Raw genomic sequence first — 72,089 nt, 5'->3', positions numbered from 1 at the left:
GTATTTTGAGGGAGGTTAATGATAGTGTGTATTTTTCTTTGATAAACAAAAAAATTTAAAATCACTGTAATTTTTTATCATACCTCATAACTTTAATATAGGGGAACTATAACTCCCAAACTGTTAGATGTCCCATATGAGTTCATGCTCTTTAAGTTGAAGGATGAATTTTAGGAACAGTGGAGGTTAAGAGCAGAATATATTTATTGGGGAGAGAAAGCTTCTGTCTAAGAGAGACAGAAGGGGTTCTGAGTGGGTTGCCAAGGACCCCACTTCTCAAGGGAATTATATATAGCAAAACCAGAAGGTGAGGTGGGTCTTAGGTGGGAAAAAAACTATCATCAACTAATAAGATTACAAGTATAGTTGCTTAGGCAACATTGATCCAAAGGAAATCACAAGGTGGGCATGAGGTGGGACAAAATTATGGTGAATCAATAAGATGACTAGTGTAATCGCTTAGGTAATATTTATTAAATGAGAATTAAATGGGGAAGCAAGTCACATAGCACATAGATCATGGCAGTATGCGACTCCTGGATCTTCCTCAGAGTGTGAGTGACTACAGAAGGTGAAGCTTTCTAATCAACTCAGGACGCCCAGGCAAGTACGACAATGCCCCTTGCCCCCTCCTTTTTTACTGAAACATACCTTTCTTTTCTGAAGTAGGCAAGACATTTTGAGTTTTTGGTGAACATCTAATTAATCAAAAATTTATATATCATTTACTACTCCCTCCTAGATAAAATAAAATAACACAAAGAAGGCAATGTGCTCAAAACCGTTCCGAGGTGCACTTTGGTGCTCAGTGACACCTCAGTGCTAATAAGTGCGTCCTTCTTCAAGAGGCCAAATTACGGGAGGTGGTAACAGGTATTTTCTGTACTAGAAAACTGAAACACTAATGTGTGTTTTAAAAAACAAAGATATTTTAATGGAAACTTCTCTTAAGAGCAAGTCTAATTTCAGGTTCTTTAATTGAAAGATGATTTCTCTGATAATAGTTGAATTTATTTTAATAATTATCATGTGTCTTGGGAAGCACTATACTTTTATCTCCACTCACAGAACAAGAAACCACACTGAAATGAAATGTGTTCGAAGGAGTGGGGTTTGTAGCAGTGGTAATATATGTATTTCCTGTTCAACCGGTCTAGCAAGACTTCAATTATGTGATGTGTAACTATCCATTATACCTACCTGACAGTTTATTCAGCTGAGTAAAGATGTACCAGCCTAAGTAACATGAAGTAACTTCAGGTTTACCTGAGTGCTAAATTGCTTTAAAGACATTATTGAATTATAGCTACACAGTAGACAACAAATACATAAATAAATGAAACTCATTCAGGATGAACGTTTTCTTACTTAAAGCATATTCTGTACCACATAAGACAAATGCTGAATATTTCAACTTGGATGAAAAAAATTTGAAATAAAGTTTCTTAGTTCTGGATAGCTAATCTGTGAATGCATGTGTTTAATAGCATTATAAAATATCACTTCAAATGCACCATTAGATTTGCAGACACCATATTCCTAAGTCACAAAGTTATGATTCATATATATCAAGTCACTTAGCTCTGCTGGCAAGTGTTGCCAGCCTGAAATATAAAACAGAGAGGATAATAAAACTTTAACAAGCAGCAATAAAACTAATGAAATATAATCTCAAATATACTTCACTAATTCATCCAGAGAGGAAACACAATCACCCAATCCTGAGGATGTGGAAATGTAGCCAGCTCCATAAAAACACATATTCATCATAGTAACATGGATGATTTTAGAATCAGAACAAGAAGAAAATTCAAGCTGGTTACAATAGCATAATTATCATGGCCAAATAGAAGAAGATGACAGAATGAAGCAACGGTTCACATATGCTTATTTTGGCTCCATATTTAAAGCAATTGAAATGAAAATATTGATGTTATTTTTAATAGGCATAATCTTTCATGCTGAGGATAGAGAAATTGCAAATAGGCTGAGCAGCATTTAAGAAGTTGTTACAGCTTCCAAGAGCAGTACGCAAGTGGGTCACAAGTCTATTTACATACAGTTTGCATGTGCCTATAATAACCACACAATCTAGCCCAAAATAATTTGATTGATGTTTATTACTGTGTCCCTGGAGAATGTAATTTGACAATCATGCACTTCCCTACTTACTTTTTGTCATTCTAGTCATCTGTTTTTGAGAACCTAGGATTCCAAATTTAGGAAAAAAGGAAGGAGAGAGAAAGTAAGACAGGAGGAAGAATGTGATGGGAAAAGAAACAGAAAAAAAAAATGTTTTTGGGTCCCTTCTCCAAAGCACTGGTACCCTGCACACAGAAATGTCAGAAAGCAAACTAAACAGCAGAGAACAGACTTGCTCTGAGACAAAATCAGAGTGGACAAGATTTCCTTTTCTCTTAATGGACAACTTCTGTGATTGTGCATATGGTAGAGTTTATGCATCCATGTAAATTAGTAAAGGGAAACAGATGAATAGATGGCCATTCTCAGAAGTATTCACAAATCATTCTTTCCACTAAGTCTTATGCTTAGTTTTTCACCACTGGAAGACTTTTTTAGAAGAATTGAAGGAATTCATATCAATGACAGACTCCCCAAAGAGGCTCAGGAAACATATAGTGTCAAGTGGGGGCTGAACAATGAATGGGAATCGGGATATGGAACTCCATTCCACCATCTTTGAGATAAACAAAGCAATGGAAAGGACAAAAAATGGTGCACACCAAATATGTAGAAATTTCTGTCATCCAAAGGGTAACCTCAGTGAACTGGCAGAAACATTCTCCCGGTTGAATGAACTTACAGACACTGAGATTATTTACCATAGGCTGAATAAACTGAAACTTTTCAGAAAAGTAAACTAATAAGGTTATTGATAAAAACAGAAAGAAGCTGTCATGAAAAAATGCATGAATAGTAAGAACGAGGCTTTTCTTTTTATCCCTAATTTTATAAGTAAATAGAATGAGACAAAATATAAGTAATCAAATTCATCTTATTTACTTTGTTTTCTTATTTGTTTAAAATATTTATGCTCCTACCTGCTGATTTTGTTTCTGTTTAATTGAGGGGAGCATGGAGATTAGGTTCACAGTTGTCTCCTCTTAAAAGATAGCTTTCACAGGCTGGTTTCCTTTCAGATCATATATATCTCTCACCTTTTACTAGATTACTTTGGCTGTTTTCCACCTCTCTTAAAATTTTAATATTTAAGTGATTTTCCATCATTAAAATGATGATTATTTGGTGTGTTATTACTGAGAAATGTCCTGAGAATTAATAACATAGAGGAAAAATATTTTCTAGAAATAAAATGAGTTTCACAAGAGTTATGTACTAATAAACATTCAATGCTACTGTTTTCCTCCTGAATATAAATGCCTAATTTTTCTTTCCACTAAAAATAAAACCAAAGCAATGTCATTAGCATGTACCTGCTTTGACTGAATCCTAACAATTTTATTATTCTATGGTGGAAGGGAAAATCGCAATATAATGACCAGAAGTTGACAATATTTGTAATTTGGAGGAGGTTCCATAAAATGAAAGTGCTGAGTGTGATCACGTTCATGTTTAAGAGAATAATTTGTGTTGTTGCACCGTCTGAAGGTGTCTTTTCGATGTGCTATCAGTTATAAGGCATTCGTGTACCGCCACCATGTGGTAAGCCAACCACATACCAGCTTATTTGAAATATGGGAAAAACCATGGAAGAAATATGCTCTTAGTTTTGGTCCTTGATGGAACTGTCAAAGCCTAGCAACAGTTAGCAGCAATAATTTCAAGTCACAGATATAACACCAAGCACTTACTTATCATGGGCTCAAATAGTGAATGTCTGAAGTCAGAACCAAATCAACCTAGCCACTAAGGTCATAAGGAGCTGATAAAATTATGGGGAGCAAATAAGATTTCCAGTTTCAGTAATATTTTCTGAAATATTTCAGTAATATTTTCAGTATCTCATATTAAAAGTCTACTAATGTTCAAAGTTGTTTTCTTTATAAAATTATTTCCAAAATTACAGTTAAAATAACATTATAACTGAAGCACCTTTATTATCTAAATAAAAATCTGTGAGGGGCTGGGGATTTAGATCAGCGGCAAAAGCGCCTCCCTGGCAAGCGCAAGGTCGTGAGTTCGGTTCCCGGTACCGGAGAAAAACCAAAAAAAAAAGCTTGTAAATAAAAATCTGTGTACATGAATGGAAAAATATAAATGGATATGTAGGGCAAATCAGTTTAAATTTGAAGTGTTAAGCATACAGGATTGTATATTTTGTTTGGATCATTTTATCTATTTTCAGTTGTACATAATCAAACTTAGGTCCAATTTCATTACATTTAATCTTCAAGAGCATCTTTAATATTGAAGGAGGAATGTAATTAGTTAAGTCAGGATCATAATAATATTATTTTAATGGACTTATGTCTTGTAAGTTAAAATTTTTCTTCCAAGGTCAGAGCATGAAAATTAAAAACTCATTTTGATAATAAATAGAATCTGGATTTAAATATAGAAACTCATCTCTTGTAAAACCTTTAAATCTTTTTCTAGAAATAAAACATTTCCAAAATTTAAATATAGCAAGAACTACAGACAAGTGCAATTCTATTAATGACTTCTCTTAGGAAACACTAAATGAGCTGGTGAAATTTGTGCTGTTAATTGAGAATGTAAGGAAGGAAGTGTGGTCATTTCAACGTTTCATTTCAAAAAATTCCAAGTGTTTCCCACATATTATTTCAGCTTATGGAATCCAAATTTATCAGCCAACTTCATAGAATAGAGTCCTAACTTACATTGTTTTGCTCCCTTTTCTACTGAATACAAACCACAAATTACTGTATAAAAGCTATGAAATTATCAGCAGACACGAAGTCAGCATGAATGTAAACATAAGTACAAATCCTTGGTCTTACATTGTCACTAATTCTGTAACTTCCATTTAACACAGGGACTTTCTACAACATGTTCATGAGTTTATAGTAGTTTTGTATAAAGGAATTTTGTTCTGATTTAGTAGCCACCAATACACAGTATGTATATGAGAAAAAGGAGACAAGGTAATGCACGACCGAGTAAGTACTTCCTCTTAATGAAGAAAACAATGTAATGAGTAGAGATGGAAATTATCTCGTCTGAAGATTAGGTAAGCATTTTTATTTTGATCATGAGTGTTCACTACAGAAAATAAAATAAACTCATTAAATAGACCTAGCAAGCAGAAAACCTAGTTGAGATGTATTATTCTTAAAGAATTTAATTATTAATGGGGGTGGGACCACAATTAAGACCAGTCCACAAATTCATCACCAACCAGTCCCGCAATCACGACAGCTTTGCTTTACCAGAAGTGTCACGGACAGTTGCTCGTGGTCAGACTGAAAAGCCCCTGCGTCTTCAACACATGGGGAAACAGTGAGGGTTATCGCCGCGGAAGGACACTGGGCCGCTTTGCAGACACACGTGTGTGCCTTAAGGAGGGAAGAGAGTGGAAGTGATCTTTCTTCTGGACTCCAGTAGGGATATTCGTCTGAGATCCGTTAAGCCAAGTGCTGCTAGGGACCAAAAGAACCATGCGGTTGGTTACAGAAACTGAGATGAAGCCTTTAGAAAATTGTGAGCAATTTGAAAGAGAACTTTTTTATCTGATGCATCTCTAATGAAAAGATGTGAGTTTCGCACTCATCTTCTCCAGCTGCTACAACAGACTACCACAGGTGGGTGCGCGCTGAGACCAGACGTCAAGTGACACAATCAGACACACTCACATAAGTAGCATGTGGTTTCTTTGTCGTAAGAAACAAATAAATTAAAAGACAAAATAAAAAGTAGCTAATAGGAAACAGGGAGATGGATATTTTGCAAAAGGAAGTCAAGGGATGCAAGGAAGGGGAAGGGAGAAAGGGGATGAAGAAAGAATTTTAAGGAAAATCACTTAAGAAAACAGAAATTTATTCTCTGTTTTGAGGTTACTCGAGCCATCTTCTTTGGATTCAGACATGAAGAAATAATATGTGTGTTGAATTTGTAAGAAAGGAAGTTGGGTGGTTAATTTTATACATCAACTAGCCTGGGGGAAGGGCTATCCAGGGCTGGCAGCACATTATCCCTGGTGAGTCTGTGGAACAGTTTCTGGCAGAGCTTAGCATTAGCGTCTGAATTGGCACACGGAACAGAGAAGGTGCCCCCTCACTGGTGTGGGCAGCAGAATCCATTCCACTGGGGATCCAAGTAGACCAAGAGACAAGGAAGGATGGACTTTCTGTCTCGCCTGGACCTGTGACACCCATATTCTTTGCTCTTCAGAGCCCCAAAATTTGTGGCTTTTCGACTTCAGGACCCTTCTGCCGCAAACTGGAAATTATAACGTCTGCTCTATTCATTCTCAGGCTGAATTACACCCCAGCCCCACGATTCTCCAGTTTGCACATAATTTATCACAGAAAGTTTGGGACTCGTTAATTTAAGGAGCCAATTCCCATAACAAATCTCTCACTGATTATGTTTCTCTGTAGAACACTAATACAGGAGGTCAATTAGAGAAACATAAAGAAATTAGTGAACACATTATGAATGTACTTAAGTATGATCAAATGACTTAAATGGCTATAATTCTGTTATGTGAATTTTACCTCAATTAAAAAATAAGTCCTAAGCAAAACTGAGAGACCAAAAGGCATGTAATCAAGGTTAGACAATAGAAATGTAGAAAATAGGGTACTCAAGGAAAATGAGCATGTGTTATGGTTCTGTTTTGACTTTACTGACATAAAACAAAATTAAAACTGAAGTATGAACTTATCTTCAAAGACGGGAGGAAAAAGCAGTATTGCAGACAAAAAATATAAAATGTACAAAAGCAGAAACGTAGTTGGATACCAAGCTTTTAAGTCAAGGGGAAGAAAACAGGTCTGTTAAATGTAAACATCTTTTTCTTTAGGCTGAACAGAATTCATTTTGTTATTCCCAAGAATGTCAAGAATGTCAAAGTAATTATGAAACACTCCTTTTGTAAGAGTATTTGAAAAATACTGGCATGTCCAGGTTGACATAAAAGTCGAGCATTTCCTTTGAGACAGTTCTGGCGTGTTTGTGGATGTGGATGTTCTATAGTAACATGAGTCATCCGTTTGGCCTGAGACATGAAATTATAATTATAAGAAAATAGGATGCGTCTTTGCATGCCAGTATCTTTCTCACAGGACAGCAGCTCTTCAGAGTGCAGTGTCTCCTCCCTAAGTCACCCTGTTGTGGTTTTGAGTAGGGATAGCTCTGTCTTCTTTCTTTATAGCCTGAACACAAACACAAAAATCTTCAGTGTTTCCCTTCATATCCTGCTAATACTCTAACTTCTCAGCTTCAAAGTATTTCAGTGTTGAGATATTATTTCTTTCAGAAGAGATGATAATAAAACATATTATAGTTGATGCTAAAAAATAGTTTTCATTAAAACTCACCAGCCTCATTCTTTTTTTTCCTTATTCTTGTTTTTCTTCTGCTCTCCATGGGTCTCTCATGGATTTTAATGAACCAAGATTTTTTGAGTATCCATGAAATCATAGGTAGTTTAGTAAGCAGAGAGTGTCTAAAACAGGTAAAGATTCCAAAAGCATATTAGGTACTTTTCTATATTTAAATGTTTGCAACCTAGATAGTGCAGAAGTAAAGCCAAATACATATAAACAACAGAATTTATCTATTCAACAGATATGTGTTGCTTACTAAATGCCAAGAATAGGGATTTAGTCTTTCATTTAAAATTGTAAGACTCATTGTAAATAAACAGTGTTTATGGGATTATATGCAAGTATAGTCAAGTGCTACAGAGAAGAATGGATGGATGAATTCTGAAAATCTGAAATACAAGTGGAGAAAGCCATCTCAGTGTGTGAGAAAATAAGCAAACGCTGAACAATGACCAGTGGATTAAATGGCGCTTGAGAAGGACCGCAGAGTAACTAACCTGATAAATTAGAGATGATGGATGAAGACGCTGTAAAGGATTTTGGAAACTGTCCAGAAAGGCTGAATATAAACCAGAGCAATTAGTGGCCAGCAAAATAGTCAGCTTTTGCAATGGACTTAAGTGTAGGAGTAACCCATTTTCTCTGTAATCAGGATTTACTTTTAACACTATGAAAAACTTCTTCAGGAAAGAAAAAAGGAGTTGAGGAAAACAACTGAGGGCCTGTGCCGATATCTCAAATTTGTTCCTAACTATGGTGCATTTCCTTATGTACTAAATGGGAAGTATAATTGGAGAGCAAGTTTATGTGAAGTGCTTTAAAGTCGAGTCATTTTACTTCTCAGTACTATTCTCCAGAGACAGATAGATGATAGATGATAGATAGATATAGATAGATAGATAGATAGATAGATAGATAGATAGATAGATAGATATAGATAGATAGATAGATAGGTAGATAGATAATAGATAGATAGACAGATAAAGATTTATTGGGGAAATGGCTCAACAATTATGGAGGCCAAAATGTCTCACTGGTGGTCATCTGTGGGCTGGAGAACCAAGGTTCAGTCCTATCCCAAAGCCTGAGAATGTAAGGGGTCACTGCTCAAGTTCCAGAGGCTCAAAGCCAGAGAATTTGGTTATCTAAGGCCAAGAAGACAGTGTCCCAGCTCTAGAACGGAGCAAGAAGAATTGGCCTTTCTCCTGTTTTTTGTGCTCTCTGGGCTCTGACATGACCGGACGGTACCCACACCCGTGGGGAGGGCTGACTTTCTTTACTCAGTCTTCTCTGGAAATATTCTCACAGATACGCTCAGGAGCAGCACTTTAGCAGCCATCTCAGTACCCTTCATCCTGTCAGCTTGTTACCTAATGCGTCACAGTCATTAAGAATGAAAATAAAAAGCCTGTACTCAATCTAATATACTGATCCAACTTTCATAACCAGTACTTTGAGCTCCTCTTCTCAACCCTAACGTGTAACTTACATATTATATGTTTTATTATTTAATTAATAGCAATAAGTAGTTCTTAAACTTGAAGTATTATTGAGTAGTCCCCTGAATACATGCTGAGGGGATCCCCAGAATCACCATGAAATATATACTCTTTTCCTGACTTTCTAGTATTAGGAAAATATATTTCTAGATCTAATGCCCTGATACTTTCCAGTTTTTAGTCAGTCAAATTAAATATGTTATAATACAATAGATTAAAAGAGCTTTCAGAAATACCACTTTATTAATTAAAGCTGATTTTTATACTTAATTTTTGACTTATTAATATCTTCCATCTGTCTACTTCAAAGAGGCCTTATATTTATTTTTAATAAAAGGAATTTGAACATTTTTAAAGCCAGAATAGAGTGTTATATAACTGCCTACAAGTGACTAGATCATGGAGTAGAATTCTAACTTGAATACTTCTGTGTCCTACAAGTGAAGACCGGTAGAATATAAAATGTTTCCTTTTTTCCTTTTAACTTTCTAAACCGCACCACCAGCTATCTGAAAATTATATAAAAGAACTCCAATATATCAATGTTTTAAAGCAATTCTTTCAGGAAGCAATAAAGACATTTTAATACTTTCAAAGGAAATACATCTAAATGAATTATACTAGCTAATTATTTCCTAGGTTACCTACCTTCCTCCTCACATAATTTACAAGCAAGTAAAAATCTATTTCTTGTGTTAAATGACCTTTTAGAAAAGCTAGTTAAGCATGGACACTTTTACTCCTTTCCTGTATGCCTATCATGTATAAATATATATTTAAGATTAATCTCATAGTTTTATAGATTCTTTCCAGAGATCAGTTTCTCAAGCCAACAGACATATTAGAACTGTAAAATAAAAGGCAACCAAAGAAATCTACTAACATTCAGAGAAGTAGTAGCCAAAAAGAGAAATAATAGATTATACTTAATTTTTATGATACACAACACACTGCTACATTTCAGTAAAATAAATCATCCATTAACAAAATTGCAATAAACAAGCAAATCCTTCTCTTAAAACAATTCTAAATTCCAAAATAACTGTACATAGAGCTGCTCAAATCAATTGGTTATTACTAAAATGCAAATAAAAATATTAAGGTATCACTTTTCAAATCAGGTTTGGAAATATAAAAAAATATTAATAACATGGGATGTAGGTTAGTGGTACATCTACATAGCAGTTGCCTTGAATGCACAAGGTAAAAATCCCAAAAACTGTGAAAAAAAAAATCACAACATTAAACCTTAGTCAGGAAATGTATAGGCTATCCATACAGTTGAGAAGAAATATAAATTAGTGAAAACATTTGGAGGAAAGTTGCAAATTATATCAAATTCTAAATTAACATTCATTTTACCTTGGAGTTCAACTAAAAAGCACCTAACAGTTAACAGCATTTCCACATTTCTACACTTACGTATTTTTAATTCTTCTACAAATCTAGGCATGATATTTTTAATTTTGAACAGAGCAAAAACTTATTTTTGAAAAGTTTTATCCAAAATGAAATTTGCTCAGTGCAGCTAATGACGTCTGAGATGCCCACCATACAGGTCAACTGGTCTCTTCATATCAAAGAGTGAGTCTAAAATTTTAAAAAATTGCAAGATATATACAACTTCAAGATAGAATGTTTGAATGGAATGTCTTGATTTGAATGATCAAGCATAAGACAGCATACGCATTGTATCTGAAAAGTGGAAGTACAGTGGTTCGTTTTCCCCTAGTGTTAGAGCATCATGTTCAGTAGAAATTAATTTTTTTCCATCTACAACTCTTTCAATAGCAGATTCAAAATAATTGTTCATACAGACCTACTAAAATCTCTAAAGTCTGCTTATTCAGCTTCTGATAAATTAAAAAGAATTGCAGTAATGCGGGTATTTGACCTACCTATCCATCTAGAAATCCATGTTGGCATGTCCATGAAATGTGACAATGTTTGTTTATATTACAGGCTTTAACATGACCAAATCAAACAATATACACATAAAGTATAATAACTGGCATTTGAATCAAATCAAATCAAATCAAATCAAACCATTTAAACAAGTTTGTCCAATATACTCTAAATCAATATAAAGAGAAATTCAGGAGAAAATCTAATATTTAAATGCAACATTTTTAAAGACTCACAATAGATAAAATATAAAACCCATAGAAGAGGGGCTGGGGATTTAGCTCAGCAGCAAAGCACCTGCCTGGTAAGCGCAAGGTCGTGAGTTCGGTTCCTGGTACCAGAGAAAAAACAAAAAAAAACAAAAACAAAAAAAAGAAAACCCATAGAAGAAATTTGAGTCAGCAGGTTTTAGTGGTAAAGCAATATTTCCCAAACCATGGAAGAAGATAAATCACAAATAGAAATTAGAAATTTTATGCCAAAATTTTGGCTCCAGAAGCAAAATTGCAAAACTGCAAAATTGCAAAATTTGCAAAATTTTTATTTTCTTTATAAAAATATGTTTTAACTTTTTTACACAATGATTTTTAAATTATTATTTTAAACAGCTCTACTGGTGCATGACTGACATAGAAAACACACACATTTAATGTATGCAATTTGATTGGGAGTAAATATTATATCCATAAAACCATGAGCACTATCGAACCTACAAAAACTGTCCATCACCTATCAAAGCTTTCTTTCTTTTTCATATCGTTATCATTATTGTTTTGTGTGTGGGCAGGGAGGGGTAGTAACACCACATAAGACCTACTTTCTTAGCAGATGGTAAGTATACAATTAAATCTGCAAACCACAGACACCGTGCTCTATACTAGATCTCCACAACATGTGAAAAACACGTAGAAACAGTGGATACATTCTGGATATGTTCTGGATACATTTAATAATGAAAAACTTTATTTTTATGTTACTATGGTATAGGAGCAATTTTTGTGTGTTTTCTAAATGTTTTCACTAAAAAATGAGAAAATAAAACATACTTTAAAAATGGGTTGTGAATATATGTACAGCACTGAATGATTTACTAAGAATTTTTCAAAATAGAAAGTCTCGTGTGTAGCAGGCAGGCATCTCCGGGGGTGCCAGGCCCATTCTTCAGAGTTTCTCCTACTCCCCAGCCCCAGCCTACTCAACTTGCTTCACTGAAGACGCAAATTCGTGTGACTCACGTTAGAATTGACTGTCCAGGCTGCACACCACATCACTAAAGTTAGAGTACGGGCCTGTAGCTGGAGTGGGGTCTGAGCGCAAAGCGTCGATGTATTTTAATGCTCTGCGACTGATTTCACTGTGCAGTCACGCTTGAAAACACTGGCCTAATTAATGTAGGCGGGCAGTTGCCTTTCTGTCACTGTGGGTTGCTTCAATATGGGAAACGACTCAAGCTAGGTTAGTCAATTCAGGAACTGAAATGAGGATGAAAATTATTACTATCCTGCCCTCTGTTCACTGAATACGTTGTGAATTCAGAAGTGGTCAGTGCTGGTATTCCATAATGTGAAGGAAGAGCTGAGGACGCCGGCATGCATTCGGAGTGTAAGGGCAGAAATCGGGTTGTATTCCACAAGAAACTGAAAGACTCCATTCAGAACAAAACCGAGTTTATTAATTTGAAGCTAGCCACCCTTCACCGGTGACTGGCAAGTCAGGGAAGTGGGCATAGGCCTGTCTTTGTTCCCACCTTAGATACATGTTTGGTATCCATGGTAACAGACTGGAATGTTGTAGTCCTGGCCACACGTTGTTTTCCTTGTGCCACGTGACCGGGTCAGGCTCCCGTCATGAGCCCAACCACAATGATATATACTTTCTCTACTCTGTTCTATATGTCTCCCTTTAGATAACCATACATTTCCTTTATGGTTACAATGTTTACCTAGGGCCAGAAAAAGGATGAAACAACCCAGGCAAGGTCATAGGTGGTTATCTGGGCCCGGGTGTTCTTTGTCTTTGGAGAAGCATTCCAGGGCTAAGTCAGGACTGCAAAGCTAACTCTCTACAACCCCTCCGGGGTGTTTCTCAAGACACATTTTGAGGCTTGCTTTAAGACTAGAATTATTCTTTTTAACATGATATGCTAAGAGTCGCTGTCCCCTAGAGGAGAACGAAACGTGGTTGCACAGAAAGAAACAAAGGAGAAACGGGGATCTTTCTCAGTTTTCTGGGGCAGTCCATGCCGTGGACTCACCTTCCAGCCCCTGAATCCCATAAATTACACAAATACTTTTCAAAAATTTTGTTTCATTTAATTTAGCTCAATTTGAATTTGTAGTACTTGCAACAAATAGAATCCTAACCTATTTACACTGACTGTCGATATCAAAGGAGTACTTTGCATGGAGTATGAGGTGTCTAATTACGGGTTTAATTCGGAAGAGCGCTTTCTAAGGGCGCTGACCACAGCAGAGGTGGAAAGTGCTCCTCTCAGACCACCTTTCCGAGAACCAGCTGCTGGAATCCAGTTGTTATCCTGGATCCAGTTGGGCTGCTTCCCAGCCAATGACGGGACCCAGAGAAGGTTCTTATGCCAGGCCCTTTCTGCTCAATACAGGACTCTTCATACCGGCAACTTTTTTCAAGAATTCCTTCTGAACCAAGCTGAAGCCTTCTTAGAACTGGCCTGAGATCTAAAACCCGACCAGCCTACTTCCTTCTCTCCCTCCACAGAGGCCAGACCTATGGGGCTTCCTGAGACTTTCTCTACCCCTTCCTGTGCCTTCCTCCTTTCTCTTTCACGGGAATTTCTCCCAGTAAATCTATTGCCTCTTCTGGTAGTTTGGTAGGATTTTGATAACAAGATACCATGGACTAAGGGCTTAACAGAAATTGATTTCCTCACAGTTGTGGAGACAAGAAATTCAAGACCCAGGTTTTGGGTTATTTAGTTTCTCCAGAGGCCACTCTACTTGTTCTGTCTGTCTCCTTACCCCGTCTTTCCTCTGTATGCAAGTGTTCCTGGTACCTCTCCTTCTGAATAGGTTAGTTATGCTGGATTAGGCATGCACTCTTATTATCTCATTTAACCTTAATTACCTCATTTAAAGGTCTATTTCAAAATAGACACTTTAAATTTTAGAGTTTCAACAAATCAATTTGAGGGTGACTCAATCAGTTCAGTATGTACCACCTAGCTAATACCCTCTTAGCATCTGCTTCTTGAAAATTCAGAGTCCACTGAACAAAGAAAAAGTGGTTGCCTTTGGCAAACAGAGAATTCTGCATCAGTAAAGAATTTATGGTGACTTTTTTTTTAAGATAGGGTCTCTTGCTGGCCTTGGGCTCACCCAGGCTGGCTTCAAACTCTTGGCAATCCTCCTGCCTCAGCCTCTTGTATGCTGAGATTGCAGGCATGTCCAGCCATATAGAGTTTATTAGATTACTTCTAAGTGATATCAATTGGTCCCAGTGATTAAGTTTTTATTTAAATCCCATACAAACAGAATACTTTAAAAATCTGAACACTACCAGTAAAGTTACCCTGGAATCTGTCAGGAAAATAGCTGATGTGTACTAAGGTAAAGGTTGATTAAATTAATGTTTATTGTTATTATTTGGATCATAAATGTGTCCCCAAATGTGTTGAAGGCTTGGTCACACGTCAGTGGCACTATTGGAAGGGGGTAAACGCTTTAGGAGGTGGGACCTGGTAGGTGAAAATGAGGTCATTTGTGCCACGCCCTCGAAGGAGATGTTGGGACCACGGCTACTTTCTCTTTCTGTTTTCCTTGCTTCCTGGAAGCCATAAAGTGAGCAGCCTCACTCCATGACGAACTCCCCACCGTGGTGTTCTGCCATCCTGCAGGCCCAAAAGCAACAGAGTCAACGGAGCATGGACTGAAGTATCTGAAACTTTGACTCAAAATAAATATTTCCTCCTTCTAAGCTGTGTGTATCAGATATGTGGCCACAACAACAGAAGGTTGAGTGACACACCTATCAACACATAATTCAGGAGGGATCATTGAAGACACTTTTTGCCTTATAGGATTCCTTCTGTCCCCATGAAAATTTTTTTACATAGTCACATGCATATTTATGATTTGTTCAGCCATGTGGCCCAAGGGTCCAAAACTGTGTAGTGTGGTACTTCATGTAGGACCCTCAAATAATTGTTGAATAAATTGTCATTACCTTCCCAATACCTCCAGTTACTGCTCCTTATGGTGACTGCATTCTTTGTATTAGAAAGTTGAAGTGGAGAAGTGTGATGATTATGAAACAAGTAAGAGACTTAAATCCAATAATTCAAATTATTTTTCTTCACTGAGTATCTTAGGAAGTTCAGCCTCAGAAACAGAAAATACTTGTGTTCTCACAAGTCATCACACATTTAGCTGCATAGTTCCCAAAATCACTCCAAGAAGAGTCCAGTTATTATTCTAGTAGCTTTCTGGTAATCAGGCCATGCAAGCTTGAAGATCAGTCCTAGAAAGCAAGAAGGGAAATGAAGGAGGAAAACAGGACTGAATGCTGTGCTCCTCGCACAGAGGTGTTGTGAATAGGCTGATGAATGAAAAACCGTGAGTGTGTAAAAGCTGCAGATCCTTAGTCGCTTTGAACATTTCTAGGGTATTTTAAACATTAGGGCTTGGATACCAGTTAATGTGAGAGCAGCTTGAATTGCCTTGACCTGAGAGAAAGAATTCCACAAAATCTGGTATTTGAGTGGGGTATACCTTTGCCACAGACTTTCAATAGCACAAAATTGTGAGCTCTGGGCAGGTTTTTAAAAATTTAGTGCTTTAACAGAAAAAAATAAAGCTTCTGTAATAATTATTGCACATATTTTAAGCTGTATCAAAGTCAACAGGAGGCCTGAAATTGAGGCAACTCCTTTTAAGGAGATAATGAGCACATACTAAGGGAAGCAGCTATGGCATCATTTCAATGGCTGATTTCACTGACGTGTGCAATGTCAGCAAGCTCCTTCCAAATACCTTTTTGTACCACTTCTTCTCTTCCTCTTCCTATTTATTTTGTATCTCAGTCTTTTTGGAATGATTTCCTATCTTCTATTTTTTTCATGCTTTCTGTTTTGCCTCTCTTCCTGGTTTTGTATGCAAATACACCCACAATTTTCCTTTATCCCTCTTTCATCTTCTTTTCACTTCTTTTGCTTTCTGCCTGGCCTGTATGTAAATGTGCTTGTGTATACACACACGTGCATAGGGCTCAGGAAGCATGAGGAGGAAGGCATAGAATAAGAGAAGCTGTATCTGTGGTTTGTAACTTTCATTTTTCCAGGAGAACCTTCTGGTTCAATGAATCTAATATGCAGCATGGTAGAGTTCTACTGGCTTAACAACGACATTCCTTGAAGCAGAATTAATTATTTGTGCCTCCTCAAAAATCAATTAGAAGCCAAGACTGGAGGTGGAGGAGTCCTATAATCCTTGCACTTGTGAAGTGCAGGTTGATAAAATCTGATCATGATGCTTATACAAATCTAACCGTGGCATTTTTCTTCCTGAAAATATAAAATTAAGACAGGTATGGTGGCATATAGTCTGGTCTGTAATTGCAGCTATTTGAGAGGCTAGGGCAAGAGGATTATAAAGTTGAACCCAACCTAGAAAACTGCAAAAGCCTGTCTCAAAATAACATGAAAAACGGCCAGTGATCTAGCTCAGTGTGAAGGTGGTACGGCTCAGTGTGAGGTGGTATGGCTCAGTTCCCATACCACCACCAACAAAATCAACTGGACGTGAAGGGAAATTTTTTTTATGAATACAGTACAAAGTAAGGTATCTGTGTGAGAAGATAATCTGAAAGCACTGGAAAGAATAGTGCTGGAAGGACAGGAACAAATGTGGGAAACTATAGAAACTCACATCTATCTTTTTGGTCCTAGTTAAAACAACACCTCGATAAGCTTCCATTTGGAATTCATTTCTCCCTTTCCAGAATTCTCCGCAAATGTTTAATTCTCTGTTATACCCTTACACATCTCAGGCTCCTATTTGAATTAGTTGTTCATGTTTCACTGTCTTCCAAATTGTGAATACACAGACTGGAGTAGGACATTTTTTCCACTGTTTTCCCAGGACAGTATCTAGCCCAGAGTACTCATGTAGTTACATGAGTCAGAGTCAGTGTTGACATCTGCATAATTCAATTGAATAATATCGCATTTATCTTCAAAGCCATTGAAGCAATAATATTATCAACTGAGATTCAATGACAGACAATTACATGAACAGGCGGAGTACTATCCAGTAAGTTGTGGCATGTACTCGCTTGTTTACACCAGCCAATAATATCATTTACTCAGTACTGGAATAACCAGTAAGAATACAGAAACAGTGTAAGTTTCAAACCTAGACACGGATTATTGAGCCAGCCATCCTGGTTTTCAATCCTAGCTATGCAGCTTGCTCTCTCCAGCTACAAAGCAGGCCAAGATCATGCCTCTTTGCCCACGGTGGCCGTTCTACATGCTGAGTTGACTCCAGGAAGTGCAGATACTCATTCTACCATTCCTTCCACCTCACCCCCAGTTCTCCCATGGCCTTATTTAAATTAAATGTTCTATGTTCAATATTCAGAACTCCAGATGACAGTGCTGGATTCTTACTATGTCAGGTAAATGTTGGTTCACCTTCTCATCTCACTCAAGCCAGAGAATCAGATTTCAGATGCCAGAGTTTGAAACTTCAGGAAAGAGAATATCCTAGGATCAGCCCTAGTAAATCACAGATTTTATTGTACTATTTTATACTATACTATGCTATTATACTACAAGTAGGATTATCTTTACAGAGGGCTTGTTCTAGCAAGAAGATAAAAATCTGCAAGTTCATGAGATCTACAAAGAGAGGTAATTTACTATTCCAGAAACCCAACTCAAAGGAAATTAATTTTTTCCTTTCTTCTGCTCTTTTCTCCCTTTTCTCATATGCCCCTTAGTTTTTATCCTTTCTTGCCTTTTTTTTTTTTTGCAATAACCTAATTCTCAACGGTCACCTGCTGGTCTTCATCACCCATAGTACCTGGAGGCAACTGAGAGAAAACTTCCACCCCATAAGGTGGCCTGGCATGATTTCTGCCTTTCTTCTTTTTATTTCCTCCACTCCACAACCAGTCACAAGTAGTGATCAAATACTTGAGCTCTGCATGTCTTTCAGCTAAGAACTACTGTGACCTTAAGTTAGAGTACGGTACATAACCTTATGCTTTGTTAGAACAAAGACATTCTTCCTATGGAATAAAATAGTACCCACACACATCGTTAAAATATACATCAATTTATTACACTTTATGTGATTTAAAGTATCTGTGGTGAAAAAAAGTTTATTTTCTAAAAGATCAGTGAAGCATCTGATATACACCTGACATGAAAATACTGCCGTTTCACCTGCACTGCCAACAAGTATGCTGCAGTCTCACCTTCCCCCTTCTCTGACTAAAAAGCACAGCATTTGCTGTATCTCTCCGTGGTTCTCTTCCTGTTAAAAGTCTGTTCTAGCTTCCACAGATTCTTTTGTTCCTCAACAAATTATATTCAAGGGATTTACTGCAGTGGTTGAAATCTGGATCGAAGGAAACTGTGAACAGTCGTCGGTTCTCCTTTCCACCCCTGCTGCCTTTTCTACTTCAGAGCTTGAGAGACCCGCACAGCCAAACTTAAGGAACGTACCCAACCCAGATTTTCATGCCCTTTCCAAAGGAACCAAATGTCTCATCCTCATAGATCTAGTTCCCCAGAAGCAGACTCATGTGCTGCTCTCAAGGCAACGTGTCCCTGTCATTTTCTAATCCACCCAAGGTACTGGTTGCAGTGTGAAGCCACGTAAGAGAAAGACAAAAAGACAAAGTTGCTTCCCCTGACAAATTATTTTGGAATAAAGCTTTAAAATCTTCCACTCAGTTCACATTCAATAACCCACCATCTCCTCTGCCCTCATCACAGAAGAGGAGCATCAAGCACAACAGAAAATCTGCCTATGATCAGCAGTATTTAATCAATGAGATTTTGTTTGGTTTTACCGATTTGCCTTCTGAGAAAAACAGATAGTTAAAATACTAGTCCAATGATGGTGAAATTAAAATTTACATTTTCAAATAAAGACGAAAGCAATGTCATTTGGCAGCAAAACATTAAAATTTAAAATTTCTGTTTCCTTATTTAATTTCTAAACGGCAACAAAAGTAAGAATTTTTTAATATTACAGCATAATTTTTTTCTTGATAGGAGCTTTTTAAAATTCCAAGAAGCTCAAAGTACCAAAAAATAATCAAGGACCTCACCACTGAGGTAAACCCTTCAATCGATTATAGAAACATAGTTAGGATCACACTCTGAAAAGAAATATTATCAGCAGATAAAAAAGATGCCTTAAGAACTGCTTGTATCTTTCCAAACTGATGGACATGAGTGAGCTCGAATATCATCATGTTTAGAAATGGCTTCATCCAGATCCAACTGTACACCATTGACGTTCACTTCCATGCAACCGCTATAAAAGGCATTCACTGGCGTAGCACTGAATGGGATGTCTGTAAAACAGAATATTTGACCAAGTCTTTCAGTATCTTACATGCTTAGAGTTACCAGAATTGTTCAGACTTTCCATTTGCAACCAAACTGTTAAAGTAGCAAACAGTATAATTCTATTTAATTAATACACAGTAAGCAGTACGCACATACATACACACATATGTATCTATCTGTATATATTTTATCACATACAGTATTATGCTTGGCATGGAACTCAGTATATATAATGGATTCCTCTGATTTTATAAACAAAATCAGTGCTATCCAAACTGAAAATAAATAAGCACCCTTAAAGCAAAGTATAAAAGAGCACATTCTAACTTGTGATACTCTGCATTTATTATAAAAATAATATATATTATTTTCTTTTTAAGTTTAAACATTGTTAAATCATTTTATCAACTCCTAGTTATATTTTCTTGGAAATGTGTTTTTTTATATTTTATTTTAAAGAGAGTAGTAAATGAGAAACAAACAAACAAAAAAATAGAACAGTAGTAGCATACCAATATTACAAACATAAACAAATCAAAGCAAGAACCTTCAAAGTGATACAGGGTCTCAAGACAAAATAATACAAATCAACAGTGGTTGCTACATTACATATCGCCATTTTCAACTACATTGCTCAGATTACCAGATGTAAGAATGAAAAACTGTACAAACCATTAAGGAGAGGAAATATGTTTTAAATGTCATGATAACTGTTATCTTTTATTATATCACTAAAAATGAAAGCAGATTTTAAATTTTCCAAGAAATAGCTTCTTGTTGAACACACAAAAACAGCAAGTCATAATGGAGGATTCACATTATGTAATAATAATAATAATACTGTTCTAAAAATAATAATTTTAGGGCCAGGGATGTAGCTCAGTGCTACATTTTAGTGGCACAGCGCCTGCCTGGCAGGGCCGAGGTCGTGAGTTTGATCCCTGGTACTAAAAAAATAAAAATAACAATTTTAATAACCACTCAGTGAATGGGGTCATTTTGGGGTCTTGGGCCTTTCACTCTCCTTATAAAACTTAATACTACAGCATGAACCTTGGATTCCTTAGAACTATGGTTCATTTTTAAAATACCCTTCTCTCTACCTGCTTCTTTTGCTAGGTATTTTCTCTTCACAAATGTTCACAATGAATGTTTATCAGTTCTTATTCTTTCTTAGTACCTTATGCCAAAAAATATATACTACAACTTTCCCATTTCTAATTTGCCAGTAGACGACTTCTAACTTGCCAATGAAGTCCATACTTTTCTATAAGCTTATAGCACACTTGAAAATACCTTTCAGGTTCAGCTAAACACTATCCATTACGCTACTATTTTTAAAAACTTCTCCTGTCGCAAGCCTGTAATCCCAGCACTCGGGAGGCTGAGGCAGCAAGATCGTTGAGAGTTCGAGACCAGCCTGGGCTACAAAGTGAGCTCAAGGCCAGCCTGAACTGCAGAGCAAGACCCTGTCTCAAAAACAAAAACAAAAAAATTCTCCTATGCCTAGAATATATAACTACCAATATCACTTAAAACTAAAAAAGGCCAGGCGTGGTGGTGCATGCCTATAATCCCAGCACTTGGGATGCTGAGGCAGGAGGATCCCCATGAGTTCAAGGCCAGTCTGGGCTACATAGCAAGACCCTGTCTCAAAAAATAAAAAATAAAAAAATGAACCTCCCCAAAACTAAAAAAGTATTTTAAAAACTCCTCAGAATTTCTGCCATGTTTTACTTCTTAACCTGCAATTTAATGTGTCCATTTTATAGATCAACAATTTTCCCATCTCCTACTTTATATGTTTATCTCAATTTTTCCTCACTTTTCCTCTCAACTCTTATTCCTTGAATTCATTCTTTAATGTTATCGCAAGGCCTTGGAATTCCTAAAAGGTTACTGTCTACATCATTTAAACACCTTCACTGTTTTTTTGATTTACTAAAATTGGATTTCACTAATTTGTGAATAAGGTAGCAGGCAGGCTTCCATACAGAATTCCTTACTTTAATTGCAGTTATACTTCCTAATAATTAACCATGTGAACCGAAATTACTTGAATTCTCTCTTTCTCTCCCTCTCTCTCTCTAACTTTTGGAGTTTATATACTTCTATTCCCACCAAACCCTGATTAAATAACAAATGTGGAAAATAACCTGAGCACTTAATGCAACATAATGAAGGTTACCAGAAGTCCAGAAAGATACTAGAAACTCAGAATTTTCCCCATGAACATAATCTGCAAATAGTACCGGAAAATGCTTCTAAGTAACTTTCTGTCTCTTTTTTGCCATTCAAAGTAAAACGGTGGCACCAATTTCACAGTTTCCAATGTTCAGTTAAAGATGGGCCACTTTTGCTCTAGTTTCCCCCATTCTGATCAAGGGAATACTCACAGTACAATTGCTTATGCCAGAAACCTAAGTGTCATCATTATACTATTATACCATTATATCATTATATTGTCTTTCAATCAATCTTTTTATTTTCTCACTTATATTGCTAATTTGCTCAGTGTGTGCTGTCTCCACTGCCCTCACCCTAATTCAACAGCTCCCATGGTTTTCTCATCTATAAAAGGGGGATAATAGTACCTTCCCCACTCTTTTGAAAATAAGATTAGTTGATACGTTTGAAGCACTTGGTATAGTATCCAGACTCTTCACTAGGCACCAGTTGATGCTAGTGTGATTATTGCTGCTCTGATTACTACTTCATCTGATTGTGCAGCAGCCTCACATCTCGGTTTGTATCTACTTTTGCCTCAGACCTCTCTATCCAATTTTTTAAGTTGTAGTATTGAAATGCAACTTCCTTGTCCAAAATATTTTAATGATTCACATATCTTTCATAATATGACCCTGAACTAGGTTTTCAAGCCCTCTACTCAGCATCCAACTCGCACCCTGCAGAACCACGTCCCTGGAGGGACATGCTTTACACATATGGACATCTCACGTGTTTCTCAAGTGCGTCCCCTCCCCCTTTGCTTACACATGGGCAGTTACCATACTCACTGATCCCTGCTCCTACACCTAGTTTAATTACTCCTTCAAATAGCAGATTTGTAGTTTAGTGTCTTATTAAGGTCATTTTTCCTGGCCTCCACAACTGAATCAAGTTGATATTTCAAGTTCTAAAAGCAATCCACACTTTCCCTTCAGAGAAGTGATCAGAATTTTAGTTATTTTGGTTTTTCCTAATCAGTTGTTTTAGGTTGCCACTGGACTGTAAAAGCTGAACTGTAGGAATAGTATCTATTTGCTTTTTACTTTATCCCTAGTAACTAGGATATAAATTCTTAATAAACACTAAATAAATGATAGATGAGTTAAATAACGAGTGAATAAATATTTGACAAATTGATGAATAAGTTTAAGAATCAATATTGAACTGATAAGACTATTGTGAAGATGAAACGGAATGAAATCCCTTCTAGCGGAGGTAGCCAAATATAGCAAAAGTTGATTAATTTCAGTTCACCATTTAAAAAAAGAATAAGCTTTTCCAAGGTCAGCCTCATGTGAAGTCATGGCAGTTCTCGTCCATGCCAAACCCGGCCTTTATCTGCATCTGCAAGGATGATGAGCTTAAAAGTAACGGGTGCAGTCAGGCCAGGACCTGGGCGGTGTCCAAGAAAGCAGAGAGGGTATAAGGGTCTATCTGCCTTTATGCTGCTCTGAAGTTAAATTCAACTGCACGCACGCGTGCTGCTCTAAGTCCATTTAGGATTGAACGTGCTGGCTGTGGACTCTGAAAAGAGTTATGAAAATTCATCATCTTGGGATGCTGAGCTGAAGGGTCTTCATGATGAAATTTCCAAAAATAGTACATTTGCAGCCCCAGTTTCTGAGGCTGAAAAAGGACCTTTGGTAGCTGCACTGTGGGGGCTGTCCTGGCTCCAGACTTGGGCCTGGCCCCGAAGTGTATCACTCAGGTATTTGTGATATGAGACAACGCTGAACTGCTTTGCAGGTCATTTCCCAACCATGCTGACCGGATCTTGCCAGCCTACTTCTTCTAATGTCCATAAAACCACCAAGATAGAATCAGCAGAGTTCTCTGGGTTTCATGTAGGAAAGCTTTGGCAGTTAGCGGAGTTAGAGTACAAGAACACTCAGAATCCAGTTGAGGTGGTCAGGACATAATCTTGTGTACAGGAGAGACTGCAATGATTACAAACTGAAATTGACATGGATATACTCTTTTGGGAGTCTAAAGTCTGTTTCGCTTGGAAAAGCCTTTCTCAACAGATTTCTTATCAAGCCAGTGTCCTGGTTTTAAACTTTGAAGCACAAATAAAGGTTTTTTTAAAAATTGAAAGAAAAAACAAGAACAAAACCAAAATATACCAATACAATGTCAGTCCAAGCATCTAGAAAATTAATAATGGACACTGGAATGCTGTCTTCCCCTCTGATAGTTCTTTATTAAAATTCTATATTTAAAATATAAATTTGATTTAAAATATACTTCCTAAACTGAAGAAAAACTCAGAGTGTACCTGGGATGCCACCCAGGTAAGTGGCCACTGGTCCTTTCATTGCTTCATCCAAGATGGCGAGCCGCCTTTGAAGGTCTTCAGAAAAAATTATATCTTCTTTAAGTGAAGTCCACAGCTCCAGGTTATTTCTGTTGACTCCGAGTACCACATGAGATTGTTGACTGGAGCACAGACGTACAGCTTCTACTCGACTCACTACTGTATCTCCAACAGACACTATAATATCCTGAAGGGTAGAGCAGACACCTAGCATAAGCAAATAATACTAGTACAGCCATTTGGGGGACTTCTGAGCTTCAAAATCAAAAACTGAACTTAAAATATACTGTATGATAGGGCCTCTAAGTTTAAATGAAAAAACTTCTAATACTGTATTAATCATAAGCAAGATTTAATTCTTTCAACTGTAGGAATGTCATATTGAAGATAGGAATCCCATCTGTTTAAAAAAAAAAAAAGCAAGCAAAAAAAACCCCCTGAAATCCAAGTGAAGTAAGATCTGAGTAGATTGGAGGTTAACAACAATAGCAACAACAGCAGAAACTCTTCAGTTGCTCAGGTTTAAGAACCAGATCATCCAAATCATCCTCTAGATCGCACCCAGAATGCCCTTCTTTTTTTTTTTTTTATTACTGTAGGCTTTACTCAGCTATATGTCTCTTTCTGACAGCTTCCAAGGAAACCTGGGCATAAACACAGGCAGCCTGCTGATACTTGTTGGAGTCCACTGTGGATGACACACAGACAGAACAGCCTCTAACAGAAGACTGAATAACATAGATCTTCTGATAGCGTTCATGTTTCCTTGCATCCAAGACTTTCCTGTTCTTCCTCCTCATTTATAACAAGAGTTGCCAGCAAGAATTCAAGTACACCAATTTAGTTTTCTCTCTCCTAATTTATTAAGGTGAGAAAAAAACTAAGAGTGAGAGAAAGTGAAAACCATTATAATTAAACACCAAATACCTGAGAGTAGATTGCTATCACACTCACTTTTATTTTGTTAGCACAGAATAATCCCACAATCCTGCAAGGACTGTGAATAAAAGTGGATCTCTATGTATTCTGTAAATATGCCTCATCGCAGCTTTAGATGCACTATGTCTCTGAGTTTCCACTTCCCTCACTTCTTTCAGACCTTGGACGGAAGTAATAACATAAGCAGTAGTAGGAATGAACATTAATGCTGGAGATTACACCAAACACTTTGTACAGTTGCGTCATTAAACCTTCAAAATATTCCTTCAAGGTAGATATAATCCTATTTTAACCCACACACACAGAGCTATATAGGTTATGGATTTAGAGTAAATTTACCTGAGATTTTCTAGAGCTGGAGTCCACCAATGCCATAGCAAAAGGCACCGTGTCACCTGAAACCAAGGCAAACATCACCCCTGTGCCCTCAGATGGGCGAATAGTCAAGGTCAGATTGACTTGCCAGCCCTCCGCATTAGTTTTGTTATCTGTTTGAAACAATGAAACAGAAGCACAATCAGGGACTCCCAAAGGGAACCAGAAAATCAGCTACAATCTAATGAATATCCAGAGACACCCTGTACAATACTGAAGATTTTTTTAATGCAGATAAGAGACATACAAATGAAATCGCCACTTCTGCTCTTCCTAGAAGAGAATTCTAGACTTCAGTGTTAAGTATTATGAATTCCCCATTTGCTCTTTAATAGTTTGCTTTTTCCTTGTATATTCATTAATGTTCAAATCTTAGGGTGAATGTATTTTAAAACCACATTTAGAAGAAAGGGCAACAAATGTACTGTGATACTGGAGAGAAATGTCAAGTAGAGCTGCCATTACCGTACTCCTCACTCGTCATTCTACAGTAGATGAGAAGAAAATATGACCCACACACATGGCCAGCAGGGAGTCTGATATCACAGAAACACTAGCAAACAATTACTTTTAAAAGTTCAATGGAAATTTTCGTTCTGTGACTCTCTTGTTATAACACTTCACATGTTTTCTCAACTAGTGGGTTAGCTGTCTATCAGAATGGAGCTCAAGTTAAAAGAGGAGCATGTTAAAAGAGGAGCATGTCTCCATCATCCGTTTGTTTCCAGAGTGGACACTCAATAAATATTTGTGGAACTAACATGTTTAGCGAGTATCACTGCACCATACAATGACAGCTCCGTCAGTAACGCATCACATATAAATGAGAGGCCCATAAGGTTATATAACCTACTGACATTGACAATAGGCTGAGTTTAAGGACCCTGCGATGTTCACATAATGAAAAAAATCACATAATGACGTGGGCTTTCAAACTGTATCCCCATCATTAAGCTCCACAAATAGCTACTGCAACTAAATCAAAACTATCAGTTCACAGTCTGAATGAAGTTCTCCTTACTTAATGTGAAGTAGCATAACAAAGCCCAAACACCACCTGGAACCTTTGTCTGGGTGATTGTCCATGGAGAAAACAATTTTCCTTTGAAAGATGTTCTTTCATTAGCCACCTGTAATGAACTATATGTCTCATTATAATCCTATAATTCCCAGTAAGGAGAGAATACATATAATCGCCATGAAATAAATTTAACACGAGCTATTAGCAAATTCAAATTAAAATGAATATGCAAATGTATAGAAATTATAATACTAAATATAAAGTAGGTCACTTTGAAGTTATTGATGAATAAACTTGTTACTTATAGAAATAATTTTTAAGTATAATATAAGTATCTGCCATACACAGTGCTCGGATTCATCATGGGGAACTTGTTCCTGTATATATATCTTTATTCCTCTTTATTTTCCCACCCCCTCCTCGCTCTTCAATCGTTCTTCCCTTCTCCATTTACAGAAGCTCTGCTTCCACTTCTTTCTTTCCATCCTGTTTTTCAATCCCTTTTCCCCTCCTCCTCCTGCCCTCTTGCTCCCCTTCCATCTGAGCACGTTCTTCCCACCTCCCAGCGTCTATCTTTCGTTTTACTCCCCGTGTACCCTCAGGGTTTCTCACACAGGAGAAACAATGCAATGTTTAAACTTGTGTGTCTGACTTACTTCATTTAAAATTATAGTCTTGAGGTGCATCCCTTTACCTACAAGTGACTGAAGTTTAATCTTAATTACTTTTTAAAGCAACATATAAAAACTGTAGGAAATACTTTTTAAAGCTACAAATAAAAACTATAGTAAGTACTTTTAAAGCTACAAATACACTCAAAATATCATTTTTCCAAAAGCAGAGATATCAGATGTGCACTAACTTAATTTATAATGCAAAGTGTTAGTAGCTTGAATAATAAACACACAACAAAGAAAAAGATAAAGAATTCAAAAAGTAATTAAAATGTATAAACAGCTTAAAAGTATCTCAGCAGAAATTAGGAAAATAATGTTTAAAACTACAAAGTTTAATTTTTGAACTACTGGATTGGAAACAAGTTGAACCATAAACTTCCTCCTTCTGTTGGTAGAAGTATTAATTGATAAAAGGATCTTTGGAAGAGAATATAATATATCTTACAACTATACAGAGTCCACCAAAAAATGTGTGCACACTTCAGGAAAAAAAAATTATGTAAGTATTATAATACTAAGTTTATTGAAACACCATGAAATTAACACAAGTTACCTTTGGCTTCTACATTTCAAGAGGTGCTCAAAGTGCTGGCCGTCAGCTCCCATGCATTTATGAGTACCGAAGCGAACTGCTACTTGGGTAATCTTGGTCAAAGCGTCCATTGAGACTGCTACACATGCATTTTTCAATTTCTTCCCTAAAGGCCAGCAGGGTAGTGGGCTTTCTACAACATGCAACATCTTTTAGGGTCCCTTACAGATAAAGTCTGCAGGAGTTAAGTCAGGAGAATGTGCACCCTATAAAAGCTTTTTGTTTTCCTGAAGAGTAGGTATATATTTTTTGGTGGACTCTGTATATATTTGCATGACCTTTGGTTGAGATAATCTGAGAGCCTTTCTTTCTGAATTAATTGCATAAAAGTACCAAGATATAATCTCCACAATGTTTACAGAAGTATTATGTGTAAAGGTAAAACTGAGACAGTCTGACAAGACTTCCTGCTTCACTTTCTATAGCATTTCTATAGAAAACTGGGAAGATCACCAATCCCACCTTTACTCAATGAAAGCCAAATTATCTATATGATCATAATTTTTATTTTGTATTTATTTACTTATTTACTGTCTTTTTGAGACAAGGTCTAGCTATACAGTTCAGGCTGGCCTTGACCTCACTTTGTAGCCCAGGATGGTCTCGAACTCACAATAGTCCTCCTGCCTCAGCCTCCTGAGTGCTGGGATTAGAGGTCTGTGCCACCAGGCCTGGCCATGATCACAATTTTTATTAAACTATCAGAGTTCAATTGATAGTTTCTGAGCAACCAACAAACCTGAAACCTAAAGAAAGACAAGTGCTTCTAAAGACAGACAGGATGAGAGACAGAACGAGGCAGCCACCAGATGTCATGAAATTTGATAAGGATAATGAAAAAGTACAAGTTGCAAAAGTTCACGTAGGGGCAGGTGGGAAATTATAGGAGCCCTAACAACTGCAGACGTGAGGGACACATATATTTATCCACAAGCTCTTTTCCACAGACCTTAACAGAGCAGAGAAAAAAAGCTAAGGAAATTCTCTGTCCTAGGAGCAACACCAGCTCCAGGCAGGACACAAAACCCTACCCAGATCCCTCTCTGTCTCCTCTACAGCAGAGCCGCGAAGCACTGTGGGAAGGCGGCCAATCTGGTCATTAGGACACATGTGGAGACCAACAGTGCCTACTGTGTGTAAGTAAGCAGGGGAAATCCTGTAAGTCTACAGATTTGGGGAAAACAACAGGAAAAAAAAAAAAAAGAAAGAAAACTTGTCTACCATGGAGGAGGAATATATCTCAAATCCTAACCATTAAACATTCCCCCTACCTCTCAGTGGGATTTCCATACCAATGAAGGTGATGAAATGTCACTACCTCTGAGCCCTAGGGTTATGACAACTGCGCAAGACTAAATATACTGGAACAACAGAGGCTGTTTCCTCCACCTCCCGGCTCTCGCTGACATGTTGGCAAATGTTAAGTGACAAGAATATTCTGCAGGAGGCTGGGGATATAGCTCAGTGGCATAAGCACCTGCCTGGCAAGCGCAAGGCCCAGAGTTTGATTTCCAGTACCGGAAAAAAAAAAAAAAAGAATATTCTGCTGGAGGAGAGGAAGAACATGCTCTCAGAGACCATTCTTAAGACATATCATACAAGAAATGTATAAAACTGAGTTGCTACTAAGAAATACTTAACAGCTGACCCACTAGTTTAAAAATCTCTAGCAAACCCCTACCCCAGGCAGAAACTTACTGATATTAGCATGTCTCCCATCACTATTAAAAATGCTTACAGCAGAGCAATGTACCAAGAAAAAAAGTTCATCTGGCTCCCAGTTTTCGAGGCCGCAGGTCTGAGTGGCACTGCAACTGTGGCAAGGGCCTTCTTGCAGGCACGGCCGTGGCAGGAACGTGCGTGGGAGGGAAGATCTCGTGGGGAGAAAGGAGACCAGGGAATCCATTCCTTGATAACTACACCAGATAAAGGCTCAATCCCTCACCAGATGGCTTCAATCCCCCTCCCTCCCTACTGCGTGTTGAGCAAAAGACAAGATGTGGTCACTTCCAGCACAAATGGTTTTTATACCAGTCTCTATTGTTCTATGTAAAATGCCAAGCTCTAAACCAAAACACATTATACACAAGGACACAAGAAACAATAACACACAGTCAAGAGACAAAGTATTCAGCATGACCATGCTCAGAACTGATACAGATCTTGGGACTTTAGATAGGAAATTTAAAATAACTATGATGAATACACTGAAAGCTCAGGCAGACAAGTTGAACAATATGTAGGAACAGATGAAGCAGAAATTTTAAGAAAAGGTCCAATGGAAAAGTTAGAAATGCAGATGAATCCCCTTCAGGCAATAGTTGGTGGACTCAAAACTAAGAAATCAGTAAAAATTACAATAGGTCAACTGAATCAGGAGATGTAGCACCAAACTTTAAATACTAACATAAACATATTTAACTGCCTTTATAGTTTGTCTAATATACCAATCATGCCTGGCACATAGCATATACTTGATAATGTTTACTGAATAAATTATTGCTATTTGTCATTGAATAATTTAATCATTAATGAGTAAAGAGAAAATGGGAAATCACTTACTATAATCTATGCTAAAGCGAGCAATTCCAGATCCTGGATAATAGGAGCCCTTCTCCACAGTGACAAGGCAATGCTTATTTTGTTTTTCTTGAATAATTTCCTTTGCTCCTAAAGTCCCTTGATTCATCAAATTCCAGCTTCGTATGCATCCATCCAGACGAGGGTTAATCTAACAGGTCAAGAAGTGCGTTTTAAACTTATACAAGTCAAAGTGATAAAGAGCTTAATTGATTCTAGGTATAGGTTTCATTTAGATGGAAGACCCAAGCACTTGCCTGGCAAGCACAAGGTCCTGAGTTCAATTCCTGGTACAAAAAAAAAAATAGATGGAAGATCCTTTGATGACATTTTAAAATATTTCAAATATCTTGAATTTAAGCTGAATTTTTGCTATTGATGTGCCCTTGAGATGGACAGTCTTTTCCAGCAAAAGTCAGTTTGTGCCTTTGCAGTCCTTCAGTGGGATCCTCTTACTTTCTCACATCCGAGTCTCACTTGCCTCTCTGTGTCACCTGGAACTAAGTTCTATGTATGCCTCCAGGAAGGCGGGGCGTTCTAAGCTGCTTTCTGCTCTGCTGCATTTGCATTTACAACACAGGCTCATTTTGCTAACAGATTCTAATTCTCTTCAGGAACAAAAATGTTTACATTCTCTAGCACTCAAGATGGTAACCATTTCATAAATGATTGACTCACTTGAATAACTTCTCTAGCTTTAAACTGTAAGTTAAAATAAACATCTCCTCCTTTATGTTGTGATGGGTATTTTGTCTTAGCAATGAGAAAGTAACTGAGACACATATCAGAGAAATCTTTCAAAGCTAAAGGAACTATGAATTGCCGTGAACAAAAGATGGATATAAAGTAGTAAATATTTAACTTAAAACAACAAGTTTATTTGGTAAATAAAATTTTTTTTTTTCTTGGTTTTTCTCCGGTACCGGGAACCAAACTCATGACCTTGCGCTTGCCAGGCAGGCGCTTTTGCCGCTGAGCTAAATCCCCAGCCCGGTAAATAAAATTTTTAAAACTGTTATACAATGACTGCTTCTTTCATGAAACCTGTTCCACACTTATTTGACAAATATCTTATTCAGTAAAACATCTATTATATCTAACTTCAATTTATGATAGCCTTGGTTTAAAAAAATACACTTTCCTGTAAATAAGGATCAAAACATATAATAGGTATTATGAAAAAGGAAGAAAATGTTCAAATGGGGAGGGGAACAAGGGAGAGGTGAGGAGGAAAGGAAAGAAGGAAAAAAGAGACAGGAAAGAAGAAAAACATGGAAACAAAGCTTTTGTAAATGGGGAGCAGAGGTGGGGTTGAAGGGAGGGTAGAGGAATGGGAGAAAATACAAGTGAAATCATGTACACGTACAGATTCTCTATGCTGATAGTGATCACCATGTATATCTAAAATGTACCCAAAAATCTGATTTTTAAAAAATCCACTTTCCAAGGAACCCTTAACCTCCAAAATTAAGTCCTAAAATAGATCTGAGAAAGACCTTTGACTGGTTTCTACAAAAAAAATCAGATTCTAACATATGTGTTCATATTTAACGCCTAAGCATGCTACCAATGAACTGACACTTGAGAATTTAAAAAAATTCACCTCTCCATGAGTCATGCTGGGAATTTAAGTGGGCACAAAAACACAGAACCACTTTCTTATTTTCTTAATATAATTTCAAGGGTCACTAATGTTATTTTTCCATGTTCAATTCAAGTTGTCACACTTGATGTGCTTACCAAAATAACTCCTACTGACACTCAGGAAAACACATCTTCAAACCTATTACAGAGAAAAGGAAGTCATCCATGATGGATGACATAAGCTTGGATCATTACCGGTCTAATGAGTGCATCTTCCACTTTCCGAGGTAATCCTGAAAAGTATATTTTGGTTTCTACAAATCCATTTGTAGATTTAAAAAGGTTTGCAGGTTTATTTATATTCATCACAGCTTCTTTAGCTATTTTAATACTAATGCTATCTTTTAATTCTTCCACAGACACCTACAAAGACAGAAATTACCAAATAATTAGGCATCACTACATGATATTTGAAAGACTGTATTAAAAAATCCTATTATTTTAAGAAATTATTTTCTAAAAAAAAATTATTTTCTAAAATAATCAGTTAGATATAATAATAATTATTGATTTGTTCCAACCCATTTGGGAAGTCAAACTATAATGTGATAAAAATGTTTTAAGGTAAAAGTATTTGATCAAAAATTTTTAAAAAATTAAATCTACATTTAATTTTAAAATCAAAAATATTAATTTTAAATATTCAATAATAATGTAACCAATAGCAGTATGCCATAACATTGACAGTTTTTAAAAGAAAAGTGAGCCACTCTAAGGAAAAGGTTAAGTGTTCTTATTCTGCAATTGTTTGATTTTTCTTTTTTTTTGGTTTTTCTCCGGTACCAGGAACTGAACTCACGACCTTGCGCTTGCCAGGCAGGCGCTTTTGCCACTGAGCTAAATCCCCAACCCCTCTGCAATTGTTTGATAGTGTACATATGGACTCAATTATGTACATTAGTTGTTACTATAAACTAAGAGAAATCAGACTAGTCCAATATTCTGCTCAGTATTCTGTTCACAAATTATTTATTTCAAAATCCAAAAATAATTGAAACCTTAAGAAAACACACACATAAAGTTAAATAAATATTTTCCAATTTTGAACATAGTTTGGGTATTTAAAAATGGTTGCAAGTGAGGGTAAACAATAAGAAAAATCCTCCTAGAAAGGCAGTTTGAAGAAGTATTGCAGCAACGGTCTCACAGAAACTGTAGCCCGCAGGATACAAACTCTTCACTTACCAATCAGTAACAGAGCCCAAACAACAGGGACATGAAACACCACTACAGCAAAGGAGAAGCTACCTTAAAAGTAAAGCAAATTCAGTAACACACTTAAAATTGGTTAACATTTTGTCCTTAACATGGCCAAACAAGAGCCCCTTGCTGGATGCCTTCCGGTTCCTAGCAGCCTCCAAGACCAGGTTCCCACTTGCTTTGTTTTCTACGTTCTCGCAGTTCCTTTTTAGCCACTGTAGCTGTATCCTCCTCTCCTCAACTTCTAATGCAAAGCCCCTGGGCTTGGACCCTGGACCTTTTCCTTTAACCATGCAAGTATTTTTAATGAGGAGCTACACGGCCATTCAAGAGCAATTGGAAAATTTGGAGACTGCAAGCAATTTTAGCTGACGTAATAGTAGGGGACACACAGCACCACAAGAAGCTACACTTGAGCAATACGCAGATGCAAAATAATAACATACCCAGTGCCCCGAAACCTGCAGAAAATCCCTAACAGACATGTATGCGGGGAATATTCATGCTTTTTACTTCCTGAACTTGTGCATATACAAACACAAAATATTTGTTGCATCAATTTAGTACTCATTAAATTTTTCAAGAATGTAACAATCTGGCGAGGGATATAGCTCAGCGATACAGTACCTACCTGGCAGATGTAAGGTCCTATTTGATTCCTGGCACCAAAAGATAGTAACAGTCTTGTAAACCAAGAATACAGTTCTGTTTTTCTTAGATTTTTATTATAAATTTCGCACCATTTTGGAAAATTAACAATAGCAACACCATTTATGCATTTCGGGTATTGGAGCTGCTAACATGACATCCCAGCATGTCTTCCTTTGTCGCTTGCACATTATTCCATGTATGCAAGCAGGCTCTAACAAGCATTTTAGATGTATTTGAGTATTTACACACTGAAATACATGTGACTATCTTATAAACTACCTTCCCTTTACTTGCTTATATAACAGACCATTGCATCTCTTAGGTATATGTGAATATACCTAATACATATATTAAAGGTGCATTCTTATATATAATCAGACATTAGATGAGAAAAAGTTTAGAAACATTAATCAACACAGACAAATTCACGGACTTTAAAACCTTCTCTATGTTTTTTTTGTTTTTTTTTTTTTTTGGTTTTGGTTTTTCTCCGGTACCGGGAACTGAACTCACGACCTTGTGCTTGCCAGGCAGATGCTTTTGCCGCTGAGCTAAATCCCCAGCCCCTCCTTCTCTATGTTTAAAAATCTGAATTGAAAACCTTAAAAATTATACCCAGAATCTGACAACTTTTTATCACTCCTGCAAACAACACTTCAGCCAAAGCTGCAGTCTCACCGCTGGGTTACTTCAGTGGTCTCCTAACCCCTATCCTGTTCTGTTCTGATTCTCTACTGACTACTTTTCCCAAAGCCATCAGGTTCTCCTCAGAATTATGTTTTAAAATGTAAATTATATTATGTCAAGTCTTAAAACCATCCAAGGCCTTTCTATTTAGGACAAAAGCCAAGTCTTCACCATGGACCCCAAAGCCCGAGGTGATCATATTGCAGACCACATTGTTTACTTCATTTTCTAAGCATTTTCCCGTCGCCCTGCGCTGCAGCTATGCCAGTCTGTGCACTGTTCCTCAAACACACAAAGCACATCTCCCCGTGACACTCTGCTCTTGCTATTCACGTCATGCAGAATCACTTTACAGTCTTCCCTATATTTCTCATGACTTTTGCCCTTCGGCCTCTGCTCAGATGTAATTCACCAGATACCTCTCCTGATTCCATGAACATGCTGAGTCCCTCAACTGACCCCACGCACACTCTGCGTCACTCCACTTCTCGCTTTGTGTTGCTTTTCTTTTTCCTCTCTGCATTCCTATCTGACATACTCCCTTTCCGCTGATCACCAGAATCAAGGTTCACAAGAGCAATGATTTCACTTCATTCACCACTGTGTATCTACCACCTAGAATAAAGGTTAGCACATAAATTACTTGAAATATTTTTGTTGACTGAATGATGATGATACAATTAGAAATTATGATAAATTATAAGCTTACTATTCTAAATATTAGACTATTACCCAAACATGAGATATAATCACTTATAAAATGCTAGTATTTATTTCTCTGAGTTATAGTCATGCTATTAATTAAAAAGCCTATGCTATTTTTCTGAATTATAAAACAATTTACTTATACATTTTGATTTCTTATCTTTAGGGTATTTTTTGGAATTTTAAAACATTTGAAATGAAATAATGTTCTCAAATAAATATTCTGGTTTAGAGATTCATTTAAATCACTTTTTTCAATTTAAATGCTTAGTTATTTATTTATTTGAAATAATTTATGTGCTAAGTAAAGTATATTGAAACAAGACAACTTATTAATGAACCATCCAAGGCTATAAACCAGCTAAGCGTGATGGCACACGCCTGTAATCCCAGCACTCAGATGGCTGAGGTAGGAGGATCGTTGCTAGTTCGAGGCCGGCCTGGGCTACAAAGTGAGCTCAAGGCCAGCCTGAACTGCATAGGGAGACCTTGTCTCTTGTCTCAAAAAAACCAAAAAAAAGTTATAAACCAGTAAAATGTAATGCAGCAATAGTATTTTATAGTAAAAAGTACAAAGTGAAAAAGAAATCCTCTTTATATTATTGGGTGAAGATCATAAATTGTTTAAATACTGATTTAAGAACTTAACAAAAATACCAGCACTACAGTTGTCAGCACATTAAAGTTTTTCTCTGACTTGCTTGTAGGTGAAATTCTTTTACTTTTTTTTAATGTAAAATTATGTTCTACTTTTAGGGGGAGATTTTGATTAAAACAAGTATGACATTAAGTAGCAGTTTCACAAGGATCATAAACACCGGAAATAAAAGCTGGAACTGAACAGCTTCCCGCCAATCAGCCCAGCATGCAGCCTTTAAGAACCTCATTCCAGGGTAGAAATGCAGTTCAGTGCCAGGGCACTGGCCTCACATGCACAGGCAAGGTCCTGGTCCATCCCCAACAGAGAAAAACAAACACATACTTTGGGGACAATTCTTCAGGAAGCATTATCTACAGCCCCAAATTTTAACTTTACAATATAAATACCTCTCCTTTCTATGTATTATATACCTAGAAATGTAATTAAATTATCCTTCAAATAGCATTTTCAATTTTTTCTCGGGTAAAAATTTTATTTTTGTTCTCTCTTGCTGAAAAAGTGATTTTTTTTTTTGGCCTTTTTGAGACAGGGTCTTGCTATGCAGTTCAGGCTGGCCTTCAGCTCACTTTGTAGCCCAGGCTGGTCTGAGTGCTGAGTGCTGGGATTACACGTGTGTGCCACCATGCTGGTTTGAAAAAGTGATTTTATTAGTAGTGATTTGGAGACATTAAGCGGTAAAATTAGTTTTTCACACATTTTGGAAATAGATGTAAATATCATACACTAGACAGAGAAATAGCAAAAAAGATACACCAGCAAAGCTGTGTTAATAAGCACACCAGAGGAAGACAGATGGCTGGGTGTGGCACACCTCTATATCCCAGCACTTAGGAGGCTGAGGCAGGAGGATCACCATGAATTTGAGGCCAGCCTGGGCTACATAGTGAATTCAAGGCCAGCCTGAATTACATAACGAGACCACATCTCAAAAATAATAACAGAGGGCCGGGGATATAGCTCAGCAGCATAAATGCCTGCCTGGTAAGCACAAGGTCCTGAGTTCGATTCCCTGTACAAAAAAAAAAAAAAAAAAACAGAAAGGAAAGCCAGACAATTTTAAAGATTTCTCAGAAAGTTGCATCTATTCCTGTGCAAACACCATGTTCTTTCAGAATTAGGCGACCAAAATCAACCACTGTTCAAGGACAAACAGCTCCCAAAAGTGAATTGTATCTGCAAGCAACGGAGCTTTGCTGACATTTCCATTACAGGTCTTCCACATCACACTGCATGAGTTCACAGAACAGCATCAGCTTCTAAACTCTGAGGTCTAGAGCTCAAGAGCAAGGAAAGCTGTAGTTCTAGTGCCTTGAAGTCAGAAACCGGGCAATTTAAAAGTGTTCGGCAGCAGCTTACTGAATAAAGGAGGCTCGAGTGGGTAAATGAAGGAAGTAACTGAGCAATGAATTCGAGTGCTTCTCAACACAGCCCCTTGCCTGCGCCTGCAGGTGTAGAGAGCAGTTCTCGCGGGCGCTGCATTTCAAAGAGAAATCTTTCTTTTCTCACCTATACTTTGCTGCAAATAGCAACAACTACTGTAGGAAAGACCTTCTGTTATCAACGAGCAGTAATCTCTTCTACAGAAATGCCTGCGTTGGTTTGGGGGTATTTTTCAAGGGAACAATATAATACAGGACACACATTTTATAAGATTATTTATAATAGTCACCCAAAGAATGATATTACAAAAGAGTGCAGGAAATCTGTCCACACACTTAAGACCAAGGAATCTAACCGAGGGCCTGGATTTCACAGAAATGTCATGCATGAGTCCAGCTGAAGACCTAGAGCCTATAACAACAATGTCTCCTATGATCCAACTGGAGGCCCAGAGCCCATAACAATATCTCATGCAGGCCTGTTTCATAGATCTTGCTGGAAAGGCCCAAAGGTCAGTGGTGGAATCTAGGAAGTCTGTGCCAGCGGGATGAAGGATCTGTGCTAGCAGGCTGAGGGATCTGCACTGGAGCCAGGAAGCAACATACCAAATAAGAACCAGAGCTCCCCCGAAAGGTACCACAGCCATCCTCAGCAACAGAGAGGTCTCGAGCTCCTCTAATGGTGAAGACAGCTGAGTTCCCATCAGGAAAGCCAACACAGCAAGCTTCCCAGGAGACTGGCAGTGCACTATCTTCTCCGCCGGAGCCAGGAATCGATGCTCAAAGTGAGGACCAGAGCTCCCCCAAAGTGAACCAAAGCCATTCTCAGTGCCAATGAAGTCCCGAGCTCCTCGGAGGATGAAAACAGCCAAGTTCATCAGGAAAGTCAGAATGACAAGCTCCTCCAGAACCAACAGCTCCTTGCTGCTTCTACCAGCTCCCAACAGCCTTTTCTCTGCTCCCAGCAGCTTCACTTCTCCAGTTCTGCCTCTTACGCTGCTGTCAACAATCCCCAGGTGGGCCTTCCACACCCAGCACCACACTTACTCAGTTCAGCTGGGATTTACAAGTTGACCACTAGTTGTCAGGCCACTGTAATGCCCCATTTGATTCCAGGTGATTTTTAAAAAGATGATTTCAATTTTTTAAATAAATGCTATTGTTAGGGCATATTAAAATGTTAGTTCTAAACATTCTGGTACCCACTGATGTATGCTGTTTGTACAAAATTGATTGCGTATCGATATGCTTATATTTAAACTCAAATTAACTTTTGACTTTGTTACTATGTGTATTCATAGTATTTTTTTAAAATAGCCATGGCAAGTGAGGGCAGCTTCCCTTGATCAGAGGTATCTTTTGAATAAACCATTGTGCCCGCTAGAGATCCCCAACCTATAGGACACACACCATTCCTTGCCTGCCCACCGAGAGCCACAAACAACTGAAAACAACGTTAGGTACAAAAAATCCAAAATATATTAAATGAGAGTATCATTTCTCAGGCTGTTTCAGGGATTTACAGTGTGGAAAATAGACTACAGAACATCAGCTAACCCAACCTTTTTGTTTTCTATCATTATAAAAATAAAATTCAATTTCACATAAACTATATTAATGCGGGAAAAGCCCTGTGAAATCTTTCAAACGTACCATATTCCATACGCCGTTATTAATAACAGCGCCGCCACTTGTGATCTGCGCTGTGAACTCATTCTTCAGCTGAATTTCGAGCTTCCCGTCCCGCAGCGCGATCAGCAGCCACGCAGAGTGGTCCAGGGACTCTGCGCACAGGATGACGCCTTCCGAGTCGTACGTGCGGAAGTCGAACGTGGCTGAGAACCTGGACAAGGGACGGAGACGGCCTTAACGTTAAGGACACGGAAAACTCCACACGCTCCCCTTTCATCTCTTAGAAAACAGTAAAATGCTCAAGAGCCAAGTTCATTTTGCGCTTGGAATTAATAAAAAAAAAAAGATTGAACTAAATTGTTCATTATTAACTTTGGGTCCCCACGTGTTTAAAATCCAGTTATGTTTTTGTTTATTCTTGAAATCTTTTTTTAGTGAACAGATGCTCTGGTAATTTTTCATCTTTTTTGGCATACATTTTGAAGTCACCTCTCAAATGTTGGAATTAAGACACGTAAATACTAGCCAGACATCTCTCCTGGAACCTTTCATATATTACAAAACCTGACATTAAAATGTGTGTGTGGGGGGGTGCTGTATCGATAAGTGATTAGTAAAACATGTTACAATTTCATGATTGATTTATCTATCAAAGGCATATTTTCCCTGTGACTTCACATATGTCAGGAAGGATCACTGGGAAAGCTCCCCAGGACAGCATCTGGACGGCTGCACACATAATTAAGCCTTCGTGTGTGCTGAGGATGGTAAAATAAAAACCTCAGGCAACAGCTGTTGAAGAGCAGCAGCCCTGGCCACGGGCCTCAGCGAGAACCACGGATGCCAAGGACGTGAGCGAGCCGAGGCACGGCTGGAGAGGCCTCACCGTCCCTGCGGGGACCGCCCCGAGAGGTGTGTCATGAGAAAAGGGTGAGAACGCGCTCTCCTGCCCCACGAAGGCACAGCGGCTGTGCAACACCACCGCCCGCTGCCCTGGACACCAGGAGAAAAGGGGTGCCCCGATGGCCCGCGCCCTACTCCCCTCAGTGAATAACGAAACCTCTACAGAAAAAGAAAACAAAGGAGAACAAAAACCACTGTAAAATGTACCCATAACTAATTGCATAAATCCTGCAGTAGAATACATGGAAGGAAAGCTTCACAGACATTGTGTAGTCATGTGTTGGGGCAGGGGTATCTGAGTTCCGACAATGCCTGATATTAAGACGACTGTAGGAATACATACAGTATAGCAATGACAGGGAAGAGAAAATCTTAGGTGACACTGGATTTAAAATGTGTTGACTGAATGCTCTTAGAGCACTTTGGTGGGAATTAACGTTCAAGTCTCCAAGGGGGGGCGGTGCAGGGAGATAGCTCAGCAGTGCGGTGTCCCTCTGGCAAGGGCACAGTCCTGAGTTTGATTCCTGGTGCCGGAAAAAAAACCCAGCAACAACAAAACAATCTCCAAGAGACCAGCTAATTGAAATGATTTTAAAAAGACAACCAGGGGAAAAGAAAAATAGTTGCATAATGTTCAGTCATCTAAGTTAAAGTAATTTAATTTAAAAAGTAAAAGCTTTTTATAATTCTAAGAAGGAATTTCACATTGTTGTCCTGATATGTAACAGTAATGACAATGGGGCATCATTTGCTGTGGGAGCACAGATCTGGCTCAAAGGGAATAAAAAATGTGGCAGAATAAACTTTCACCTTTAGGATTCCAAGTAAATACGTGAAAGCAGTACAATGTGGAATAAAGTCTGTTGGCTGGGTATCAATGTAGCAAGAAATTCCAGACTTCAGTTCATATTTTAAAAGAATCATTTTGCCTAGAGTGGGGACTTCCGTCCCTTTCCATCATTATCTGAGCATTCTGCTAATGTGAAGCATGGATTATCCTGCCAAAATCCGTATCTGTGTATGTCAAGTTCTTGAAGAAGTTGATCCTATTATGGAGAAAATTTCCTTTTCTTTGTAAATCATGCTAAAATGGTATTTCAAAGAGTTGTGTTCTGCATATTTTGTTTCTGGAATATATCAACAGCATAATAATTCATCACTCTATTTCAGAAGTATTACAGAATGGAAAAAAGCATGAATTTGTTAACATTTAGGTAAGTAAAATATTTTACTATGGGAAACAGAGCTGAAAGAATTTGCTGAAGTAAATACTAGCTATTTTTGTGTTGTTATACAAATGGCAATTTATTAAATTCATCAAAGTATATGTTCAATATACATACATGTACATTGCTAAATGCATATATTGTACTTTCAAAACGTGTAAACTATATGAAAAAATAAGCCAACAAATATTATATAAATAATTATGTGGCTAATTCTGATACAATCTTAAGGATCAAACTATGTATTGTAAATTGCCTTTGAGAAATAAATACTCCTAAAAGTGATTAAAGACACACTATATTAATACTTTTTCTCTTATTTCATTATTCTCACAGCAAGGAAGGACTGCATGTAATCAGCCTCCTAGAAGATACTGTATGCTATGAGGCTTCGTGGAGAAAAGCAGATAGAGGGAATGGAGAGTTGGAAGAGCAAATACAGGAGAATCTTAGCATAACTTCTATTTTTTTTTAAAAAGACTTGCATTAAGTTAGTTGTATTCTTTAATGAATAATGGTTCATGGATCTAACAAATTCCAAACATTCATGTTTAATTAATTAGGATATCAAGTTTTAGACTCCAGGGGCTGGGGATTTAGCTCAGCGGCACAGCGCCTGCCTGGCAAGCGCAAGGTCATGAGTTCGATTCCCAGTACTGGAAAAAAAAAAAGTTTTAGACTCCATAACCAGCTTCACAGGCATTTCCTTCCCGTTATCCCAATAAAATTCCAAATTCCAATTCCTTTCTTCAAGTCTCAACAATGTACGACTGTCAGAAAATTTGACAATATATGCAATCACAACTCAAAACACTGCTCCTTTCTTAATGTTAATCCAGCTGCAGGAATATTTGACAAAGTATTCAGATAGTAAACTAAAATTATGTGATCATTTCTTTAAAATACCAGTTAAGCAATCTTAGGAATTCTCTTAATAATTCTGAATATGTTGACACTCTGAAACCAATACTTTGAGTATTTTCTCATTACTTATTTTTCATAACATGTGTAAAGAACAATGAAAATGTCACAAGTACAATAACTATACGTGCCTAACTCCTTAATAAATATATTATTACTAAAAATGAAGAATGATGGGGTAAAGTAAAATAATCACTGGAGAATGACCGAGAATGATCCAGAAATGTTCTGGTGTGAAAATTAACTATATGAAGGAGCAAATTGTTTTTTGAGGTTCCCAAAGTCATAGGATCGACAATATCTAAATTATCTAATTGATAACATAATTCCCTACATTCTGACCTTTTCAGTCATTTTAGTTTTGCCCTTGTCTGCCTGACTTCTAGAGATTATCACTGTTATTCATTTCTCACCTGTTAGTTTCTGGCAAATTAAATTTTAAATATAAAACAACCCCTGCAAACTGCTCTGCCAAGTAAAGTAATTCATAATTTTTGTCCAGGTTCAAAGGAAGACACACGGGAATAACCTGAAAAAAAAGAAAAAAGAGCCTATGTTATGGCTGCTTGGGTCAGGGTGTATATCTCTCTCTGGTTCTAAATGTGTCCTCTTTAATACACTGAAATAAATTAAGAATACTTCTCGTAAGAAGAAGGCAATATCTTTCACTTCCTTGTAAAGTCAAGGAATATGACCTCCAAGAATACATGTTTTAAAGTCTTATTCAACGTGTATGGCTTTTGAACTTTGGCTTTAATATTTCCCCAGCAAATGTCAATGTTAAACAATTCCTTCTTCATGAATCAGTATGTATCTCTTATAGTGTCAGACATGATGCCTTCCATGAATTATATCTGAAAATTATTTTTATCTGGAGTTGGAAATAGATATAAGAATTAATGTACCAATAAATAGTACCTTGTGATACTCATTTAAAACAAAAAGTTTTTCTGAGCATGAATGTGCTAGCTAGATTGGAAGAGAATACTGAAAAATCTGAAAAGAATAAACAGAAGTTTAGATATCATCTTAGTCTCAAAGGAGTCTAAAAGACAGTGATTTAAAGTCATCACACCTCTTATCAAATACTTGTTTTCTAAGACTGAAAACAAATATTAAATTGAACAGTTTTTAGGAATAACTTCTTGGGCACATCTAAGGATATTGTGGGAGTACTTGTGTACATAGCTGTATATTAAACACAGCCTCAAATAAAATTTCACTTTCTATTGGAATTTTAATAAATCTATTCCAAGGCAGATGCTGCTATGTAACTACAGCAAATACTGAAATAATGAGGAACCACACTACAAAAGAAGATACTCACACAGGATGACATTTGAAATAACCAAAGCTACTAAATATACCAACTGCTTTAACTTATCTTTCCCAGTGTCTGCTTTCCTGTGTTCCACTCTGACAAGTCTGACACGCCCACGGCATGTTCATACGTGTAAGAGTACTTATAAAGTTTTAGGTGTGAACAACAGGATTTAGTGGCTACTACACATATCAAAATTCAGAGACCAATTTTATTAATCTGTGTCTCTCAGACTTGTTTTTAGTATTCAGATTTAATGCACGATTTACACAGGAATTCAATTGAACTTTGCAGGTAGGTTGTAGCTTTTCCGTCACTGAAATAAACAGTTAAACATCTGAAACCTTTTTTTTTTAAATAACAATCTAAAGTTTGTGAGCCTTTTTTTTTAACATGTTAAGGTGAAATTATATAATTATGTGTCAGGGTATTCTTTAAAATTCCTAAGTAATGTTTTGACACTGTGTACCTGTACCTCCTCATATGTTACCAAGACAGTTGTCGCTGAACAAATGGCAAAGTTGTCTATGCCTAGACACTAGGAAATGCTTTCACTAAACTTTACATGTAAGATTTTTTTTTTTCACAAAGAAAATTAACCTCTGCTTTTCTTGGTTTCTTAACTACACATACACACTGCATTCTCTAAATGTACATGTTATCGATAAATACTTTCTGTTAGCCTGTAAGCCTTTTTTTAACACAGCCACTGATTCCCAGTTTTTATCATTTATATGATTGTACTAAGTAAATACATATAGTCTGCTTAGTGCTATAGCAATTAAGATAAAACATCTGTATTTTTTATTTATATCAGTTATGTAGAAATAAGTGCACAGATCTGCCATTTTAGAAAAGAGGTGAGAAGTTGAGCACTGTAAAATGTTTACCTCACAGCTCTGCCGGTCATGGGCAAGTTTGAACCCTTTCTTCCCGTCACAGTAACAAGAATAGCCTCCAGGGTAGTTAACACAAAGCTGAGCGCACATGTTTTCCGAGCATTCGTCTATATCTGGGGTAATACAGAACACAAAGCTTGTTTATCCCCTAGATATTCAAGCCAGCCCCAGGAAGAGTATTCTATTGATTAACAAGGAAATGAAAATACATCCATAGGGAAGATAATTACATGACATCAAGTCACAGAAATTCCAAATGAGTTACAAAGGTACACTTTACATATCTATACACTTGAAACAAATTAATACTTCAGTAATTAATGGTAGCGTGGAAAGTCTACTCAATTTTTTATTTTGAATTTGAAGAAATAAATGATGGAGTATTTCAATTTAAATGTCATTTTTGGTTCTAAGAATTTCCTTGAGATTATTTCCCAATAAAGAAAAAGAGGAGGGGGAAGGGGGAAGAAATGGGAAATGGAAAAAGAAGAGGAAAATAGGAAAAAACAGAGAATGAAGGAAAAGGGAAGGAAAAATAGGAATAGGAAGAAAGTGGGGAAAAAACCTTTTAACTAACTGAAAATTAACGCATTGGGGGCTGAAATCACAACTGCAAAAACATGTCTTCTCAATGTAACGATTAATGGTGGCAATAAGTGTAAGAACATATTTAGTCTCGTCTTATCTTTTAAATCTCAATACGATATTCCAATACTTCCAATACTCAATACTTCCAATATTGTGAAATCTATTGGCTTCTTATCCTGACTCTACATTTTGAGAAAATCAAACTTGGAAATTTTGTATAATATGCTTAACCTGGAGTCCATTTCAGGGCTATATAAAACCTTTAACATTTTCGTTGGATCCATACTTATGATCTTTGAAAAACCCCAATTCATTATCTCATATAAATTCTCATTAAAGTCTTTAAAATTAATCCCCAAAGTTAGTGATCCTTCAAATGCATTGAAATTATAGAATACATGATTAAATTTAGATGTATATAGGTATATGTAAATAATTTTTTTTAAATCTCTCACTTATTGAATAAAACGGCAATGTAGGTGGTGAAGTTGGCTTATGATAAATCTGCAAATCCCTACAGCTTACCACAGTAATTGCTATCAGGAGTGGTGGGAGAGTAGAAATGGTATTATGGGGCTTGGGTGGAGTAAACAAGCAGGTCAGACATCAAAATATACTTGGAGTGAGTATATATCTATAAATATAATTGGAGCATATATACTTGGAGCGAGTCCATTCTAAAATCATTACTGATTTAGGCAAATGCACAGAGACATGAAAATAGATTACAGGTTACTGGGGCACAGAATAAAGTAACAAATAAAAGGGAACTGATGGCTTAATGGTTACAGAGTGTATGGCTGGGGTGATAAAAAACGTTCTGGGAACAGGTGATGGCTGCACCACACTGAATGTAATTAGTGCTACGGACCTGTACGGTTAAAATCAGTTATGAGGGTGCATTGTGGGTTGTATATATTTTTACACACTAGAAAAAGTATCGATGTGATTAATTTTGGACAACATATTAAACTCATCTTGAACTTCTAAAACATTTAAAGGGAAGCCTCAAATAACTTACATAGTAAAAAAAAAAAAAAAAAAACCCTCTAACACACTGGAGCTACCAGAGGCCTGCAGGGCAACACTGATGCATCCCACAGTGAGACCAGCACCTCCCAGATGATCACTGACCAATATTTCTCAACTTTCTAAGATTGGTTAGCATGTGTTTATGACAACTCATGTGATTTACACTCACATCTTTCTTTTGTATCTATGTGTTTTTGTTTTCAGACTGAAACCTTCTTTGTCACTGAATGTTACTGCGGTGATGTGAAAATGTGTTTATCTTGCTTTAATTACATATGGAGCTCTCCAAATTATACGTAACTTACAGGGCTGGTGAGTACACTGACACTAAATTTAAAGACCATTGGTGTTAAATACTTTTACCGTGAAAGGTGCCAGTGATCACTGAATTGACCAAGCTACAGCAAAAATCAGGAAATACAACTGTTGGTGTCAAACAAAACCATGCTGCTAAACAACAGCTAAGGGTTCAAAAGCTGCCCTCTCCAGCACCAGCAGTTCCACTCACACCGCTGTACCTGCACAGGCCTGCGACTGGGGATTGTATCTGTAGCCTTCAGGGCATTCACACACATAGTCTCCTGGCATGTTTCTGCACACGGCTTTGCCACAAACATTTGGCTTCCTAGAACATTCGTCCACATCTGTAAATGAAACCAATGTAATTTTACAATTTTTCCAATACCAGTAAATTCTATCAGGAACATTATCTCTATTTCATGGACTGTGCTCATTGTGTATAATGAGATATTAGACTAGCCTTGGAACAACAAAATATTAAATCTAACATATTTTAGTTCACTAAATAGTGTTTCACTATATGAATATACAGGATTTGATGACGAATACATACATTCGATTGATGTTTACTATGTCCCTTTATCTTCATAAAAAAGAGGGCTCAAGTGATTTTCTTAATTACCAGGTTAGAGTGTGACAACAAATGGAGCCGGGCACGGTGGCACACGCCTGTAACCCCAGCACTCAGGAGGCTGAGGCAGGAGGATCTTTGCAAGTTCAAGGCCAGCCTGGGCTACAAAAGCTCAAGGCCAGCCTCAACTGCAGAGTGAGACCTTGTCTCAAAAAGACAAAAAAAAAAGAAAACAAGTGGAAGAAGAGATTCAACTACATTCTCAATATTCTCCAAGTGTACTTCCAAATACATGATTCTGAGATGTGATTGTAAAAATATATTCTCTTCTTATTATATGAAAAAAATTAGAAGGCTGTTTCTTTGGAAAAGGCTCTCACACCTGCCCCTCCATCAACACTTGAGTCCAGGCCTCTAATCTGTTCCCTCTTAGAGTTGCCTAAAGTAATGAAGAGTAATTCATACTTAGAATGAGATTAAGAAAGGTCTAAAAGTATTTATATAGCTGCAGTTAATCCAATATAAATTTTAGTGATAGAGTAACACTTCAAAAATGTGAAGCACATTTATTATATTACATAATGGAGGAGACAAAGTACTGATTACAATCAGCTACTAGATAAGCACTTATAAGCGAAAAAACAAGTGATCAAAATAGTTTGAGAGAAATGTAATTATTAATGAACATTTCTCACCTGTACTAACAGAAAGACAAATTCAGAATAGAAAATATGGGCCAGGGAAGTAACTCAGCAGTGCAGCATCTGCCTGGCCATTGCGAGGCCCTGAGTTCGATTCCTACTACTGAAAAGAAAATAGTAAAAAAGAAAAAAAAAAACAAAAAACAGAATAGAAAATATATTTCCTACTAAAAAATGGGCAGGGTTTTTTCCCTACAACTGAATAGCCACAATTTCAAATATTATTCTATTTAAACTAATTTGCACAGAACTAATGGAATCAATCCCTTGCGATGAGAGACTATTTCTGTACCTTGACTGTTAACAGTCTGAGTATGACATTATATAATAAATATATGAAATGTTACCAGTGAGGGAAACCAGGTAAAGGGGATCTGTGATCTCGCTATATTGCTTCTTATAACTTAACATGACCAATTAATCAAAATCAACTTTCAATTTAAAAAAATTATAAAATCTCTATGCTTCAGGCTTGAGAAATATTGCAGAGAAACACACACATCATATGAGCTTAGCTTATAATAAATTCATTTTATGAATTTACACTGACATTTAATGTTTGATGAAAAATTTTATTCTTTCATATTTTGACAATTACTGGCAATTTGATCCCTTGCATATCCAGATTTTGGCAAATGTCCCACTGTAATAATTTTAAACATGTATTTCTAAAATTTCTGTACTTTATTATTTGATTATCATGGTTAAAGGATTATGTAAATGAAGAATATATGAACATATGTTCTGGTCACCAGGGACCTTCCTATTTTAAGAGGATTTTTCATAATTATATACATGTGTCTATTACAAGGGAGAAAGATATAACAATTTTAATTTTAAAAAGTCATAAATTCTCTAGAAGGACAGACTTCAAGATTTAAATGTGGAACTCAGAATGGGCATTATCTATCTATGTAATGCATATGGTATCAATAATGATAATGATTTTCTATAACCGGTATTTAAATGATCCAATTATTCTAAATACTCAAACTTAGATCTTCAAATAGACAGATAAGAAAGATATATGGTCACTAAAAGGATAATGGTTTAGAGAAAAATGTTAGTAAATGAAGTTCACTTCAGAGGCATCTAACTGTACGTTAGTGTTACAGTGTTATAGCAAACTATAAAGTACTGAACAAACTTTTCTTTATAATGAAATCCTTTACATTTATCTATAACAAAATGGTTTATGGAAACGTGCACAAGTACCCCCTCCCACACACATAACAGGAAAACAGGAAAACACTTTTTGTCAGTATCGCAAACCAAAGGAATTACTTCCCATTGTACCTATCACAAGGCTTGAAAGTGGATAACAATGCCTGTTATTATAAACACTGATGAGCAGAGTGTTCCGGGAATTCCTGGAGAAAATCCTCTAACTGAATTTTGTTCTCACATAGTAAATATATTTTATTGTAATTTATTTTATCCTATTCTAATGTCTTGCTCTTACCTTTACAGTCTTTTTTATTGGAAAGCAAATCAAAACCACTCCTGCAGGAACACTGGTAACTTCCAGGAGTGTTATCACAAATCTGGCTGCAACCTCCATTCACATTTAAGGGATCTTTGCATTCATTTATATCTAAAAAAAGAAAATCAGTTATTTTTAAAATAAAGTAAGCCTCAGAGAATTTTTCATGTGGCCAATCCCGATGAGTCAGGGGGTGGATCATACATACCAACTTCACACATTTTTCCTTGCCAGCCTGGTTTACAAATGCACGTGAATGCAGCTTGGCCATCTACGCAGCTCATGTACCCATCTTTGTTGCATGGTAGAGGATTACACTGGTCTGGAATAGCTGAAGGAAACAGACATCTATTAATTTTTACTTCATGCTGTGGTAAAATACTATAATTTGGCCTTTAATAAAAATTTTTTACATGAAGCAAGTAACCAATGAAGAAAATTGACTTCTTCCTTCAAATACTTTTTTCACTAAATGAGAATCTATTAACAAATGAGTATAATTATTTTATAAAAGGATATCACTTTTAGATTTTAAATATACAATACTTTATAATCGTAATGCAGAAATGTCTTATCTGAAACTTGAACAATTCCTTGAGTAAGATAGATGAAACAAACTTGACTTAAAAAATCACTTGATGCTTCCAAATTGGGCTATGAGGGAGTAAATGGAAACAGATTTATTCTCCTGGCTCACATAAGTGGAGCTCTGGTACAAATACGTAAAATATCTGTTTTCAAACATTAGAGAACACTGATTCCCAGAGGGAAGCAATAAACATTGTGTGCCTGACAGTGTAACCATGTCACTGCCTAGAGACCATGTCGGTGCAGCAGCACACAGCTCAGGCAGAGGCCGAGACCTCCTCGGGTTACAAAGACAAACACTGGAGTATGAGGTCAGACTGGAATTTTGCTAGTCAGAAGACGGAGGATTGTGTGAAGAGGAGAGAGAAGGTTGCTGACTTCAGCGATCTAAGGTTTACGGTTGAATAACGACTGGCACAGGACAACTTCCAAAGTTCACACTGGACGACGAACGGTGCGCTGTGGACTGGCCGCTGAAAATGTCTCATGACACAGAAGACATCAGATAGAAAGCTCGCAAGAGTGTGGTCCTCTTACTTAGAGATAAGTAAGCTTTAAGTTAACGGTGCTCCAGACGAGCCTAACATACTTTAGAATCAAACCCCAGAAATTTGTTTTTAACTTTCTCCAAGTCACCTAGCTGGGCACCAGACCCAACTGCTTGTTTGGAAAAAGACCACAGAATCCAGAACCTAACAAATGAACATTCTGCTTTGTTCCCTTATCTTAGGAAATGCAGTAGTTGCCATCCACTGTCTACAGTCTGTTGCTCCAAATAGCTGATCAAGTCATAGTCAAGGCAGAAGGGTAAATCCGGACCCAGTTACTACACTTACATCCACATTAGAGGTGCAAAATCCTTTTTCTTACTGGTACCTTCATTAGTATTGTTTGTTCTATCCATTATACAATTAAAAATAAGTAGCACACAAACAGGAAGGAAACTATGACCCAGAAACAGAAAAAATCCCCTGATGGAAAGATGTCCAGAAATGATATAATAAGCAAAAAATAAATTAATGTAGCTGTTATAAATGTACTCCATATATTCAAGTAGAAAATACAAGCATGGTAAAGACAAAAAAGAAAAATATACATATATATATATATATGACCCAAATGAGACTTAGGCATGAAAAATACAATATATAAAATGAAAAATATGTGAGATAGGATTAAAAGTAAACTATACATGGCACAAAAATAATAAACTTTAAACTACCCAAATTATGTATCATGAAGAACATACAAATAAAAACAACCAAAAAGTAAATAGAGTATCAGTAACTTGTTGGATACCATAAAATGATCTAAAATATGTGTTACTAAAGTTCTACAGTGAGGAGAAATACCTTGGGAAAAGAAAAAACTCCAATAATTTTGATAAATTTTTTTCCAAATTTTGTGAAAACTATGAAGCTATACAGAACAAAGCACCTCAACAAAATCCAAGTAGAATAAGCCTAAAAGTTTCAATTTGAATGAAAACCAGTGAAAAATAAATAACAGAAGTAAATAAAAATACATCATATCATGAGGGGTAAATTCAGAAATGATAGTAGATTTCTCATCAGAATCTATTTAAATGAGTGCACAAGAGAGAAATATCTTCAGTGTATTAAAAGAAGATTATTGTCGGCAGGGAAGCCTTACTTAATGAAACTACATCCCCAACGTAAAGGCTATAAAAGGTTTAGGAGGAACAAAAACATCTGAGAAAATCCATCTTCATCAGATATGTGCTATAAGAAATATTAATGAAGTTCTTCACACATCATAAAATGCAATCAGATGGAAATCGGGGTCTATACAAAAAATTGGGTGCTAGAAATCATACCTAGGTGAGAAAACATAAACTAACATTTTCTGATTTGTTAATATATGGACTAATGTATTATGATTTTTGCAATGTGTAACATTAAAGAAGAAAGAGCACAAAATCTATTGTAAGTTTCTTATGCTGTATATGTAGTATTTTAATTTAATGTATAATTCTTTAAATTACAGATTTATATTATAAATTCCAAGTGAAAGAACAAAAAAAGCAGCATAATTAATAAACAAATGGTAGAGATAAAATAGAATTAACCATTTTAAAGAAATGTAATCCATGGAATTGCAGGGGGGATAGGAAACAACCAAAAGCCGATGGAATCAGGAAATTTATAAATGGCCTAGGGCTAACGCATAAGACAGAGATTGTCAGATAAACTGAATAAAATAGCAAAATTCACCAAAAAATCTATATAAAATAAAAACTCACAGATAAAATGCACAGTTAAAAATTAATAGGTGGAAGATAGCCCCTAAAACACTAATCAATAGAAAGCAAAAGCCCCTGTGGTAACTGCCTGTAATCCTAAACCTAGCACTCTGGGAAGCTGAACCAGATGGATTGAAAGGATGAGGCTAGGTTGAGCAACTTAGCAATAATGTCTCAAAAAAACTCTTAAAGTCAGGCGTGATGGCACACACCTGTAATGCCAGCACTCAGGAGGCTGAGGCAGGAGGATCATTGAGAGTTCAAGGCCAGCTTGGGCTACTAAGTGAGGTCATTGAGAGTTCAAGGCCAGCTTGGGCTACTAAGTGAGCTCAACACCAGCATGAACTACACAGCGAGACCCTGGGCTGCAAATTAAAACAAAACTAAAAAGGGCTTAATTCAGTGCATAAGTCCTGGATTCAATCTCCAGTTAAAAAAATAAAGAAGATAGCATAAGTGACTCTATTAAAATAAGAAACAGTTGATTTCTGAATAAGGAATGTTACCAAGAAAAGATCTATCAAAAAGCATAAGGTGTCCTGTTTACTTTCTTCGTAAACTGTCCCAGCGCAGGGTCCTCAGCGATCTGCTCATTTGTTTCTTCATCCACCCAGGGTCTCTCTGCCGCAGATGACACTGCTGTGTCCCTCCATTCCTGAGCATTTCTACATGTGCTTCTTAAGCTTTCCTGTTGAACTGCAGAGTTTCTTTCCCCCTCAAACTAGCCAGAAGAAATTTGTGCCATTACATCAGTAAATAACTAAGCTAAAGCCTAATTAATTCAATACATTTTCAGAAAGTTTCTTCATAAGATCAAGTTTTTTAAAAAGTAGTAATAAAGTAGATATTAGTTAAATGATGGAAACTGGGCATGGTGGCACACGCCTGTAATCCCAGCACTCGGGAGGCTGAGGCAGCAGGATCGTTGAGAATTCGAGACCAGCCTGGGCTACAAAGTGAGCTCAAGCCCAGACTGAACTGCCTAGAGAGACCTTGTCTCAAAAAGACAAATAATAATAATAATAATAATAATAATAATAATATAAAATATGAACTGAAAAAGCTTCCCAATTTATACCTTGTAGTTTCACCTTTTTCTCTTTTACCATCAGTTAGGAATTGACAAATTAGAGAAAAATAATAAATTAGAATTACCACTAAGTCCTAGTACACTTCAGAGCACCCAAACTGATTTGATTCACATAACGTATTTCACATTTATACTGTTGGTTCCAAAAAGTTAAAAGAATAAACATGGCTGTACTTTGATCTATCAATCAACTGCAATGTTTGGTCATATTATACAATTATGCAACAACAGCCAGAGCAAATCAGTTATAAATACAGTTTCTGAAGTCAATGACCTAGAGTTTACAAAGAACACTATTCAACTAAACCTTCGTGAAAATTTCATTTTTGGTACAAGAGCAGCATTTACAAATGAATGACATTCTTTCATATGGAGTCTGAAAACACTTCCTTGCTGGGGTACAATCCTTTAAGAACTCATTTGCTGATTTTTAAACATCGGTTTATATTAATATAGCTTATATTAGTTTATATTAACTTGCAGGATTTCTACCTTGTTTCACTGTTTAAGCGTATGGTAGCAGTGCTTACCTTTGATACAGCTCCTTAGGTCGGTGTAACCATTAGTGGACAGACGGGCAGCAGTAAATAATCCAGCTCGGAAAGAGCCAAGACAAGCTGCAAAAAAAAGAATTCTCCTTAGCGTAGCCACATCTAGTTGATCTGAAATCACGGTAGAAACTGTCCCAAGGAGGTCAGACATTTATGTTCCTATGACTTCACAAGATTCACAGGATGATTCCAAGTCAACCTAAAATGTTTCCATCTACCTTTTTTCCTGTCAGAGTTTAACAGAATATTCAATTAAACTGGTGAATATTTATAAACTCTAAGCAAGTTATTGCCTTTAAACTTACAGATTTTAAACAAAAGAGGCAAAGTTTACATTTTTACGCTGGAAGAACCTTATACAAAATATTCCCACTTCCTCTGAGAAATTGTCATATTTAAAATACACTTTGATTAACCCTAGATATGAAAACCTGTGACCCTATCTAAGTAGACTGAGTGGAAGTGAGCACAAATACATATTCCAATTTACAGTAGTCTAAGAATACGTCGCAACACTGGGAACTGGGGGTCTTACATGCAATTTCCTCTGGTTGTTAGGGAGCTGAAGGGCCTTGGAGATGAAAGGAGAATGAGGTTACCATTCAACAAAGGAAAGGTGTCTGCATATTCCTGAGGTCCCCTTTCCACCTGCAGGAGTGAATTGCTGCCCTTTAACCAAGCGGGGGAATTCTGTAAGAGTACTATGGTCAGTTTCCTCTTGTTGTGGGATGTGATTCCGTGTTGCTGAAGGCCCCCTGCAGTGCAGCTCAGACACAGCACTGCCTGCAGACGTGGGTATCCCAAACACTGAGGACATTCAGAACAGAGAGAAAGTCTGGAGATCATCTCAGGGAATTTTAACTCTGATAAATCCAGCAACAACCACAAACTTCCTTTGTTATCCCGGAGGCTGCTGCCTCTGTGTGTTCTTCCTGCTGAATTCTCTTAGTGCACTGCCTGTAGCAGCTGGGCTGTATATAGCCGCAATCCATCCATCACTGTCCTGTTAGGCCTACTCTCTATGCCCGACACAAATTTTTTCCAAAAGTTTTTTTGTTTGTAGTATTTTTTCGGGGGTCATCCAGATTCCTAAGGTTTGCTCAGTGTGTTGAGTTACATCTTCAATAGAAAATCACACATTTCCCCAGATCCAAGCAGATCTGTTCATGCAGATAGTTTCCTTTCACTTGGATTTTATTCAGTCACTCACCAGGCCTTCTAACTGTTTGCGCCCTCCCTCCATAGGGAGTCTCATTTGACCAACTGTTGTGTAAACAACCGTTTTTATCATTTCAAGCATCCAGTTCCAGCTTTCCGTCCCATGCAAGGCGGGATGAAATTAATTTCTGTTTCTGCGTGGAGGGTATTTCTGACATATGGAGCATCCTGTTGTGGCTGAGATATCTGGCCTCCATTTATTTCAAGTGACCGGACTTCTTTTACTGCAAGGACTTTTGAATTTTTAGTAGTAGTTTCATTTTGATCTAACACATGGTCTTCATTTCAAACTGTTAAGGTAACTCAAAGGTCACTGTAGTTAATTTGAATCTAACTGTATTGTCTTTGTTTTGCTTATTTGTTTGTTTTGGTACTGGGAATTGAACTCAGGACCTTGCACTTGCCAGGCAGGCACTGTGCCACTGAGCTACATCCCTGGCTGTCTTGCTAAAAAGTTTTTATTAAGAATAATTTTTTTTTGTTGCTCAACTTCTATTTTTCAGGGGGTTGAGGTATAAATGTGGTTCAAGAAGCAATGACACTTCTGAGAGTTATGTTGTATGAGTTGACTGTCCACTGCTGGACACAATACTCACCACTCACAGATGAAGTATAATCTGGATCACAGATATAAAGTATTTTCTTCACTATCAACAATAAAAGAAATGCTGCCTGGCAAATGTGAGGTCTTGAGTTCAATTCCCAGTACCAAAAGAAAAAGAAAAAGAAAAAGAAAACAATAAAAGAAATGACTTTGGTAGACTTTGTTTCTATTCTTTTGGTAGCTCTTCTTTCACTGGGTGGTTTTCTTTCCAGCTCATCATCATAGGTATCCCCTGTGAATGGCATTCTTGTTGTGACAGTCCGTGTAACTTTCTGAAAAATTTAAAACCTACATGCAAAAATACAATACATACCAGAATCATGAAAAATAGATATTTGGCAGCTTCTTAAAAAAAAGTTAAACAAGAAGTGAAAAAGACCTTGGGTAGGCAGAAAAATTTACTGACACATAAATCTCTTTTTAATTCTGTAGCACAGAAACATAAGCTGCAGAGCAGAGGCTGATTTAGTAAGTGTTTGTGATTAAATCAATAGGAGTTAGTGCTTCTTGTCTCAGCAAGCAACTTGCAATTCTTCTAACGTTGCACAGAGACTGATGTAATATTTGTAGAGTTCCTTCACATCACAGTGTGTTTACTTCACTCCTTTTGTTCCTGACTACAATCCTGTGGAATTACATGCAGCAACCTGGGATATACTCTCAGTAAACTAAAAAATAGTAGTTGACATAATACAGACAAAATATTTAGGGACCTACAGTAACCAGGGATCACACAATTCAAAAGCATACAGTATTCTAACAGCCACTGGACATACATGTACATGGTGTACTGGAATATACCAGCAGTCTTAGGTTATAGAAGAAGTACATCCCACCATGGTGGTCTGTCAGGAGCCCCCAAAATCCTTAGCAGGTTTAGGTCCTGAGTATTGTTACCTCTGACTCATTTGTCCCTTTTCTTGAGTTACACACTCCAAGACTGAGTACATTCTAGTGTAAAGATTTCATTAGGATCATTGTTTTGGAGAAAGTGCCATTTTGCATTTGTGGACAAATCAGACAGAGAGTGACAGCCAAACTCTGAACGCCCTAGTGAGAGCTTCAGGTGAAGTGCTTCATTTTATGAAAAGTCCCCAGGTCACACTGCAAGGCAGACTTAACCCATAATGTACCTTAAATGTAAGTCTACTAATACAGTATGTGTCATAAAGCCTTTATGGAAAAGCACATCCAAGCTGTGGTATGGAAAGCCAGTCACATGGTTACATCAAAGCAATGCAACACAGAACACACATTTACTCATTTCTCTTCCTTACTGTGAGCAGAGATGGGTAAGACAGGAGAGAGAGAGCAGGAAAGAGGTGGAGGGAGGGTATTCCACGTTTTGTAGCCTGAAACAGAATCTTCCATAAGTTAAAGCCTTCAGGGAAGGAAGGTTAAAAACTAGGCACTTTAAAGAGAATAAAGTAAGAAATGGGCTTTTTAATTAAGGATGCTGGTTCTAAATTTATCAGGATTCCTATATATGCACCCTTTCCTCACCTTTTCACTCATTAATTTTACTAAGCATGGAACACTGTTATCCCTTTTTGCCATCTGCTCTGGGAATCACTGCCCTAGCTATCTTCGTAGCAGAGGATGCCCCCTCCAACCAGTATAGTTCAGTTTGTTAGTTGCCCAGGTAACAGTTCTGGTTACAGTTCCTGTTACTTTTGTTTCTTTGAAATGCCTGGGCACTGTAATGCACAGCTGGTCACAATGATGCATATTGTAAGAACCGAATCCTAATGGACAAGCCACTCTGCCTCTGTACTTCCTGCTTGCTTATCCCATATAAGCCCTAAACCAGCAGAGATCAGGGCCTGACATTTTGGGAATGATCCCAATCAGTGCCCATGGACATAAATAAATCTGCCTCCACATCCTAGGTTTTGGTGTTTCTGATTACTGGTGTGGTGGCCAGGAAAACCAGGACTGGCCTCTTTGGTCACTGGTCATTTCCCCCGCGGACAGAGCAAGGATCCCTCCAGGTCGTGATGGGAAGGCATGCCCTCACAATTTCTCAAATTCAACCGGCAACTTTCTGAAGTTCCCTCAGAGGTCAGAACTCCTGGCTTCCAGCTCGAGCAGCTCACATGAGACCCCAAAAGGAGGAGGATGCAGTCTGTCTATCTATCCATCTGTCTGTTTGCCTGCCTGATTCCAGTAAGACCCCTGAGGGCACCCCGGTTAGCCTGTCAGTCTTGCTCAGCTCAAGCACAAGAGATTAATCACCTACTGTTAGTCAGGACCGCCCTTGAGGGAAGGGGGTTGGATGTTTAACCTCTGAGTGCCTGTTGGATGAATGTGTGAGTGGAAAGGACAGAGTAATCGACAGGCTGCTCTGTCAGGGCACCAAGACCGGGAAGCACTGGTCACAGTGGCTGATCAGGCCCTCACCTGCACTTCTGTGGTGTTCGACCTATGGCGTAAGGAAGGCCTGGCACTCTCCTTAGCTGAGTCGAGCCTAAGTCCACATGAGGGGCACGGCCACGTGCCACCTTTCATCTGTTGCACAATCATTCAAGAGTACACAACACACGCGGGAAGTCAGAGATGGGAATCACTTAGTCAAAACCCACAGTCCCTGACTGCAGGAAAAAGGGCTTTTAGGGAGTTAAACATGAAACCAAACTGCCCCCTGAATCTCAAAGAAGAAAAGGAAAAAGAAGCCCATGCTTTCTGAGAATTCTGCCTTGGCAGCCTCATGAGCTGCCGCAGGTGCTGCCAGCACCTATAGGCTCACTCCCGACTCCCGACTCATCTCCTTCTAGCCAACTGAACTGGGGCAGCTGGCCATTTGGCCACAGAGGCCCTCCTCAGAGCCTTCTGCTTGTAGCCTGGTCAGATGGCATCATCTAACACCCACCCGAGATGACTGTCGGCAATTCCTTCCGAGGTCCACATTTTCACTGAAGAAAAATTGTAGTGTCAGCCCTACAAGTAAGCCTCCATAGCCTTTCCCAAAGGTTGCCCCACCTAGAAACCTAAAATGAGTCACAAAGACATCAAAGAGAGGGAACAAAAAGCCCATAAATATGTCAGAAGTTACCCAAAAGCATGATATAAGGACCCTAAAAAATAAAAAGCCCCTCCATCTGTGAGACACAAAGAAACATGACTATCCAGGCCCACCTTGACCTGAATCTCTGCTTGCCCTGTCAGGCCTGGATGTACAGGACAGACCAAGCTCTACCAAACTGGGCCCCCAAAGGTTCTCAGTCATTGCAAAAATTGGGGGCAAACCTGTGACTTTCTTGGTAAGCAGTGGAACAGAACACTCTGCCTTCAAAAGTCCTCTCTGTCAAAAAGTTGCCATCACCAGGGCAACTGGGACTCCTGCCTCTTTCCCCTCCTGCCAGGCACAAACTTGCAGCCTGGGAAGACATCTCATCAAGTAAGATGAGTTCCTGTATAAGCCAGTCCCATCCTACTTCTGGGAAGAGACCTCCTCTTCAAGTTAGAAACGACCATGTCCTTTGCACCAAAGCACTCAGCCTCCCTCTCAATAATCCTGTACCTTCAATTCTGACTGTTCCCCAAGAGGAAGATAATGCCTGAATCATCCTGAGACAGATAACTGCAATCCTGAAGTTCTGAAAACCCTCCTTTCAGAGGTATATGCTAAAAACTCACCTTCAGGCCTGGACATGAACCATGCTGCCTCACCAAGTCCCCCATTGCTGTCAGATGTCACAGGAAGCACAAACGGGCATCCAGCCACACATCAGCCTGACAGACTGTTAATCACCTTAGGCAAGATCTCCAAGCCATCAACAATGCAGCTATCACCTTGCAGCTGCGATTCCCAACCCACACACCCTTTTCGGACTGTTATTCACTTGCCACAAGGGTTTGGAAACTCTCACTATTTGGGGAGGCCCTAGCAACAGATTTGGCTCAGGGACAGCCTGTTTCTCTATCCCTTCCAGCTCCATCATGGTCCCCCAAGAAAGAAAAACTGAGGCTTCAAAACTGCAAAATGTCTACAGACACTCAAACTGCTAAAATACATCTCTTCTGCCTGCAAAGAAAACCAGTGGAGAATATTGTCCAGTTTGAGATCTCCAAGCTATCACTGCCACCTCAGTCTTCGGCCATGACAGCCTGCTGGTACACCTGCCTAGACCTAAAGAATGCCTTCTTCAGCCTTCAATTGGCTCCTGTCAGCCAGCCCCTCTTCGTCCCCCAGTTCTGCACTCAAAAAGTCAACTGATGTGGACTCAACCTCCCAGAAGTTCAAAAACTTGTTTACCCTCTTTGCAGAAGGCCTCACAGCTGACCTCACTAGTTTCCCGGCACAAACTACCACTGCATTTCTGATTCAAGACACCTGCTAGAAAGGCACAAAAGGTCCGCTGCAGTATCTGGTAGAAAGTGGTTACAAGAAAAAAAACCTGCAAATTTCTTGGAGCTGCTGGCTTCTATAGAATCTGGATCCCTGAGTTCACAAAAACAATGGTGTTCACTCAGACGGCAGCCCCTGGAGTGCCCAGGGGCTACATGTGCAAATGGCACAAGGTAAACATTACCATTTCCAAAGGTACAAACAGAGGGATACAAAGAAATGAGACCCAAGCAAGTCCAAAATCCAGCAGGGCAAACATTAAGTCCTATAGTTTCATGTCTAGCATCTGAGGCAATCTGTGACAAATTGTAAGCTTCAAAGAGCTTGGGTGGTTTTACCCCTGTGGCACTTTTGGTGGTTATAGCTCTCGGCTTTTCTCTTGGACTGGCTTTGTTTTTCTTTGCAGGTTTTTTCAGACAATCCACTTTCTTTGCTTTTTTAAATTTTGGGGGTCTCCACTAGACCTTGGCTTTACCCTCACAGCTTCATACACTGCCCTCTCAGAAGCACACCGCCTGGCCTCCCAGGCCTTCTGAAATCAGGGTGGAGGCCTCCTTAATCCCACAGGTCTTGCACCTAAAACCAGTACCACATGGATGATGCCACGGTCTGCTGCCAGCTGGAGCTGTAGCCAGGCCTTCCTCTCTCTTTGCTGTAGGGGTCAAGTACCTGGATCACCGGGCACTCAGAACCCAATCCTGAGGAGCTAATTCAGGTTGCTGCCATTCTGGAGCATGGCACTCTGCTCTCTTCCTCCCTTATATTACAAGCAGGATATCCCATCCCCCAGGGCAGGTGTAGCACTCACAAATCTCCGTGCCCTGCTCTTGCACAGCATAGAAACGTTTACAAAATAAGGATGTCATCTCCCTGCTGAGTTGTTTAGTTAAACTTTTAAATTTCCCAATTTGACACAATGTATCAACCATTATAGCACAACAGGAAAATAAACTCTCTGAGAGATGCTGAGTGTACCCTGTTTATGGACAGAAGTAGCTCTGTTAGGAATGGAGTCTGACAGGCTAGGTATGCTGTGGTCTCCTTGCACAAAGTTATTTTGAGCCACAGCTCTCCTGCTAATGCTTCCTGCTGCTGTTTGGAAACCTGCCACCAATGATGCCAAACCTGTGCTCCTAAGCCCTCTTCAGGGATCCAACTGAATGAAACATCAACTCCAGCCAGAAAAACTCTACCTGGTACTCCCGGAAGATCAGAGCCGGACTCAGCACCACCAACACCATATGTCCTGCAAGCTCAAGTCACAGCACTGGCATCTGTACCATGCAGGCAGCTCAGGCTTCAGCATCTGTGCCACTAGCTCTGACCATGTGCAATATAGTGGACTCTCCCCATTTAAAGATATGTAGATATATTACACAGAAATAAAACCTTACAGCATTACAAATATGTTAGTGCTCATCTGCACCTACTCAGGTTGGTCCAAGATATTCCCTACCTGCACTGAAAAAATAAAAGGAGTTTATAGGGTCCTGCTACCAGCTACATCTGTAGACACTTCTGCACACATATATAACCCAGATTCATATTAACTACCTCTACAAATTTCACAAATCCAGCCTTGGGTTCACTGGAGAATTTACCTGGACCAGACAGCCCACTCTGACAAGACGACACACTCAAAGTCCTGCTCTGTTCACTCCAGACGCTCACTAGTCCCCGCATGGCTGAAGCCTGAGAAAAATGTTCACAGGATTGCTCCATACCTATTCCCCTTGATTTTTGTGGCCTTTCAAGCTGCTTACCGCAGTCCTTGCTTGCCAGTGCCCTGCTAACTATGGTTTTTGTATTAAACTCTATCGACAGTTGCCTGAAGGTACAGAACAATCAAACAGTTGACCAAAATTTGATGAGCATCCCAGGCACATTGGACACTCTCCTAGATCAGACTAACTCCTTCACTATCTTGCCAGAGTAGTGTTATAGAACAGATAGGGCTAAATTATGTCTCTTCCAAAAAGCAACTTAGGAAAAAACTCTGTAATAAGACAATCTTGGGGATCTTGGCTAGGATCCATCCTAGGATCACTGGCAACCCTTATATTACTGCTTCTGTGTCTCAAAAGATCACATGTAATATGCCCAGCAAAGATTTTCCAGGGAAACTAAAAGAGAGGGAAAATGTAGCAGAAGATAGATAACCGCCCCCCCAAAGCCAGTATACTTCAGTTTAAGTTTCCCAGGTAACAGTTCCAGTTCCAGTTTCTGTTACTTTTGTTTCTTAGAAACAGCTGGAACCAATCCCCACTTGACAGGCTGTTCTGCCTCTGTACTTTCTGCTTATCCCAGATAAGGCCTAGACCACCAGAGATCAGGGCCTGATGTTTGGGGAATGATCCTGATCAGTGCCTGTTGATGTAAATAAATCTGCCCCTAAATCCTGTGTGTCATTTTGGTGTTTCTCTTTGCTGTAGCATCTTTTTCTTTTTTTTTTTTTTTGGAGATAGGGTCTCTTTATGCAGTTCAGGCTGGCCTTGAGCTCACTTTGTAGCCCAGGCTGGCCTCAAACTTGCAAAGATCCTCCTGCCTCAGCCTCCCCAGTGCTGGGCTTACAAGTATGTGCCACCGTGCCTGGTTTGCCATAGCACCTTGATTTGTTTTTTTGTTTTGTTTTTTTCCAGTACAGGGAATCAAACTCACAACTTTGCGCTTGCCAGACAGGCGCTGTGCCACTGAGCTAAATCTCCAGCCCTTGATTTGTGAATTCTAAAACAGTTCAAATGTCCACCACCATCTATTCAAAAATGGTCCTGGGATTACAGTGGAGCCAAAGTCAGGTGAAACGTCCTTTTCTCCAAGAAACTACTTTACACCCTGGTGCATTTAAATCACAGAACATTATATTCTGAGTGTTTAGTTGTTTTGACTTCAGCAAAGGCTAAAGCAACTCATACTCTTTCTCCAAGCACACATTATTATTCTTACATTTTGAAAAGTGTACCACTCGCCCTTTAAAAAAAGTTACTTTTTGTCCTTATTTCCACCCATACTCACACCTCCTAGGCAACAATCCTAATTGGTTAGAGTACCTTTTAAAAATGTGCATGTGGGGGCTGGGGATTTAGCTCACTGGCAAAGCGCCTGCCTGGCAAGCGCAAGGTCGTGAGTTCGGTTCCTGGTACCGGAGAAAAACCAAAAAAAAAAAAAAAAATGTGCATGTGTTCTCATAAAATACATAGTTACAACTTTGTGTTCATTTTTTTTCATTTCTGTAAGTGGCTTTGTATTGTATATCACGTTCTCTGACACGTTTTATTCAGCACTGTGATTTTATGATTCTCTCCTCTGGCTGCACTTAATTTGTTGCTTCTCAATGCTAATCATTACTCCATAGCATGTGACCTCCATTTTTATAATCCTAGCTACATATTATAAATATTCTAAGCAGGGCATGGTGATGCATGCCTGTAATTCCAGCCCTCCGGAGGCTGAGGAAGGAGGACTGTTGCGAGTTTGAGACCAGCCTGTGTTACAAAGCAAGCTCAAGGCCAGCCTGAACTGCAGAGCAAGTCCTGTCTCAAAAAGACAAAGAAAGAAAACAAAACTATAAATCCTCTAGATTGATCCCCAATCCCCACCTCTGCCATGAGTACCCTCATACACGTCTTCCCAGGGCCATGAGGGTTTCTGGGGAATGGACACCCAAGATCTGGGTCAGCAGATAGACAAGCACTCCAGGGGTGCCTCCCACCAACAGAGCAGGGCTGGTGCAGCTCTGCTTTCCAGTGTTTGCCAGACTAGTAAGCAATAAAGTGACAGCTCATGTTATTTTCTTTCCTTTGCTTTGGAATAAGCTTGTGGTAAGGAATCTTTTTTTCAGTTTGTAGAACAATTTTATAATAAAAAAAGAGCAAGTTTTATGTTTGGAAGAAATCATCTATTAAAATAACATCTGGGTTCTGGATTTGGGACCTGATAGGAAGAGGAGGACTCAGAGTTTAACCTGCTGAGCACTTATTTGTATAATGAAATTTTCTATTGCTTCCTTTTTTAATCTAAGTGGGTTTAAAATATTTCCTCTCTTATTTACCTTGTACATTAGCGTTTCTTTCCTGTCTTTTTCGTTTTTCCTTCTTTGTGCTTGCCAGATGTGAGTCTTACAGATCTTTTCAAAGAATGAGATTTTGCTTTTATTAATACTTTCTTTTGTTTTTCCATTTTACTTCTTTGTTTTCATTTTACTTATTTCTACGCCTGATTTTTCTTCTTCGTATCTTGTTCCTCAAGGTTTGCTCTGTTGTATCTTTTTTGTTTGTTTTCTTAAAGTCTTAGGTCATCTTAAAAATCCTTACCCTAACTCTAATACACACACACACACACACACACACACACACACACTCCAGATCAAGCCAGCCTGCAGTCTATCCATGGATTTCTCATGCTTCTTGTTATTTATACATTTTATTTCATTATAATGGGATCTATGATCCTATTGTTTCTCTCTGGATGACTTGAAGGGACAAAATGAGCAGTCTAGATTAATTTACCAACTTGGCAGCACCTAGAAACTAAAAACGATTTTGAATATTCACATTTAGTGTTAGAGTTTAGTTAAAGTGTCTTCTTTATTAATAGGATCATCCACAGCTGGGCATGATGGTGCACGCCTGTAATCCCAGAGCTGAGGCAGGAGGACTGCTGTGAGTTCAAGGACAGCCTGGGCTACATACTGAGTTCAAGGTTAGCCTGTACTGCATAGCAAAAAAAGAAAAAAAAGCATCTGCCACTTTATGAGTAATAGTAGAGTTATTTACCCTATTTCCTATAAAAAAAAAAGAAAAAAAAATTAAAATTTAGGCTTGTATAATAAAAAAAAGTATTTCTATTTAGATTTCGCATTGTCAAGGCAGTGCAGGGATATGTGGAGAGAATGAAGAATTAGAATTGGATAAGCCCCTGAAACTCTGAGTCTAAACACTGACCAAAATTACGGGCTACAGGGATCAGTTTTCTCGAGTGACTGTATTCCACTATAAGGGTGGCTGCAAGGGTGTGGTGCTGAGTAACTGTAACCTGGCCAGGGTTATAAAGGTGATTCATTTGTCAAATCAGGACCATTGTCCATAGAATATAACATTAAGTGACAAAAGCTTAACTTTGGTAGGGGATTTTTCTCCCGTTTTCAACAGAGGGATGTATCATTTACAATAATATATACAGGTCAACATATAAAATTTGAGTCAAAAAATCATCTCCAAAAGTATATTTTTATCTCATGTGATGAGTTGATTACTACTGTATTTTAAAGCAAGGCTGACAGTCAAAAATATCTATCTATATATTGCATATATAATTATTTGATACTGTAAGAGTTCTGAAGCTAGACAATATAGTCCCTCTGTACATTTAAAAATACAGAACCTTGCTGGGCATGGTGATGTACACCTGCAATCCCAGCACTTGGGAGGCTGAGGCAGGAGGATTGCTGTGAGTTTGAGGTCAGTCTGGGCTACAAAGTAAGTTGAAAGCCAGCCTGAACTGCACAATGTCTCAAAAAGACAAAAAAAGAAAACCTGAAAAGTTAAATACTTTTGCATATTGTCATGTAGCTAGAGATTTTTTACGTCCAGGACTAGAATCCATATCTTGCTTTTTGTTTTGGTTTGGATGTTAGTTTTTATACTGTTTTCTACCATGTTGCCAAATAAGATAAAGATAAGAGAAACTTAGATGGTATCAGAAAAGAGAAAGGTGAGAGGGATACAGGAAGAAAAGTACAGGGATACGGAACTTCTCCCAAACACATAAAACTGCATTAAAATGTTATTTATGAAGCTGGATGTGGTGTCACATGCCAGTAATCCCAGCACTCAGGAGGTGGAGGCAGGAGGATCACTGCAAGTTTGAGGCCAGCCAGGGCTATGAAGTAAGTTTGAGGCAGCCTGAACTACACAGCAAGACCCTGTGTCAAACACACACACACACACACACACACACACACACACACACACAAAGTTACTTATGTTTATTCCTCTGTACACTGCGATCAGTGGAATATATCTTGTAGAGTGTTGTTCTTGGAGGTCCATAGCCCTGTTACAGGGCCCCAGGAAGTAAGGGTTAATGCAATATTTTGAGGCAAAACATATAAATTTCTAATAGCCAAATACTGTTTCATAAAAAATTAAATTCTAATTTTAAACTGAGATGCTGAAATAGTCTTTCCTTCAACAATACAAATCCTTAGTTTAGTTGTAGACAGTGAGGAGTCACATGTAACTTTAGATTTTTTTTTATGGAGGTATACCTATTATCCCGTGACCTTTTAAATATACAGCAGAAGGTTTTAGAAAATTTTGTTGCATATTCATATCAATAGATACAAATAACATCATCTCACAATTAATACTATAGTTGCCCCTTTCCAAATTTGTAGGAAACAAATTTGTAGGAAACAAAAGTCAAAGTAGGTAAAGAAAGGATGACAAGGGAAAAGCAACAAAGTCAAGAAAATAGGAACTGAAAATCAGGAAGGAATAATAAAGAGGACTAGCAAGAAAATATTCTATGCTAGGTGTGGTGGTGCACACCTTTAATCTCAATACTTGGGAGGCTGAGGCAGGAAGATCTCTGTTGAGTTTAAGGCCAGCCTGGGCTACATAGTGAGACTGTGTCTCCAAACACAAAACTGAAAATGAAAACTAAATCAAACCAAAACAAAATAGAAAAAGAAAACATTCTACTAAGTGTTCTGACAGTATGATCTCATTTTATTTCTTTCTAAAAATTTATTAAGCAAATTATTTCTATCCAATTGAAAAATGAGGAAACTATAGCTCAGGGAGGGTAGGTTTTTTGTCTTTGTTTCTATTTTTATTTTGGGGGATATCCGGAATCGAACTCAGGACTTCATGCTTGCCAGGAGGCAGGGTAGTTTAATATCTTGTAAAACCAAAACCAAACCAAATAGAAGATCTTGCAGTGTCCTATAGAGACCACTGACATGATGTCCTACACTTAGTAACAGGGTGAGCAGAGATGCATGTATGTGATAGTTGAGGTTCCCTAGCTCAGGATGTGCCTTAAACATAAGACGCTTACTGTCATATACACTTAAAAGTGGAATTCACTTCAGGAGCTGTAAAACCAGTGACTGACTCCAAAATGGATCTTCTACCCTGAGAGCTTTGGCTTGTAGCCTATCCTCAAGGACAGATACAAGTTCAGAACACCATTTTAGCATTAAGGTTTCCTAGGAAATGGGAGAAGTATAAATAGTCCCCATCTCCACATGGTCCCTGCAACTACTGCTCTGGTACCCAGAACAAGGCAAAATAAAGAGAAATTTTTAAAAAACTAAAGCCTTACGTTATAATTAAATCCTCACATTTTGAGAGAAATGAGCTTAACTGCCATTATTATTTATAAAGTTCTAGTAGTCATTCTAAATTGCATGTTATGAATGTATCTGAGTGTATATATTATGGTTTCTTCCTGCTGGGAAGGGCGAGATGAGATGGGAAGACGTGCAGATGAGGGGCATCCTGGATCTACAGGCGGAGGGAGACCGCACCGCAGGGTCCGGATCCGTGGAGGAGCCTATCAGAAAGAGGTGCACAAATCATATTCCATTTTGATCGTCTGCAAATGCTGATGCCTGTCCCAAGTACTGTTAACGTAAAGCATTTCTACATTTGCTTTAAGCAAACGAGAGCGTGCGGGACGGCTGAAGCTGGAGATCGATCACACATGCGGGCATGGAGCAAGGCCTCCCGAGAACAAGGAGCACCCAGGTGAGCCACGTGAACACGCTGAAGCGCTCCAAGAACACGCGCTGCGTCAGGCTACCACGCAGGCAGGTTGCTAGACAGAGGGGTGTCACATGGCGTCAACCTGCCGAATGCATAAATAAATGCACTGCAGTGACTGAGCAGTTCCTTTCCTCCCAGCAGAGAGGGCCCATCGGACCTCAGCTTCCTGTACTCTGACTCTTCTCTTTACTTCTCCATCCTGGCACCATCCTTCCCCACAGGGAACTTCAAGAGCTGAGCTGGAGGCAGCTCTGCAGCCTTGCTACCTTTACATGGTATCTAAATGAAATCATCTAATTTATGTGAGAAAATACTACCTCACTCCTTGAAAGTCCCAGATCATATCCCAAACTAGAAAAGGATAGGATACTGCAGGGTGTGATGAAAATTGGTGTCACAAAGAGAGAAGCCATTAATGATCTCTATAAAAGTCTAAATAGTAACTGTCTATGGCATAATCTCTGAAGAGATCTTTAGAGCCCTTTCCTTTTGTTGAAAGGTATTTTCAGAGAACCCCTGGGTGCCTAAACATAACCGAGGATCAGCCCAAAGATTCTTGAGGAGAAGATGCAAGGAATGAAAAAGAATGAAAGTCAAAATGTCCCCATGGTAGTTAAAGAACTATTTCAAATTTGTTTACATGTCTTTTAAAAAAGATAGATGGCTGGGGATACAGCTCAGCAGCACAAGCGCCTGCCTGGCGAGCCCAAGGTTCTGAGTTTGATTTCCGATACCAAAAAAAATAAAAATAAAAAAGACAGAAGAAAATCTCACTCCCAAAGGTAATGAAATGATAGTGGATTCAATATATGGGTGGAGAGTCAAAGATGACCTGGAATGTGTGTGAATTTCCTCCCATTTACATTTCATGAATAACATATTTTGAACTTACCTAGGTATTTTGGATAAAAATAATCCTAGAAAGAAAGAAAAGAAAAAATGCATATTACCAAACTTAAATCTAATTATAGAGATAAGACTTAATTTTATGTTTTTCTAATAAAGATGGAAATGAATTACATGCCACATTTTCCCATTATAGTTTTTTCTATAATAAAGTATGCCAAGAGTAACTAGTAATATCAAACCTATACTATGTCTAGACTTAAAGCATCATTAGTCAATTAATAATGTTTCAAAAGCTTCTAATCTGAAAGTAGATTGTATTTCAGCAGACGGACATAGGGTAGAAAACGGTAAACCATAACAAAGGTCTTTCTTTCCCTTCATTCTTCTCATTTCTGCGTTACTCTCTCTGCCACCTCTTTCTCTTCTGTCAAAGGAAGCAGTGTAGGAATAGTGGAGGTGAAGAAGTGCCTTAAAGGTTTTTCCTTCTCCAGGGTCTTCCCTCTTTTCTATAGTCTTCTACTTACTTTCTTTTTGCTACTTAGAGGTTAAACTCTAAAAGGTGGGTAAGGTGGTGCACACCTGTAACCCCAACACGCTGGAAGACAGAGGTGGGAGGATCTCAAGTTCAAGCCCAGCCTGAACAACTCTGACCTAGCAAGGGCTGGGGATATACCTCACTGAGAAGGCCAGGGGTTCAAGCCTCACCACTACAGTCCTAAAACAAATGAGACTAAATGGTCCCACATCTGTAGCCTGGCAAAAAGTAAGTCGAGAAAAATAAATAAATAAATAAATAAAATTAAAGAACCTTTGACTTAAAGTACACAAACACATAGATATTATACTTGTGACACCTATCCTTCAACAATACTATCACCAGGTATGGTGGCACACCCTTATAATCTCAGCACTCGGGAAGCCGAGGCAGGAGGATCTTGGGAGTTTGAGGCCAGCCTGGGCTACAAAGTGAGTTCAAGACTAGTCTGAACTGCATAGTGAGACCCTGTCTCAAAAAGACAAAAAAACAACCAAACAAACAAAGAAAGAAAAAAACCACAATACTATCAAATTCTGGTAAGGAAAAAATATCTACAAACCACATGTGAAATCCTTATGAGGTATAGGTGAATTACAGTGCGGTCAGAGCACACTGCCATGGCAGTGGTAGCCTGTTAACTAGCCTCCTTTCCCTTAAAGCTACTTCCTCCTGAAATGCAAATGCTTACATGTGGCATGTGTCACACGAAACCATTACACTGGAGCGCAAGCTGGAAACGTTTGGTCTGGAACTGTATGTAGAGGTGACGAACTTGATAGTTTCCATGAATTCTTACCGTTTCAGGGTTGTTCTCGAACACCTCCCTGGCTTCCTCTTTATTACACAGTTCCTCAATGCATTCTCTCTCAAGATTACCCTGTTTGGTTTCTTCAAGCAAAGAATTCGCACGTCGTTTCCTAACCAGGACTTGTGAAGCATGTTGCTTTGACAAAACTGAAGGAAAAAATAAGTTTTTAATGAATTTTTTTTTTAACTTTCCCTCCACAATATATTAAATAATAAAAATTTAAATATGCCCACGAATTGCATGACATTTAAAACTGGTATAGTGGAACTAAGTAAAAATCCAGATACAAAAGCATTGTGATTAAAAACACAGCAGGTTTATGTGCAGCTACAGCACCGTTATGATGACTGACACAAATTATTCAAGTTCACCTTGAGTCCAAATATACCAGACTATATTCAGTGTTTACCATATTATGGCTACAATGGAAAAACATCACGCCAAAATGTCACATCAAAAGTCACAGGCACAATATTTGTAAAGCAAAATTAATAAGCTTTCCTAAAGCCAATGTAGGGGGCAATGAATCTTAGCATACTATTTTAGATAAAATAGTTTGGTAAAAAGCCTGCATGGTGCCTCAGGAAGCCCCCCAGGACAGTACAAGAGCTAATTCCCCAGATCAACACTGCCCAGGAATGTCTCCCCAAGAATAAGGGGGTGCCTAGGTCTAGGTGACCCTCTGTGACCCTGCCTGGGTAGTGCCATCTCCTGGCCCTAGGTAAACATTGTAACCCTAAATGAATGCATAGGTTGTAAAAAAGGAGATAATGGGGGGAAACATCTATCACGGTTTGACATGGGACCTGCAACTGACCTGGGGTCCAACAGGATGAGAGAAACACCATATGCCCACTGGGGTCAGAGAATGTAACACCCCAATCTGCTGTCAATGGAAACCAAAATGTATAGAAGGGGAAACAAAGTTAGCCATGGCCTGCTTCCAGATTGGCAAAGGAAGTGAGGGTGGCTAGCCTCAAACTAAACTCTGATTTTGTTCTCACTGGCGATTGGCGTCTCTTGTGGAATGTTTGGGACAAACGGGAATTTTCTGCCGTAACACCAAGAGTAATAAGAATGATTAACTTTCGGGATCTGTGGAGACAGAGAAATACGGTAAAGTATTTGAGAGGTAACTGAAAGGCTAAGAAACTCAATTTATTTATACAAACAGGAAGATAAAAATTCACGGAAAAAGAACTTATTCCAAGCACAAAATATACAAGGCAAAAAAAACTGGCAACTTTGCTACATAAAAAAATTTTAACAGTTAACAAATAAAAATAACAGCAAAGTTCAATACTAACCAAAGGCTGGAAGAAAGTACCTGCATCAGAAGAATAAAAAAATTACATCCAAAATTTAAAGGAAAATTTTTGAAATTAAAAAAAAGACACACACCAAACAATACAGGGATCTGTGTGACCAATACACAAAACCACTCCAAAAACACCGACAGGTGCTGAGGACGGAGCTCGGCAGCAGAGTGCCTGCTCAGTATGCCGAGGTCCTAGGTTCAATCCCCAGCACCAAAAAAACCAAAGCAACAACAAAAAACCCATGAAAGAAAGAAAAGTATAAAATCAAAAATTAGAAACAAGCAGGAAGAGAGAATTATATCATTATTAGATATCTTTTCTCTAATGTGAGATAACAAGCGACTTTCAAAACGAAAGACAGGGGCTGGGAATTTCGCTCAGCGGCACAGCGCCTGCCTGGCAAGTGCAACGTCGTGAGTTCAATCCCCGGTACTGGAAAAAAAAAACAAAAAAACAAAAAAAAGAAAGTTGACACTCTTATGCTGACGATCTCCAAGATAGAAGTTATTGGTTGCAAGTTGTAGAATTCTGCGTTCATAATATAATCCTACACTGATCAGCCAAAGCTGCAAATCTGTAAATACATGTCAACAAATATGTAAAGAGTTTGGAAACACATTCTAACTGCTGAAAGCAAATATAGTTTAAGAATATAATGGATAATGTAAAAATTTTATCTTTATTATTTTAGTCTGTTGAATAGAACACAGTTTTATTTTCTGGTAATTATTTTTCTTTAAATAGGGTCATGCTATGTAGTTCAAACTGGCCTTGAATTCAATAGGTAGGCCAGTCTTGAGGCAATCTTGATTCAGTCTCCTAAGTGGGATTACAGGCCTGTGCCACAAAGCCCAATAGAACATAGTTTTTAAAGAAAAATTTAAAGGGAATAAACAAATTTTGCAAATAATTTTCGTACAGACTTTTATCACAAATAGTTCTTTCCCTACGCAGTTAAGTATATGACAGATAAATGTATTTTCCTTTTCTATTATTGTTCTGCCTGTCAGTAATAAACCATGTGTACTCAAAAACTGACAAAAGAAGGAAAAGAAAAGAGTAACCCAGGGTCACCATACTAATTGATGAAAGAACTGAAAATCTATCAATAGTGAAGTAATACTACTTTATTTCTCTTACTTGCCAAAGAGAAATGTAAATGCAATGGCTAAATACATCATTCATAGCCCTGTCTCTTACCATCACTGTCATTTACAAAAAGCCTGCATCAAGGCTGTGTGTGTATAAAAACCAGACGCAAACATGCTACCTGTCACGTGCACTACTGACTGATACCCTGCCCCTCTGTGAAAAGTAAAGCAGTCTGAGGTGTATAATTATCTCAGATATTTGAAGTAGTTTTAAACATGCTGCTTTGTAATCAATATGGCAGAAATGTGGACCTTCTGAATTTCAAAGCAAATACCTGATTTTTCCTGGGGAAAAATAACACTTTAAC

At 38.0% G+C, this 72,089-nt stretch overlaps 1 protein-coding gene across 1 annotated transcript; it reads right to left on the bottom strand.

Annotated features, from left to right (window-relative positions):
- Nucleotides 1–18,191: 18,191 nt before the first annotated feature.
- Nucleotides 18,192–69,457, bottom strand: Pros1 (protein S (alpha); the record flags this gene model as incomplete). The annotated part of the gene is given in 14 exon segments (XM_013503591.1): nt 18,192–19,459; nt 23,959–24,184; nt 25,276–25,424; nt 30,164–30,332; nt 32,021–32,188; nt 38,762–38,951; nt 42,204–42,319; nt 44,002–44,123; nt 46,149–46,274; nt 48,665–48,796; nt 48,894–49,016; nt 53,157–53,243; nt 68,009–68,033; nt 69,300–69,457. Coding segments are annotated over 14 exon segments (1,952 nt in total), but the record flags the coding sequence as incomplete, so codon positions are not given.
- Nucleotides 69,458–72,089: the final 2,632 nt, after the last annotated feature.

Source organism: Chinchilla lanigera, unplaced genomic scaffold (genome assembly GCF_000276665.1).
Source record: "Chinchilla lanigera isolate Chin_1 unplaced genomic scaffold, ChiLan1.0 scaffold00006, whole genome shotgun sequence".
Lineage (NCBI taxonomy): Eukaryota > Metazoa > Chordata > Mammalia > Rodentia > Chinchillidae > Chinchilla > Chinchilla lanigera.
Note: the sequence above shows the minus strand (reverse complement) of the source record. Positions and strands in the feature narration are given on the sequence as shown.